Raw genomic sequence first — 72,089 nt, forward strand, 5'->3', positions numbered from 1 at the left:
AAAATATATTAATAATCAAATATTTTATTATTAATTATAATTAAAATATTTCAATGTTATATTGTGACTTAATATTACATTTAAAAATAGTAAAATAATAATTTAAAACAAAAATATATTAATAACAAAATATTTTACTGTTAATTATGACTAAAATATTTCAATGTTATTATTAAAATATATAATTTTATATCTATTTTATATAGAGAAAAATAAAGTAATTTAAATTAAAAATGTTTAAGCTGAATATAATATTTTAATACCAAATTTATATAGAGAGGAAGACTGGGACAGTTTTTATTCCGTTAATACCTCTTTTCCAATTCAATGTATGAGAGATATTTATTATTCTTTCAATGCTTAATATGGAATTGATATGTAATAGTTTAGAAAATATTAATAATAAAAATAATTAAATATATGCATCCAAGAAATAAAAAATAAGGAGCATGTTTTAACATTTTAATGTGGAGAACATGAATTATAACTAAAATATTTCAATGTCAACTACATATATATTATACCAACCTAGATCTATATTAACTCTGGATCTACCAAGCACCAAGATATCAAATCTCTTTTCACACTAAAAAATGTTTAGATGTGAATAAATTTGATCTTTCTTAGAGCTTGGTAAAACAATAATTAAGATGGAACTATTCTCGATTAGTAATTAGTCAAATTACTTTAATATATTAATTTTCCTAGTGCTTGGTAAAGCAATAATTAAGATGGAACTATTCTTGATTAGTAATTAATCAAATTACTTTAATATATTAAATTAACTTAAACGTATACAAACCAAGTGAAATCTACATCACTTTCAATTTTTTTAATAATAACTCAAATTATATTATATTGTTACTAGATTTTATCAAGAGATCAAATCACTTTTCACACTAAAAAAATATTTAAGTCCAAAAAAATTTGCTTTCTTAATGTTTGGTAAATCTAAAATTAACATAGATATATTCTTGATTAATAATTAATCAAATTACTTTAATTTATTAAATTAACTTACACTCATACAAATTAAGTGAAATCTAAATCACTTTTAATTTTTTTAATAATAAGTCAAATTATATCATATTGCTAATTGACATCTCTTAACGGGTGCTATTTAATATCACGAAGCAAAACATGAGTAAAAAAGTAAAAGTGCAATTTTCAAAATAATTAAATTCCATAATAACAATTAGAAAGTAATAATGTGTAGAATTAAATAATTTGAAATTTAAATTTATAAGCTAATGGTAATGAGGAAAAACTAAGTGAAATCACTTTTTCCTTTTTTCTTTTTTTTCCTTTTTTTCATAGTAAGTCAAATCATATTATACTGTTAATTGAGATTAATAGGAAAAAAATTAAATGAAATCTAAATCACTTTTAATTTTTTTTAATAATAAGTTCAATTATATTATATTGTTAATTGAGATTTCTTAATGGATGTTATTTAATATCGTGAAGAAAAAATAGTAAAAAAAGTAAAAGTGCAATTTTCAAAATAATTAAATTTTATAATAATAATTAGAAAGTAATAAGGTGTGGAATTAAATAATATAAGTAAATAAATTTAAATTTAAATTTATAAGTTAATGGTAATGAGAAAATGTTTTATATATGAAAGATAAAGATGTTGCTGAGATGGATTAATATTTATAAACAAAAAAATTATACAAATTATTTTATATATAAAACTAGCACAATCACATTAATAAATGTGGTTCATATACGTTGATAGGTGTATATTGATCATATGCACAACTATTTTAGTAAATGTGGTTGAAAGACGCCAATGGGCGTTAATGGTATAGATTTAATATTTATATTAATATCGATATTAATAAAATTAAGGGATGTGTATTATAAACCTCGCAAATTAAAACCTAAAGATTATTATTATTATTATTATTATTATTATTATTATTAAACCCTAGATATTTAAAACCAACGTGATTAAACTTAGAAACCTTAGGGATTATAAACTCAAGGGATTAATAAACCCTAATTTTGTAATGTTGAGAGGCAACATTGGATTGATTTTTTCACAATGTGACATTGGATTGATTTTTATACAATGCAAATGTCATAATACGAAGCCCTTTAGTGCCGCAATTTGACATTGAAAAATTGCAATATAATGTAAGTTTCGAACAATGATTGTCATATTGCTTGTCGAATTACAATAATGTTTGTCATAATGTAACAATGGATAGAGTTTTTCACCATTCAAATGTAACAACATTAAACCCTAATGTTATAAATCAATGGATTAATATTATAAACCTAAGGAATTAATAACCAAAGAGATTATTAAACCCTAAATTTTTAATGTTGAGAGGCAACATTAAATAAATTGCAATGTAATGTAACATTGCGACAATGAGTATCAGATTGATTATCATCATGCAACAATGTTTGTCACAATGTGATGTTGGACTGACTTTTCTACCATACAAACGTCACAATACAAAGCCATTTTGTAGTGTTCCAATGTGACATTGAAAAATTGCAACGTAATGTAAGTTTCCAATAATTATTGTCATATTGCTTGTCAAATTGCGGCAATGTTTGTCATAATGTGACATTGGATAAATTTCTTCACCATTCAAATGTCACAGCATTAAAACCTAATGCTATCTTAAACCCAAGGGACTAATATAATTATAAACCCTAGGGATTAATATTATAAACCCTAGGGATTATAAACACAAGGGCTTAATATTATAAACCCTAGGGATTTATAAACCCTAATTTTGTAATGTTAAGAGGTGACATTAAATAAATTGTGATGTAATGTAACATTGCAACAATGAGTATCAAATAATGTTTCATCTTGCGATAATGTTTTTCACATTCCAACATTGGTTTCATTTTCCTAGCATGAAAACATCACAATATGAAGTTCTATTGTAGTGTCGAAATGTAACATTGAAAAATTTGCAATATAAAAATGTCACATAACTCTTTGCAGATTTTTTATTCTTTTGGTGTTTTTTTTTTCTAATAATTTTTAAATTGTATGTATATTATTCCCTTCTAAAATATATATCGGACTGCCGATTTTCAAATATATTGTATAATTATTTCCACATTATTCCTCTCTGAATAGGTTACTTGTTGAGTTATTTCCAATCTACGACTTACACAATATGACACCCTTACCTTAACTAGTGCATGCGAAGGTTCCACATAAATTTATATACATATATGCACTTGCTATGGTCCTATTTAATAATGCTACCAATCGTTTACATATGTATAATGAAATGGAGTCTTTTTTTCATAATGCTTCGGTGCCTTAAGTGCCTTGGGTATGGTTTCCCCTCCTTTTTTTTATGGTAATACCCACACATAATAAAAATGGAGGGGTCGATTATCATAATATGACTCTCCTTTTGAATCCCCTGTTCGATTTCCAAGAGGCGGCATGCATTGTGTCAAAGGAAACAATGATGAATTGGTATTTTTTGAAAAATGTGTGTATTGAATTCGACATTGCCATGCACCTCCGAGCACCCGCCCACCGTGCAAGTGTGCACGAAGATGAATCGGAGGTCGTAGAGTTGGGCAGGTGGTACTACGTGCTGTTCACACGATTTGGGCATTTGTCAAGGTTGGCGAGTGGGACTGCGTGTGGGCAGGTGTACACGGTTTGGGCGTTTGCGACCAAACGAAGAGTGAACCTGCGAAGACGTGCGACAAGGTGAACGATGGGTTGGAGAGTCATGCGACGACCGTGCAGAGGTGCCGACGAGCTAGGCAATTGAGTTTGCCGAAGTTGTGAAAATTGACTACGTGTAAATTTGTAAATTTGGGGTTTCCCAAGATTTAGCTTGTACATTGTAAAAGTGAAGATTATATAATATATTGATTCGGGCATACTCATATTGCAGGAAGTTGCCCCTCCCTTTATACTGTGCAATTGTCTTCTTGTTTATAATTGTTGTTGATAATGAATGAGTATGGGTGTTCATTGGTATAAAGGCTAAACACATAATAATACCTCGTTGCGAAACACAAACTAAGTAGGAGAAAGTGAATTAGGCGTAGTCCACGAACATAAGTATTGGTGAAAAGAAAGTGTTCAGTGGTACCGCACCTCGCTATAAGCGGTTGAAAGACTGCCGCAGGTGTAGGGGCGTGAGAGGTTGTTTGCTACTAATATTGCAAAGGGTTTTTGATTACATAGTCTCCTTCTAGACTACAATTGAGCTAGGATATTCTATCACACTCCTGTCCGGATGTTTTCATTTTTTTTTTTTTGGTTAAATTTGGATTATGGCACATCACTTGTATAATTATAACTATTGGTATATTTGAACTTCTGGAACTACTCTGGAACTCGACCCTCTAGCTAGCCATCAATATTAATTTCTTTGTGTTTGCTACTAAACCCTCTGGGTTTGAGAACATTTGTATTGTGAAGTTCCTTGACTTAATAGATCAATATCACTACTCATAATTTACAATAATGTTTTTTTCTCATTCAGTTCTTGTCTTCTCTCATCGTGTGCACTCTGTATTAGTAGTTATTAAATCAATGCCATGTTCGTCTTCTAAACAAAACATGACAGAGCTATGGGATGGTTAATAATGAAGAATAATTTACCTTGCTTTGCTGGAGGATGTATTTTCTGTTTAGTTCTGTCACATGTATATTAATCACTGGTAGTTATACTATTCAGAGGTTTCAATGGCATAATATTATTAAGTGTGAATTTTCTCTATGCAACTGAAAATGATCTGTCTTCACTTCCCTGGGTTATAAATGTCTTTATGTGTTTATATAGATTGAAATTTGTGAGAATACCTGTTATATCACTGAAATATACCCTGAATTTTATTCAATGCTCCCTACCGATACATATTTTACTTTTATGTTCCCTCCGGTTGATTTTTTTAATTTTCTATGGTTAACGCATTTGAAGTGCACGTTCTTCCAAAACGGAATAAGCAGATACAAGAGTGTACAGGTGTCTCATGTCACCCATACCGTCTTTCCCCTGAGTCCCACTTTCAATATTTAGGAACTACGATTCAACATGTTGATTCCTTTCAAAAAAAAATATCTAGTACGACAAAACGAATATATATTGTCTCTAAGTTTAGTTGGTTGCTGCGTAATCTAGATAAATGGTACATGTCCCAGTTTCCTCTTTCTTTTTTTTTTATTTTTTTATTTTTTTTAATGGTTGTTAAAGTTTGATCCAGAATTACGGAGGAACACAAAATAGAGATATACACATAAACACAATAAAAACGCAATAAAATAGAGATATACACAAAAACAAGGAGATGCACAATAAAATAGAGATATACACATAAACACTAAAATAGAGATATACACATACATATAAACATGCAGATGCGCACACGCAGATGCAGTGGAAATAAAACTTCATTTCATTAAATATCAAAGAATTAAATATCATAGAACTAAAAGAACTAAAATATGCTTACATAGAGAAACGGAAATAAAATCAAGTTCTAAAATATGCTTACATAGAGAAACGGAAATAAAATCTCTATATGAAGAGTTAACAGAAATAAAATCTCTAAGAAGAGATGTGGCAACTACATGCTTTTGAAATGGAAATAAAATCTCTAAAAAGAGATGTGGCAGCTACATGCCTTTGAATTTTATTACTCTTGTAACATATTTTGGCACAACGTTTAATTTTAGCTTAAAAATTGTCAATTTTCATTAAGCTAAAAATGCTTAGAGATATATTTATTATGATTTTGAAAAGTTTTTTTTTATATATATTAATTTATATTTAAAATATATTATTCTTATAAAAATATAATTATATTTTTATGAAAATATTTGTTTTAAATTAAAATAATATTATAAAATTTTTAAACCTAAGTCAAACTAAGCATTCGAGCTTTACGAAAAAAAATATTAAAATCGCATTTGGTAATGACCGGCCATTTTTTAAATGACAGAGATCATTAAAAAGCAAATCAAATGGTTTAATTTTATTTTGGGCCCAGGGTCATTTGAGGTTCAATAGCTCGGGGGGTCTGAAATTTGGTTTTGCCCAAAACTACTTTGGGGCACGTGACATCATTTAAAGTTGTTCGCAACCCCAAGAGCGAAACCGCAAACCAGAAAGAGACCCCTCCGAAATCTGCTCACGGTTTTCAATGACAGTGCAGCAAACAGAAGATTTTCCAGACAAAGAACTCGGCAAGTTCTTGATAGCCTTCCAGATTTTTAGGCCCTTCTTCTCCATTGATGTTGCAGCTTAGACATGTCCTTATCGAACATGCATTGAAGGCTGATAGCGAGCAATATTCTTTGTTCAGTAAAAGCCACGTTTTCGAAGAGGAGGAATATGCTCTGGCTGTGGAGATGTAAAGGCAAGGGTGTAGGTTGTACCAGTGCCACTACAAATATAGATACGGTGGATATTATTGACTTTGATTCATCAAATTGAACATCACTACTTAATTGTTGTCCAGTCTTCCTCTTCTTGGAAGAACTTTGATCAGCTTCTACAACATCATCACAGAGAACAACTACTGGGGCATTTGTGCTCATGCTCCGATTAGATGCTAATGTTGCTTCTTTTTCTGGTTCTGATTATCTGAATCTTAGTTCCAAAATGTGATTACGCTTTGACCTCAGCCTGTTCATGACAGTGCCACTATTACAGCAACAGAATGCCATCCAAGCAGAGCAAGCCCTCAAAAATCTCATTTGTCGGCGACAAGGAGTCCCTTTCTGCCTTGGCAGCTGAGTATGACACTGGCAGTTCTATCTTAAAGAGAAAAATTGAGGTACTAGATGAGTTATACAAGGCAATTCGACATACACTTGGTGATGGAAACTGCTTCCTTCGTTCCTTTATGTTTTCGTATCTGGAGCATATATTGGAAACCCAAGATGAAGCAGAAATGGAACATGTCTTGAAGAACATTGAGCAGTGCAAGAGAGCCCTCCTGGACCTGGGATACGCAGAGTTCACTTTTGAAGACTTCTCAATATTTATTGATCTGCTCGAGAGCGTGATTCCGGGCAGAGATTCATCTATAAGTATTGATACATATCGAGAGGAGCCGAGACCTATTAGTTTCAAATTATGTTGTGATGTTTTTCAAATTTGTGGCATCGGGTGAAACTCGTCAGAGGACCAAGTTTTTTGGACCTTTCATAATGGGTGTCAGCAATGGGACTGATCCTTCTAGCACTGAATGAAATCAACCGATCACGAGATGGCATTGTAGAGCAGGATGATCCCTTAGTCGTAGCAGAGATGAAAATGCAGATAGCAGCCCTCAGCCCTCCCTCGAGGGTTTTAAAGAGTGTCTCCTAACACATATTAAAGTAAAGGGTAATGAGGAAGAGACTTCGAATAGTTTGTTAGTAAGTTGGCAGGGCATTTCACCCACAAAAATAAACTAGATAGGATTTTCTTACTCCATATTCATAAATGGAAAGGGATGTCAAGACCGTACCACAAACACCCCTTGTCTTGTGGTAAAGTAACAAGGTAGTTTCAAACTCCTCCTTAACCTCAATGCAAGAATAGTGGTTCGGGTATTAACTTCCCTGCTTTCAAGTATGTGTCAGAGCTTGAAATGTGGCAGAAGTGGCAAATGCATTTCCAGATTCTGAGGGCAGTTATGCAGGTAGCAGCGCTAAATCTCTTAACTTTATATTCTTCTCCTCCCAGATGTCAGCACACATTTCCTTGTAATTTAAAATAGGAGGGATAAGCTCGTACATTTTTTTAGTTAATATGCGTTAGGTTAGTTATTAGATTAGTAGGAAATTGTTTAATTAAATAGTTAGACCTGCTAGCCTTTTAATGTATATTAGAAATTTAGAAAATAGTTAAAGGGTTGCAGATTTCAAGGAGAGTCTATCCGGGACTGTTTTTAATTTAATCATTTTAGATAGTTGGGTTAAGATTTTGTTTGATTTTCCTAAAAGCTAACCACAACCAGCTTATTGTGATCTCTATAGATTTGATCATTTGTAATCATAAGGGTGGTGGGATTTTGATTCCAAGACTCTACACTTTGTAATAGTTGTCTTTTTTTTAATTGTAATGAAAGCCTTATGGCTTTGGTTTGACAGAATTTTGTGTTTCTTGTATGTTTTTCCATTATTTCCATATCTGTTTTTTGCACATGTTCACAATATTATAGAAGACCTGGGTAAGAATAGATTATGTTTCAATCTCTCTGAAATCTCCTACAGATTTATAATTGTCTAAAGAGATTAGTATAGTAGATTGTCTGTCTGATCTAGCTCCTATTTGAAATCAGTTATTGTTTGTCCTTCTATTTTCTCCTGAATATGTTTTGTCGGGGTATAGAAATCTTCTTCATGCATCCAAATCTTCCTAGTTGTTAAGTAATCCATCTAGCTGCTCAATTATTAGGAAACTCCTGACATTCTTCTATCAAATTCTTATACAAATCAAGTCATTCTGTCAGGCTAGAAGCTCACACGTTCAGAAGGGACCCTGTGAGAGAGGCATTTAATATGAATAGGGATTTCCATTGATCGCCAACCACCCCCAATTAAAACCATAAATCTGGCCATTATGCTTCAAAGGCTGTTGTTTAGTGACAAGTGAATAGTATTAAACAAAGCCTCATAATAACTAAGGGAACCCCCTCTAGTTGAAGGTCCATCTTGAGCCTAAATACTGGTTGAGTTGGTTTCTTCGCATAGTTTTTGTAGCCAAGAACTGCCTATGGGAAACGAGTACAACATTTGGCGTCGTTGTCACGGAGCGAAGTAATGAAGATATCATTCTTCGGGGAAGGATAAATATTAGATCTATTCTTTGCTGGTGAACAAGGAGTAGGCATTTAGTATTGGTTGCATTTATTTCACCTGGTGACTCCACTTTGCCATATGGTGATTCCACTGGGTAAATCCCACTGTTTCAAAATTTCACCTGCCTTTACTACTATGCAAGGTTCATTGATACTTGTGATCAACAGTATATGTCATTCCCTTTCAGCTATGATCAGAAATCTAACATGTCTACAAAGGAAGCAAATTTTAAAGTACACCTGTGAGTATAAGTTTTCCATGGGATTTTATGTTCATATTGTATATATTCTTCATATTTTCAGCTACTGGCAATGTGGTTTGTCAATAAATCCACTCTACACTTGGTTACATTGGAAAACAAATTTCACCTAAGAGTGTAACGTTTCCAATTCAATTAGATATAAGTGTGGGGATTGAATAGATATTGAGAGTTTCAGTATGCAGTAAATTAGCATGTTCATTGTTTATGAATGGTGTGATACATTAGTTTATATTTTCAGTCTAGAATTTTTAGTTTTCAGTATGAAAGAGTATCTAGATTAGTGCTGGCATATGGTTTCATTTCGCAGTTGCAGGTTGTAGTCTGCACTAGCAGGCTATTCAAATGACAAGGTTAATCCAGGAGAGTTGGTTATGGCAAGATGATGGTTGATGATCAGGTTTACAGTATGACTCCATGGCCAACACTAAAGGCAATTGATCTCCTCGTTCTCTACATCCCACAGGGGGAAGCAGTCCCCATTGGAGTCGATGTTGTAACATATTTTGGCACACCCATATGTTTAACTTTCGGTGAAAAATTGTCAATTTTCATTAAGCTAAAAATTCTTAGAGATATATTTATTATGATCTTGAAAGGTTTATTCTTTTATATATATTAATTTAAATTTAAAATATACTATTTTTATAAAAATATAATTATATTTTCATGGAAATATTTGTTTTAAATTAAAATAATATTATAAAAATTTTAAACCTAAGTCAAACTAAGAATTCAAGCTTTATGAAAGAAATATTAAAATCACATTTGGAAAAGCAGATTTAAAATATCAGGCAAGTCAAAGTTAGTTAATAAGGTAATGACCGGGCTTTCTTTAAATAGCGGAGATCATCAAAAATCAAATCAAATGGTTTAATTTTATTTCGGACCCCCAAGGGTCATTTGAGGTTCAACAGCTGGGTGAGGTCTAAATTTTGGTTTTTCCCAAAACTACTTTGGGGCACGTGGCATCACTTAATCTTTTTCACACCCCCAAGAGCAAAGTCGCAAACCAACAAGAGACCCCACCAAAATCCTGCTCATGGTTTTCAATGACAGCGCAGTAAACAAAGGGTTTTCCAGACAAGGAACTCGACAAGTTGTTGATAGCCTTCTAGTTTTTTAGGCCCTTCTTCTCCATTGATGTTTTAGCTTAGACATGTCCTCATCAAACATGCATTGAAGGTTGATAGTGAGCAATATTCTTTGTTGAGTAAAATCCCCATTTTTGAAGAAGAAGAATATGCTCCAGTTGTGGAGGCATAAAGGCAAGGGCGTAGGTTGTACTAGTGCCGCTAGAAATATAGATACGGTGGATTTTATTGAATTCCTTTGAATCAACAAATTGAACATCACTGCTTAATTGTTGTCCAGTCTTCCTCTTCTTGGAAGAACTTTCATAAGCTTCTACAGCATCATCACAAAGAACAACTATTGGGGCATTTGTACCCCTGCTTTGATTAGATGCTAATGTTGCTTCTTTTTCTTGTTTTGATTGTCCTAATCTTAATTCCAAAATGTGATTGCGATTTGACCTCAGCCTGTTCATGATAGTGCTACAATTACAGCAAAAGAATGCCATCCAGGCCAAGGAAGCCCTCAAAATCTCATTTTTCGGCAACAAGGAGTCTCTTTCAGCCTTGGCAGCTGAGTATGAAATTGGAAGTTCTATCTTAAAGGCGAAAATTAAGGTACTAGATGATTTATATGGGGAAATTTGACACACACGTTGTGATGGAAACTGCTTCTTTTGTTCCTACATGTTTTTGTATCTGGAGCATCTATTGGAGACCCAAGATGAAGTAGAAATGGAACATGTCTTCAAGAACATTGAGAAATGCAAGAAAACCATCCTGGACCTGGGATAGGCAGAGTTCACTTTTGAAGACTTCTTCTCAATATTTATTGATTTGCTCGAGAGCGTGATTCCAGGCAGGGATTCATCTTTAAGTATTGATACACTCATTGAGAGGAGCCGAGACCCATTAGTTTCAAATTATGTTGTGTTGTTTTTCAAATTTGTGACATCGGGTGAAATTCATCGAAGGTCAAAATTTTTTGGACCTTTCATAATGGGGGTAAGCAATGGGACTGATCCTTGTAGCACTGAATACAATCGACCGATCACAACATGGCACTGTAGAGTAAGATGATTCCTTAGTCATAGCAGAGGTGAAAATGCAGATGCTTAGTAGCCCTCGGTCCTCCCTCGAGGGTTTTAAAGAGTGTCTCCTAACACATATTAAGGTAAAGGGTAATGAGAAAGAGACTTCCAATAGGCTGTCAGTAAGTTGGCATGGTATTTCACCCAAAAAAATAAACTAGACAGGATTTTCTTACTCCATATTCATAAATGGAAAGGGATGTCAAGAGCATACCACACACACCCCTTGTCCTGTGGTAAAGTAACAAGGTAGTTTCAAACTCTGCTTAACCTCAATGCAAGAATAGTGGTTCAGGTATTAACTTCCTTGCTTTCAAGTATGTATCAGAGCTTGAAATGTGGCATAAGTGGCGAATGGATTTCCATATTCTGAGGGCAGGTAGCAATAGGTGGGAAGGAGGAGTCAACAAGAAGATTCAACAGCCTTCCAAATCTCTTAATTTAATCTTCTTCTCCTCCCATATGTCAGCACACATTTCCTTGTAATGTAAAATAGGAGGGATAAGCTTGTACATTTTTTTTAGTTAATAGGTGTTAGGTTATTTATTAGATTAGTAGGAAATTGTTTAATTAAATAGTTAGACCTGCATGCCTTTTAATATATATTAGAAATTTAGAAAATAGTTAAGGGTTGCAGATTTCAAGGAGAGTCCATTCGAGATTATTTTTAATCTAATCATTTTAGATAGCTGGGTTAAGATTTTGTTTGATTTTCCTAAAAGCTCACAACAGCTAGCTTATTGTAATCTCTATATATTTGATCATTTGTAATAATAAGGGTGGTGGGCTTTTGATGCCAAGACTCTACACTTTGTAATAGTTTTTTTTCTAATTAAAGCCTTACGACTCTGGCTTGACATAATTTTGTGTTTCTTGTATGTTTTTCCAGTATTTCCATATCTATTTTCTGCACATGTTCACAGTATTATAGAAGACATGGGTAAGAACAGATTGTGTTTTAATCTCTCTGAAATCCCCTACAGATTTATAATTGTCTAAAGAGATTAGTATAGCAGATTGATTGTTTGATCTAGCTCCTCTTTGAAATTGGTTATTGTTTATTTGAGATTGTTTTTAATTTAATCATTTTATGTCATCTACCTTGTGCTTGATTTTTTTATTATGACATCTATTTGATGTTTGAGTGTTTTGTGTCTAGTTGATTTATTTAATATGGTATGTTTGAAAGTTGGTTGAATGTTTGATGAACTTCGTAATACGAGTATGCATTCCAATGGTCTTGTTTTAGGATTATTGCACTAACAAAAATTTGTTGAGACTGTTGATATGTACTTGAATGTAGTTCACAAATGTAGCATTATGTTTAATGACTATGAATTGACTATGGGTTATGACATGATTGTTTGTAAGAGTTGATTTCAAATTGATAGATATGATTGTCTTGATATTTGGAACATGTGATTGACATGTGTGAGCAGTTGCAGGAAACAATGCTTTCTATTAGAGTAACAAGGTAATAGTTGATGTGTTTATATAACTAACAGTTGGGTGATGTGACAATACATAGTAAGCCTACATTGGAATAACGTAAAATGGTAAAATGAAGGAATTGGACAAGAATTCCTTTGGCTATGTTTGGAAACACTAATTCCAAACGAATGAGTTCTTCTCATAAAGGAAGCTTTCTTGACCTTAATATTGTCTGACATTATGTGGATATGTGCTAGATTCATGAACATGTAATTGACAATTATATTATCTAGTCTCTAGTTACAAGTGGATTTTTCAAGGGAATTGGAGTCCCTTGAGAGATGGCATGGAGGTGTTCAGCTACAAGGAAATGTTCTTAACACAAAAAGATAAGGTATCTTGTGTATTGTTATATTTATTTATGCATTGAAAGTTATGTGTTTATGGAGATATGATGCAAGGGATTGATTGGCAATGAAATTGCCATGAAATTTTGAAGAAGTCTTTGGTTGAGCTTTCCATGGTAACCATGGGGATTGAGTCATGGTGTCTATGGTTAGTCTTGTGATTTTTGTATTTTGCAATTTTTGTGCTTGATTTGCAATTTTGCATGTGCCTGGTGAATATTTATGCCACTTTTTTGCGGTGTCATGTTGTTATTGGTTTTGATGGCTTTCTTCATAGTTATTTCTTGGTATTGCATTTTATGTTTTGAGTATTTGGAATTGGTTTGAGGAAGAGGAAGAGTTGATGGAGCTCAGGAAATTTTTGTGGCACATGGAAGGTGATGTAAGACTCGGATGAATCTCGGTGCGTGAGTAAGCACAGCAAAAACTAAGACTATGACAGTCAATTGGATTGGCTGGGTCCATTGTGGTAAGTGGACAATGATAAGATAAATGTGAGAAAGGTAACTAGAAAAGGTAAAGGAAATGGATCAAAGGTGTCGGACGTCTTGGCTATGTTGGAAAAAAATTTCTCAATGTTATGCATGTTATGCACAAATAAGGAATTTTTCTAACGTAGAGCTTACAATATCTGGCAATTTTGTTGTGGTCATGATTATGCCAATGTTTATATGTATACATGTATGTATGTATGTGCGTATGTATATCGTTGTCTGATAGGACCATGATTTTTTATGATAATGTTCATGTATATATATGCATGTATCCATGTATCTATGTCACTGTTTTACAGGGTGATCAGGAATCATCCTTGTGGAGGAATGATTGCTCACATAGGCAAATGGAAGGAAGAGGTTCCTGGATATGAGGAATCAATTGGGAAGAGTAGTCATGACAAATATATGAGGTCAATATCATATGGTTATTAGTTTATATTATATGATTTCATCATGCCTATGCTTATGTTATGGATAGGTTATACCAAGGGATACAACAACAAAATGAAAGCAATGTGGTCTGCAACATGTTGGGACAAGCATGGGATGAGACACTTGAAGCAAGGTTTCTTGGAAGAGACAATATGGTATTGGATGTCTGGTACTATTATTGTGCACGTGATTTTATAAGCATGTAGATGTTGGATATGTTGGATGTTGGATGTGTACATGTCATGCATGTGGTGCTCTGTACATATGGTGTCGCGTATATGTCTTGTGTGTGGGACCGTGTACATGTGGTATTGTGTACACGTTGCGTAGTGGTGCACTGTACATGTGGTGTTATGTAGGTGGTGCCGTGTACATGTGATGTTGTGCACACATTGTGCAAGTGGTTTCCGTATACAGATGGTACTACATACATGTGGTACATATGGTACTGGTGTAGATGCATGTATTGTATGGTGTTGTATGACATGTGTAGCTGTGTGTGTGTGATGCACACTATGTGTATGTTCACATGGTTAAGGAGAAGGCACTGGGTGTTTGTCTGATGTGGCAACCGATCCGGAGTGTGTACGGAATAAAGACAAAGGTAGAAGCTAAGGATTGATGAAATGATAAGTATCAACATTTTATTTCTATTTGATTATGCATATAATTTATGGCTATGGTATATGATGATTATATATGATTTATGATTCTGGTTTATAATGTTTAAATATGATTTATGATGTTGATTTACGATAGTTGTAGGTTTTAGCCCTATACAAAAATTACCTGCATACGAATTCTAAAACACATAAAATAAACAATGCGAGAGCATAAGACATAAAACACATATACACAGATATTTTCCCCTAGATCCCAAAACCAGGACTACTAGCTTGATTTTTTCATTTTGTTCCTTTCAATGTTACAATACATATTTATACATGTCGAAGCATCCAAAACCATGGACCGAAAACCATCGCGTCCAAAACCATGGATCAAAAACCATCGCATCCAAAACCATGTGCGAAAAACATGCAAAAAACCATAGGTAGGTCTGCCCAACCTAATATAGTGTCCAAAACCAAAATTTTCCAGGGCGCTGCCCCGGACCCCATAGAATGGTGTTACTTGCACCCCTCAAACCCCCTGTGACTCCCCTTGCTACGTAATCGACGCAATGAAGGGGGGGCTTCAGCCCCCTTCTAACCCATTGGTTAACTACGTGAGCTAGTCATGGAAAGAATATAACACAACCCAGCAATAGTTGTGTTTTGAGCTAACCAGATGTGATATGTTAATACATGATTTTTTGATCAAACAGTTGGTTTGAATTTTTGTGACATGAAGCGACCAAGATTTTAAGTGTACCTTATTAACAAACTACCAACGAGGTATGATTTGAGGTTATTTTAATTTATTTGAATCTAATGGAAATTATTTGCTTGGAACACGAATGCATGAACATTCCCAATTGGTTGGTTGAAATCAACTACAAGAATTTGTAGCAACAACAAAAGAAATTGGAACATGCAACAGTATGCTGGTAGAGTACTTGAGGAGTAGGGCCATTGTGGGACACTGGTACCCAATAGTGTCTATTGATTTCCATGAGAATTTTATGATAGATATGATGGTTTTGAGGCAGGTATATGCCTTGGCTTTTGTATCTTCCTATGCAATGAAGCCTTTTGAAGGGATGGATCACCCGGGATAGGGGATACCAGGGAACTTGGAAGGTGAGTAATTGCACAGAAGGGGGTGACCGAATTTCTTGAGGGACTGTGTAGTAGAGAAGGGAAGGTCACGAATATATTTGTTTTTCTCATTATCACAATGAGATGGAACCAGATACACATTGGGAGTGCACCCTTGAACAATGAGTAGGTAATTGTTCGCTGAGAGAACAAGTGGCGTAGGATTGTTGCAATCAACATTGGATGCAACCTTGGCGGTGGCAGTGGATTCTGGACTTCTTGAGAAGGAGGTGAATTCTAATACTACTTTGAGGGTGGAGGTGTGATCCTGTCGATTCCCTTATTGAATCTTGATACAGGAATTGTATCCTTTTATTTGCCGGTTTAGCAAATGTGCATATGTGTATATTTCGTTATTGTAAATACCATAATGAGTTGTGTTATAAAGCTCCAATATGTAGTATGGTTGCTATCTGGTCATGTTGTCATGACGTTTTACTTTCGAACAGGTTATTCATTCTAGATACTGCAACGAGCTAAGTTATAAAGCTCCATGGGAAGTATGTTTTATTTTCAGCGATCTTGTTGAGGTCTTGGTGTGGTTTAACACCGAGGAAAATGTTCCCCAAGGAGGAGGTTTCTTTAACAAACCTGGTGAAAAGTTCATGTAATAAAAGTTAAGAAAGGAAAAATAAGACCACAGGTAAGGGACATGTATTCCAAGTTGAATGTTGAGAAAATATATCCTAGTGGGCATCACTGGATGTGTGTTTTGGCTAACGAAAATTGGTTGTTAGGTCCCTATAATACTAGTGATTACCCCATTACTATTGTAGTTGTATCCCTTATTAATATTGTTGTGCCCCTATTGTCCCCATATTGTTATTATTGTGCCCCATAGAATCCCTCTATTGTTATTTTTGTGCCTTTATATTATTATTGTTAGGTTGGCTGGGTAATATTGTAACTCCTTAGACTCCTATATATAGAAAGGAGGTTTTTTCGTTTGAATCATCAAGGAATCATTCATTTGTGTAATGTAAAGGAGGTTGCCCCCACAAAGAGGTTGAATTCTAAGGTGTTGATCTATCTTTTCTATCTTTTTGTAAGCTGGTTTCATAACATTTGGTATCAGAGCTTTTGGATTCTAGGGTTTCACTGCTTCAAATAGGTCATCATGGTATTTTCACTATAAATTTTTTTCTGCGACATTTCAAAATCGAAAAAAACCCATTTGAGATGAAATCACATTGAACCTCGTGTCTGACTTTCAGAGCTTTTTTCACTATATTGGCGGAGATATGATCTGAGGAATTTGGTCTTTTTGCAAAATCCTAAATTACATTCCAAACAGGTGACTGGGGTAAAATCGTCATAACTTTCTCTCTGAGCATCAGATTGAAATTTCATAAGAATGTACAGGAAGAGGACGGACTGTAGTTTCTTGTGAATATTTTTTAGAGCCAAAGGTCAAAACAGGGACACGTGGCATGTCGTATAAGTTCACTCTACTGAACTAGTCTATAATCAGGTCACTGTGGGAGATTTAGCATAACTCTTCCTTGGAGAATCCAATTTGTATCAGATTGGTGGCATTGGAAAGAGGACAGAGAGGGATACTGCAAGTCGCAATTTCAAAATTGGATGATTTGAAATTACAGAGATACATCAGAGGCAATATCAAGCTCCTACAAGGTGAAAAAAGGTATGTAGATTTTTTTAAATTCTTGCTTAAGCTTGGTTTGAAAAATTATTTTGAAGGAATTAAAAGGGCATAGTAGAGAATTATTATCGGTAACTGATGCGTCGAGGAAAGAAAATGCAAACACCTAGTAAGCAACCTGAAAGCTCTAGCATGACTCGTGAAGAAGAGGAAGAAATGCTACATGATATATCAAAATTACAAGACCAAGTGCAACAAATGTCACTCTCACAAAAGCTAACAAAAGCTAAGATGAATGGTGTGGAAGCTAAGATGAATGGCATGGAAGCTATGATGGACAATTTGAAGACAGATTTGAACACAAATTTGAAGACAGGCATGGGAGATTTGAAGACATATTTGACAAATTTTCTACAATAAATACTTACTAATGGTGAAAGGGTAGTAAAGGAAACTCATGATGCGAACAAAAGAAATGTTAATCATGATTTCATAGACTCTAATGCTGGATTGAAGACCCACCATATTCCAAAAATTGATATGAGGAAGTTTGATGGCAAGGATATCGCAACATGGATATTATAGATGGAGCAATTTCTCGATCTCAATAATTTGCAAAACACACAAAAGGTATGTATTGCAACTTTATGTTTGGAACCAAATCAGTTTGTATGGTATCAATTTCTTTCCTCTTGTAAACAAATTATCACTTGGGAAATTTTTGCGGAAGAATTGACAGCACATTATGAGGATACAAAAAGAAACACTTTTTTTAGCCAATTGATAAGTCTCAAACAAAAGGGTTCAATAATGGAGCACATTGAGGAGTCCCAAAAATTGAACATAAGAGTAAAAAATATTCTAGAGGAGCATAGGATTGATATGATCATAGGGACTTTAAAGGATAATATCCAACATGATGTTCGCCTTTGGGAACCTAATTCATTAGAGAAGGCATTCAGGTTAGCAAGAAAAATGGAAAGAAAAATTATTGCAACTAAGAAGAATAACACTCACAACTATAAAGATGGAAGTGTTGTTGCCCCTAGTCTTCAAAAACCTAGAAGGTTGACCCCACAACAAATGGAAGAAAAAAGAGCAAAAGGGATTTGTTACTGTTGTGATAGTAAATACACTAAAGGTCATAAGTGTGCTGAGAATAAATTATTCTACATAGATTGTGAAGAGGAAGAAGAAAAGGAGCAAGAAAGGTCAAAAGAAGAGGATATACTCTAGGAACAAAGCCTAGATAAAGAAGAAATGAATCTGACCATCTATTGTAATGCATTGGCTAGAATTACCATTCCTCAAACCATCAATATAGAAGGACAAATCAAGAAGAAAAAGGTAATAGCATTGATTGATTCAGGAAGTACACATAATTTTATTCATTGTGAGGTAGCAAAAGAATTGAATTGCTTCCTATATCCAACACGAGAGTGTCAAGTGATGGTTGCAAATGGAGGAACAATAAATTTATCAGGAAAGTGCCATAATATCAAGCTATCCATAGGAGAATATGTATTGACTAGCCCAATGCTTTCCATTCCAATGGGAGGTTCTAATGTTGTACTAGGAGTCCAATGGCTACAATCCTTGGGTACAATAGCTTTTAATTTTCAAGAACCTTTCCTGAAATTTTCTGTGGAAGGAAAGGAAGTTGAATTAAGGGGTATTGCAGGGAAACCGGGAAAGATAATCAGCTCTAACGGTATGACAAAGCTTCTAAAAAAGGAACAAAGAGGTGTAATTGCACAATTATGTTCACTAGATGTTTCCACATCGAAATCATCTATTTCTCCAGATCTCCAAAAAGTCTTGGACAATCATTCCAAGGTATTTGAGACTCCCAAAGGTCTCCCACCTATTCATGATCATGATCATGCTAGTCATCTGATTCCAGGAAGTGTTCCTCCAAACATCAGGCTGTACAGATATCCCTATGCCCAAAAGAGTGAAATTGAACATATGGTTGCAGAAATGCTAGAGGCTGGTATAATTCAACCTAGTCAAAGTTATTTCTCTACTCTAGTAGTATTGGTGCACAAGAAGGATGGATCAAGGTGCATGTGTCCAGATTATAGGGAGCTCAACAAGCTCACTATTAAAGATAAGTTTCCCATTCCTGTCATTGATGAATTTCTAGATGAATTGCATGGATCAATTTACTTCACCAAGTTGGATCTTCATTCAGGATATCATCAAATCAGAATGAAGACTGAAGACATTCCAAAAACAACATTTAGAACTCATGAGGGTCATTATGAATTTTTGGTCATGCCTTTTGGCCTTACCAATGCACCTTCTACATTTCAAGGTTTGATGAATTCCATTTTCAAACCCTTCCTTAGAATATTTGTGTTAGTATTTTTTGATGATATACTAATCTACAGCAAGTCTCGGAAGGATCATGTTGAACATGTTGACAGGGTGCTACAACTATTGGAGGAGAAACAATTATATGCAAAAAGATCCAAATGTTTCTTTGGAGTATAAGAGGTGGAATATATGTGTCATATTGTATATCATAAAGGAGTTAAGGTAGACCCTAGCAAAATTAAAGCCATTAACGAATGTAAAATCCCTGCATCCATAACGCATCTACGAGGATTTCTCAGGTTGACAGGGTATTATCGCAAGTTTGTTAAGAATTATGGGAGAATAGCAGCACCTCTAACAACATTATTGAATAAAGATGCATTTTCATGGACTCCAGAAGCAGCAAAGGCCTTCAAAGATCTTAAAGAGGCAATGTGCCAAGCCCCGGTCCTAGTTACACCTGACTTCACAAAAACCTTTATTGTGGAATGTGATGCTTTAGGAAATGGAATTGGTGGTGTTTTAATACAATATGAAAGACCCATTGCTTTTGAAAGTCATCCAATCAAGGGAAAGTTTTTACACAAAGCTATTTATGAGAAAGAAATGTTGGCAATACTACATGCGCTTAAGAAATGGTAACCCTACCTAATGGGAAGACACTTCAAGGTAAAACGGATCATGATAGCCTTAAATAATTTTTAGAACAAAGATTATCCTCTAAAGAGCAACAAAAGTGGGTCACAAAGATGTTGGGTTATGACTTTGAAATCATCTACAAAAAAGGGAAGAAAAATGTGGTGGCAGATCTGCACTCTCAAGAAACGATGAGGATGCGAAAGCATTATTGTGCGCCATTTCTATTATCCAACCAAATTGGATAAACAAAGCAAGGGAGGAATGGAAGAATGATGAAGAAGTGTGGGCGCTTATTCGAAAGTACAACAAGATTCCAGTACATCTGATACATTTAGCTGGAAAAATGATTCGTTATGGTACAAAGATCACTTATACCTCTGTAAGAATTCCCAACTCAAGCAAAAGATTCTTATGGAATTGCACACTTCTCCCTTAGGAGGGCACTCAGGATTTTTTAAAACTTACCACAAGGTTAAGAAGGAATATTTTTTGGGATGGCCTTAAATCGGATATTCAAAAGTTTGTGGTGGAATGTTTGGTTTGCCAACAAACTAAAGTTGAAACAATTAAGACCCCGGGTCTATTACAACCTTTATCCATTCCAAGCCAATGTTGGGAGGAGGTTTCAATGGATTTTATCATAGGTTTACACGAGTCTGAGGGAAAGAGTGTCATCATGGTGTTAGTTGACAGACTTACCAAGTATGCGCACTTTTGTGCATTGTCACATCCATTTAAAGCCAGTACAATTTCTACTGCATTTATGGAAACAATTCAAAAGCTGAATGGAAACCCAAAGATTATTGTAAGTGACAGAGATCCCATTTTCACTAGAAATTTTTGGACAGAATTATTTTCTTGTCTCGGTACTCAGTTAACTCATAGCTCATCTTATCATCCTCAATCTGATGGGAAAACTAAGATAGTAAACAAATGTTTGGAAGGATATCTTCATTGCTTTGTATCTGATAAACAGACACAATGGGTCAAATGGTTGCCTCTGGCTAAATGGTGGTATAACATGTCCTTCCATCACATCATATTTAAAAGAAGATTCTAAGGTTCAAGCAGTGGAACATCATATCGAGCATCAACAACAAGTCCTCCAACTCTTAAAGGATAACCTCTTGTTGGCGCAGAATAGAATGAAACAACAAGCAGATCAACATCGCAGCGAAAGAAGTTTTGATGTAGGTGATTGGGTATTCGTACGGCTACAACCATATAAACAAATGTCCCTCAAGCAAGCTAAGAAGGATAATAAATTATCACCAAAGTATTATGGTCTGAACAAGGTGTTGCAAAAGATTGGTACTATGGCATACAAATTGGAGCTTCCTGTAGCTTCTCAAGTGCACCTAGTTTTCCATGTTTCGTGTTTAAAGAAGGTTATAGGTGACAAGCTCCTAGTTCAAACAATATTGCTAGAACTTGACGAGGAAGGAAAAATTATATTAGAACCGGAAGCAGTCACAGAAACAAGAACTTGACAGCTACGAAATCGATCAATTTTGGAGTATCTCATCAAGTGGAAGAACTTATCCGCTGAAGATTCCACATGGGAGGATGAGAATTTTATATAGAAGCATCTAGAACTACTCAAGCATTGAGGACAACACTTTTTTGAAGGAGAGGGGCATGTTAGGTCCCTATAATACTAGTGATTACCCCATTACTATTGTAGTTGTATCCCTTATTAATATTGTTGTGCCCCTACTGTCCCCATATTATTATTATGTGCCCCATAGAATCCCTCTATTGTTATTTGATGAAGAGAAGTCACGTACGGTTTCCGTACTATGGTATTATGAATACCAGTGATCTTTACCATGGTATTGACCCATAACAATGAGCGTGACAATGAATATTTGATACTGTCAAAGAATACCATTGCCATTACTAAGGGATTAGCCTAAGGTAATGGCTAAGGCCTATGTTATATAAGAAGATGGAAATCAAAGTGTTAGAGTGTCTATCTGATGGATTTTTTTATGAATAAATTGATCTGAAATAGGTGTGCACCAGAGAGCATGGAGATGGATAAGATGTAATAGATCTGAAATGACAACATATTGGATAATTAGTTTATGGTTAGATAGATATATGATGATGATGATATTATGATGTGTGTTTATAATAGTTTGTATGCCGAGATTTGGGTTTTACAGATGTTGTGTTTTGCAACGAGGGTATGATTTAGTGTTTTCATATTTGAATGCTAGTTTTCCATTGAGAAGTCACCTACATGCACGAACATTGTTCTAATTGGTCACATATATTCTACATTATGGAAAAATATATACGCATGTGTAGTGAAGGATAAGCACGTACATATGTGGAATTTCTATATAAGAGTCACATACATCATCTATGGTTTTGTAGTATGGGATATTAATAATGTTTGATTAGTTTTGTTATGTCTGTTGTTATCTATCAATGATGTCTCTCTCATGATAATTTGTGTTTGACAGTTATCGTTCAGTTTAATTGTTTGTTGAATGATATGTTGACTAGAGATGATGCTACTATGTGAGGATATGTATCTGGTTCAGTGATCTGTGATGGTTTCAGTATGTGATTCAGTGATTAGTTTAGTGTGATAGTGGTTTAGACTCAGTTTTACAGTATCTTAAAAATTATATGCAGGTCCTCTTAAGGGGAAGCACATACATATGTGGGTATGACTCATAATAGTACCATACATATATTCTTACATATGGTTGATCAGGGTTTGCAGCAATAGTAGTTGGGTTTTGTGATGGGTAACAATGTTTGGCTTATGGATGAGTAGTTGTGCCTTGATCTATCCTAGTTTAGTTTGATCTAATTGTATTGCTTGATTAAGATTCAATGATTGATTTGACGATTCAATTGGTTCACTAATTGAGTGATTTGATAAAGCGATTGGTTTCTTAACTGTTATTTGGTATTGGGCTTAAATGATGGTAGTGGGTCCAGTATGAAAATATGATGAAAACTGACCTACAATTTTGATGTTGTGAGTTAGGTGTATCCAATATGAAGTATTATGAAATATGGTCCATAGAGGCGCTAGGGGTTGGAGCCTTCTGTGAGGGATTCGAAGCTTCCTTCCTATGGTAGTTGGCAAATGTGATTAGGGGGTTGGAGCTCCTTTCCTGTGGGTGATGGTAAACAAGATTAGGAGGTTGGAACTCCATTCCAGTGGTTGTTGGAGAACGAGAGAAGGGTACAGCCTTTTGTAGGTGGGTTCTTGGTATGAGTCTACGTTAGTACAATATTGTAAGATATTTTCCTCTATAATAAAAGATGAAGACAAAGACGACGACAATGGTGGTTTTCTCCCACATTGGGTTTCCACGAAACAATATTGGTGTCCTCATGTGTTGCTTATATGTGATGGTTTATTATATTCTTACTACTCATGGTTACAGTGTAATTAAAGGCTAATGAAGTAATGATACGCTGGTTAAAGTAGAACAAATGATGAAATATATGAAAATTTAGTTAACTGGAAATACATGTTTTTACTTAATCATAGTCGCATACATACGTTGTTTTACTTAATGACAATAGCGTACAGAAATATGGATAAGAGTTTGAAAGGTTTAAGTGAGTTTTAAAATATTGATTCACCTCTCCCTCTCCCCCTCCCTCGTCCCCAACATTTTTCCCAACATATATAAATCTCTATATCAGATCCTCAAGTCTCTCAGCTTCTTTTTGAACCGTTCTAAAGATTTCTTTTTTAAGATCATGCTATATAAAATAGTATTTATATTTTTTCTTTAAATATCATTTACATAAAATTTCATGATCTTGTTGAATTGACCCCTAAAATCATTAACCATTTAAGAGCATCATCCTTCAATGTTACCAGAAACAATCTCAATTTTTTAGTATTTAATAAGTAACCATAAACTCTACAAAGTATTTCAAATTCAAAGAGAAAGGTTTCTATATATTCTGACCTCACACCATGGAGGTTGGGAAGAAAATATTGAGGGTTGTTCTTTATTTGAACACTTATATCATTATCCTAAATGGGAAAGCCAAGAGGATCTGACTCATTGTCATAATCTCCATTAATTTCTTCTGCCTTATTTTCCGCCTCTTCTTCTTCCACTCGCAGAAATGGATGGTGATGGGGTTCTTACTACACCACATCATCAAGTGGGGGGTTGCGGTATTGGAGAAGTTTTTAATTGTTTTGTAGATTTTTGAATGAGAATGCTAATGTAATGCAATTTTCTAATTTTGAAATGACCAATGCCTAATGCATATATTTTTTATTTTATGAAAAGTAAAAGAAATGGGTCAACTAGGGAAGAAAAACATGCATACATTGACACCTCCCCAACAATGACACCAAAAAGTTATGAGCACTAAATAAATTTGTGTATTTCATTTAATTTTAGGTATCACAACTTTTGACAACTAATTAATTCTTAATATTGTCCCTCCAGGCATTACTACATATATCTTAAAGAGTAGTTTTAATTTTAAATTTTCTCAGTTACCTCAGTTTGTTGAGATGATAGACATTGTAAATAACTTTAATGATGAAAAATGACGAAATATAAATTTTAAATGCAAAGTGGCAATTTAGTAATATTGAATGGTGGAAAATGTGAATAATAGGAATATAGTCAATTACAAATAGTCTTCATTGTGATCAATCTCAAACTATTTTCTTCTAATATTCTTATTGTCAACCCTGTTAGTTTTTCCATCTTTTCATGTCGATTATATAAAGATGGCAGTCGAAATCGTCATTTGTATCTGATGAAAAATGAAAGTGGTCCGTTATTTTAACAAACTAAACTATTGTGAACTCCTTTTCTAATTTTTATTTTTATTTTAAAGGGCAATGGATGGACGGACATACTTACACATCGAGTTGTAGAATGAGCCTCTTGGCTCATTAAAATATAATATATACATAATTCAGATTAAAATATTTTACATAACATGTATGTTCAAATTAAAATAATTTTTTTACAATTAATGTATTTTTAAATATATGTCATTATATTAAAATATTTTATTAATAAACCACATTGAATATTTTTTTATGTATAACATTAAAATATTTTATTTTAACAAATTTTGCATATATAAATATATATGAAATTGACATGGACATAAATTAGTGAACATAAATTTTCAAATAGTTTATTTAAATTTCTTTTCAAAATATTTTTGAAAAATATAAGATTTAAAAATATTAATGACACATTTCTTTTTACTTCTAATTACTTTAGGACATATTCATTTTGTTTTATTATAACCTATAATATTTTTTTATTTAAAACATAATTTTTTTTCTATTATTTAAAAAAATAAAATAAACATCTCAACTCAATAAATATGTATTAAAATACTACAGAAAAACTCTTGATTTGAGTAGAGTGATGTGGAGCCTCATATGGTGTGATTTGGTCGGCAACTATTTAACAGTTTTGAGTCGTAAGTCATTCATGTCGAGGTAAGTCATTCGTAAACCCTACATTGTTTCACCTTTCATTCTCCAGTTATTCCACATTACAAGCCGTTATTTCACATATCTAAAAAAGGCGTTCACATTAAAATGAGAAATCTATTTGAACAAACAAAACCATCGTGAATTCCTTTTCACCTTATATACTCTCTTTCAAAGAGAGAACTGAAAGTCCCGAGTTTCTTTCCTATCTCATTGCTACGTTAAAAATATACAAAATATTGTTTTAGATATATATGAAGTTCATATAGATATAAATTAGTTAACATAAATTTTTAAATAGTCTATTTAAATATTTTTGAAAAATATAAGATTTAAATATCTTAATCATATTTTTTTACTTCTAATTACTTTATAGCATGTTAATTTTTTAATTATAAAGATATTATTTTTCAAGTTAGAATATAATTTTTAATTTTTAATTTTATTTTAAAAGTAAGGGAGAAATACACATACTTACACATCCCCTTCTATAGAATTGTAAAAAAAACCTCTCTGCTAAAAACTTATAGTCACTTCTATACCAATCTTTATTTAGGTCCGATAGATCATTGTTTGGTCTCAGGGGACGTTAACCATCATCATCATCATCATCATCATAATATTCAATTATTCCACGTTGCAATATATAATTTCACATATATTATCATTTCGCATTTCTTACTCCCGTTCATATTGCAATAAAAAAATCATTTCCAAAAATAAACCCTTTGTGAATTCCTTGGCCTTTTACAGTCTCTTCCAAAGAGGGAATAGGAAATCCCGAGTTCCTTTGCCATCCTGTCGCACTGTTGACGAAGACTAGTCTATTGGCACTTCTGTCCAATCAAGATATCTGGTTATTCAACATTGCAATACATTATTTCATATTTCTTCCTCCCGTTCACATTGCAGTCCAAAATTCATTCAACAAATAAAAAATCAATATTCCCTTGCGTTGCTCCTTCAAAAGAAAATTTTGACAAAATACTGTCACTACCACCCCCAATGCATAGGATATGTCGATACAATCTTTCCATTTCGTCACGCAGTTTCATATCTAAGAATACGCGTAATAAGTTTTGACTGCTTTTGCGGTTTCAAACATATTGTAAGCACAAAGTGCAATGTGTTATTTAACGTTATCGTCCCATGTAGACTTTTGTTTCTCATTCCGTTCCATAATGCCCGTTCTACATTCACTCTACGGAAATTGTCCCATGTGGATTTTTCTTTCTCATTCCGTTCCATAATGCCTGTTCTACATTCACTGTACGGAAATTGTCCCATGTAGACTTTTGTTTCTCATTCCGTTCAATAATGCCTGTTCTAGATTCACTGTACGGAAATTGTGTAGGTTTCGGTCCCTTTCATAATATTTGCCGTAGATTCACTTTAGAATTTCGAAATTTTCGTAACGACACACGTGATCTTGCACTCTTTTATTCAAACATTACCAAAAATTTAAATATTAAATAAGTATTGGATTTGTTGACTATTCTATATACCATAGAATGTAATTATTACCTGATTAATTTTTATAGAGGGAACGCTATGTATATTATGAGATATATTCTATATACCATAGAATGTAATTATTAATTGGTTAATGTTTATATTGAGGGAAGGTTATGTACATCTGAGTATGAAGTATGAAGAGATATGGTCGGCTAATATTATATTTAAAAATATTAAAATAATAATTTAAAAAAATATATATTAATAACCAAATATTTTATTATTAATTATAATTAAAATATTTCAATGTTATATTGTGACTTAATATTACATTTAAAAATAGTAAAATAATAATTTAAAACAAAAATATATTAATAACAAAATATTTTACTGTTAATTATGACTAAAATATTTCAATGTTATTATTAAAATATATAATTTTATATCTATTTTATATAGAGAAAAATAAAGTAATTTAAATTAAAAATGTTTAAGCTGAATATAATATTTTAATACCAAATTTATATAGAGAGGAAGACTGGGACAGTTTTTATTCCGTTAATGCCTCTTTTCCAATTCAATGTATGAGAGATATTTATTATTCTTTCAATGCTTAATATGGAATTGATATGTAATACTTTAGAAAATATTAATAATAAAAATAATTAAATGTATGCATCCAAGAAATAAAAAATAAGGGGTATGTTTTAACATTTTAATGTGGAGAACATGAATTATAACTAAAATATTTCAATGTCAACTACATATATATTATACCAACCTAGATCTATATTAACTCTGGATCTACCAAGCACCAAGACATCAAATCTCTTTTCACACTAAAAAATGTTTAGATCTAAATAAATTTGATCTTTCTTAGTGCTTGGTAAAACAATAATTAAGATGGAACTATTGTCGATTAGTAATTAATCAAATTACTTTAATATATTAATTTTCTTAATGCTTAGGAAAGCAATAATTAAGATGGAACTATTCTTGATTAGTAATTAATCAAATTACTTAATATATTAAATTAAGTTAAACATATACAAACAAAATGAAATCTACATCACTTTTAATTTTTTTAATAATAAGTTAAATTATCTTATATTGTTAATTTAGATTTTATCGAGAGAGATCAAATCACTTTTCACACTAAAAAAATATTTAAGTCCAAAAAAAATTGCTTTCTTAATATTTGGTAAATCTAAAATTAACATAGATATATTCTTGATTAATAATTAATCAAATTACTTCAATTTATTAAATTAACTTACACTCATACAAATTAAGTGAAATCTAAATCACTTTTAATTTTTTTAATAATAAGTCAAATTATATCATATTGTTAATTGACATCTCTTAATGGGTGTTATTTAATATCACGAAGCAAAATATTAGTAAAAAAGTAAAAGTGCAATTTTCAAAATAATTAAATTCCATAATAACAATTAGAAAGTAATAATGTGTGGAATTAAATAATGTAATTAAACAATTTGATGTTTAAATCTATAAGCTAATGGTAATGAGAAAAAACTAAGTGAAATCTAAATCACTTTTAATTTTTTTTAATAATAAGCCAAATTATATTATATTGTTAATTGAGATTAATCGGAAAAAATTAAATGAAATCTAAATCACTTTTAAATATTTTAATAATAAGTTAAATTATATTATATTGTTAATTGAGATTTCTTAATGGATGTTATTTAATATCGCGAAGAAAAATATTAGTAAAAAAGTAAAAGTGCAATTTTCAAAATAATTAAATTTTATAATAATAATTAGAAAGTAATAAGGTGTGGAATTAAATAATATAATTAAATAAATTTAAATTTAAATTTAAATGTATAAGTTGATGGTAATGAGAAAATGTATTATATATGAAAGATAAAGATGTTGCTGAGATGGATTAATATTTATAAACAAAAATATATACAAATTATTTTATATATAAAACTGGCACAATCACATTCATAAATGTGGTTTATATACGTTGATAGGTGTATATTGATTATATGCACAACTATTTTAGTAAATGTGGTTGAAAGATGACAATGGGTGTTAATGGTATAGATTTAATATTTATATTAATATCGATATTAATAAATATATAATAATAAAAACAACAATAATAATAATAATAATAATAATAATAATAATAATAATAAGCCTGAGATATTAATAAAATTAAGGGATTTGTATCATAAACCTCGCAAATTAAAACTTGAAGATTATTATTATTATTATTAAACCCTAGGTATTTAAAACCAAGGTGATTAAGCTTAGAAACCTTAAACCCAAGGGATTATTAAACCCTAATTTTGTAATGTTGAGAGGCAACATTGGATTGATTTTGTCACAATGCGACATTGGATTGATTTTTGTACAATGCAAATGTCATAATATGAAGCCCTTTGTAGTGCCACAATTTGACAATGGAAAATTGCAATATAATGTAAGTTTCGAACAATGATTGTCATCTTGCTTGTCGAATTACAATAATGTTTGTCATAATGTAACATTGGATAGATTTCTTCACCATTCAAATGTAACAACATTAAACCCTAATGTTATAAATCAATAGATTAATATTATAAACCTAAGGAATTAATAAACCAAAGAGATTATTAAACCCTAAATTTTTAATGTTGAGAGGCAACATTAAATAAATTGCAATGTAATGTAACATTGCGACAATGAGTATCAGATTGATTGTCATCATGCAACAATGTTTGTCACAATGTGATGTTGGACTGACTTTTCTACCATACAAACATCACAATACAAAGCCATTTTGTAGTGTTCCAATGTGACATTGAAAAATTGCAACGTAATGTAAGTTTCCAATAATTATTGTCATATTGCTTGTCAAATTGCGGCAATGTTTGTCATAATGTGACATTGGATAAATTTCTTCACCTCAAATGTCATAGCATTAAAACCTAATGCTATCTTAAACCCAAGGGACTAATATAGTTATAAACCCCAAGGATTAATATTATAAACCCTAGGGATTATAAACCCAAGGGCTTAATATTATAAACCGAAGGGATTTATAAACCCTAATTTTGTAATGTTAATAGGTGACATTAAATAAATTGTGATATAATGTAACATTGCAACAATGAGTATCAAATAATGTTTCATCTTGCAATAATGTTTTTCACATTCCAACATTGGTTTCATTTTCCTAGCATGAAAACATCACAATATGAAGTTCTATTTTAGTGTCGAAATGTGACATTGAGAAAATTGCAATATAAAATAATGTCATATAACTCTCTGCGGACTTTTTATTCTTTTAGGTTTTCTTTTTTTCTAATAATTTTTAAATAGTATGAATATGTATGTATATTATTCCCTTCTAAAATATATATCAGACTGCCGAATTTCAAATATATTGTATAATTATTTCCACATTATTCCTCTCTCAATAGGTTACTTGTTGAGTTATTTCCCATCTAGGGCTTACACAATATGACCCCCCTAAATATATATCAGACTACCGATTTTCAAATATATTGTATAATTATTTCCACATTATTCCTCTCTCAATAGGTTACTTGTTGAGTTATTTCCCATCTAGGGCTTACACAATATGACCCCCCTACCTTAACCAGTGCATGCAAAGGTTCCATATAAATTTATATACATATATGCACTTGCTATGGTCCTATTTAATAATGCTACCAATCGTTTACATATGAATTATGAAATGGAGTCTTTTTTAGTCCCTGCCATTTGGCAATGGCCAGGACTATAGTAATTGATTATGCCCATCTTAGCATTAGTTCACCTGTTTGTTAATCCCACTGATCATGATATAACCAAAGTTTCTAGACAAAGACCGATTTGCAATCCAAAGTTTTTCGATACAGATTTATTTTCCTTCTTATTTGACCTCTTCCTAAGGCCGAAGAGCAAAACCATATGTTATAAATAGTAATTCGTTTCGTATTTTCAAACTAGTAAATACTAGCTAAATTAATGCTAGCATTAGCAGAGCACATTAAATGCCAGTTCTGTTTCACAGACATACATGGGAAGTTTAATATGATTCCTTTCGTAGCTTTCCCTTTTTGTTGTCTGGATCTTTCCGACACTGCCATTTGGGCCTTTTTGATGTCTGGATCTTTCCGACACTGCCATTTGGGCCTTTGTAACACTTATGTGGCACTGGGATCTCCAGAGCTGTGTTTAATACCTTATTGCTGAGAATCCCAAGTCTCTATCTTCATACCAGAACAATCTTGGATCTCACCTTAGAATATATAATATCACTACAACTTGTTGTGCCCTTGCTTCAACAAGGCAACCGCAACAGCCCGTAAAATCCCACTTCACGCCCCAGGAATAGAGAAAAATGAGAGTTTTTTGCGGCAATATTTCTATTTTGTTAATGCTACTTACGATTTCTGTAGACTATGCAAGGCCAAATTGGATGCCTCCCACCAGAATTGAGCAATTTCTTCCATATCTAGGAGATGCAATCGCCGAACTCGATCCCTGTCAATGCTTGTCAAGGTCGTCTGCGGGAACCGAGCAGCTTATGCCTGTCAAAGTCATCTGCGCGAACCGAGCATCTTCTTCCATCGTGGCAAGAAACAAAGTAAACTGCCTCACTCTTCCCTTTTCTTAATCTGTAGGTACCCCTTCTTAATCTGTAGGTAACAAGCAACCAAGTAACAAGCAGTCACACTTCAGAGCCAATATTCTACTAAATTGTAGTTCAGAATACATTGTTATTAAACAACATACAGTGCATAACTTGCAGAGAGATGATAGAAGAAACAAAATCCGGTTGCATAATCCATGGTTGTATTCTTCTCTGCGCATACAAGATTTGAACTCCAAACGACAGATGAATGGGAAAACAAGTCCACAGAATCAGATTTGATAGGCGCAAGGCATCCTATAAGAAATCATAATAGACATCGTTGGCCTTCCTAGCGTTATTCAAAAGTACCTTTTTTTTTAGAGCGAAAAAAGAAAGATTATATTATATAAGATATATAAGAAACAGATACATTAGACAGAAAGAACTTCATAGGGGCTATTTTTAGCCTAGAGATAGTATTCCAAAAATTAAAGCCAGGCTATTGAGCTGCCAAAAGTTGCTGACAAAAGTTGCAGGATAAGGGGATACATCGCAGATAGAGGAGAAAAGAAGGAGCAAGAGGTTCTCTTAAAAGAGAGAAAACAGTATTCAGAGACGATTCTAAGTTGCTCCTGCCAAAACTTTAAGCAGAAAGTTGAAGTAGACAGAATACCAAAAGGAAATACATACCTGAAAACTAAATGATTTGAATTAAGATCCGGGAAAGGAAAAGTCCTGGATAGAGAAGATTTCATCGCCAGATTTTACCTTCATGCTCCAGATACCTGGTTCCAATAGGAGACCCTCCTTTTGTAGAAATTTTGAATAATTTAACACATATTCAATGGAGATTATCCTGATCATGTACTATTGCGGAAAACATACACAATACATAAGCTCCTCTACGTTGATCATCAATATAGCATCATCAATAACAATAAAACATCAAGAGCATTCACACATTAACACAGTATGTATCCCGGGGAAAGCATCTCGCTAAAAACCCCAACTATCTGTATATTAATGATTGAGTCATGTAACATTACATAGCATAATACTTCTCACAAGTATCTCCACCTCTGTTACACACAATACAGCTCAGATCTGATCTCCAAATCTCTTCCACTGCTTGCCTGCCTCCACTGCTCAATACCTGCTCAAGAACTGATGAGAATGGCTCACCAAACTCGTTTTTCACCTGCAAAATAGTCACTCACACTTTGTTGGAAGTGAGCACAAGCTATAATGTGGGCAAATATGTGAGCAAACCCATTGGCATACTCAATCCCTTGATTGTGCAAGATCTGGTGCACAACTATAGTCACAACTGATAGCAATCTGATTCTCTACCACCTGTCCCTGTTGAACTGAACATGCACTGACATGCACTTGAGTTAACTGACGTATTCATTAGTTGTATTATGAGTTAATAACTTGTGAATTAATTAATAGCTAATTCACCCAACTCATCTCTAGTCTATTTGCTAGTTAGACTAAATATAACCAGTTTAACAAAGCTAAACTGAACACAACTCCATCAACTCCACAATCAACTCCACCAAACTCAACTGATTGAGTTCTAACTGAAGTCATGCATGCAACAACTCAACTGACTCATAAGAAAAGCATATTTCCTTCTGACAGCTGCATGTGCCACCTCTGTAGCTCAAACTGAAGTGCTCCAAGAGAATAAGATTAAGTTTATAGTCCAAATATTATTGTGAGATAATAATATTTGACTTTTCTATTTTTTACAGCCAGTCTAAAAATAGACTTTGATCACTCACACTGTGATCACTCACACTTTCATCAAAAATAGAAGTCCATCTATTTTTTCCCAACTTGATCAATCATCCATAAACAGCAACCTGCAATCCATAGACATGATCCATATGTCTAAAAATAGACATAGTCTAAAAATAGACTTGCGCCAAAAAATAGCCTGCAGGCCCACTTAGTGAAGGCGACTCTTTTCACTAAGCTCCATCATCTTGTTGCAATCTCAACACTCCCTCTCGACAAGATATGGATTATCAGCAACCCCTATCCTGCCTCGGTGGTACTCGAATTTGCTCCTGGTGAGAGCCTTCGTCAGAATATCAGCATCCTAATCCTCCGTTGGAATGTACGAAAGTAACATGATCCTCCGCTGCACACAATCTCTGATATGATGTTACCTGATGTCAATATGTTTAGATCTATCATGAAATACAGGATTAGCCGAGAGTTTAATGCAACTCTGGTTATCACAGTAAATCACAATAGGATCCAAATGAGAACCGAACAAACCAACTAGGATCTTCCTCATCCATATAGCCTCGCATGCAGCCAAACTTGCTGCCATATACTCGGCCTCCGCTGAACTGAGTGCCACGGATCTCTGTTTCCTGCTGTACCAAGAAACTGCTGTCGATCCAATACTGAAGACCCCTCCTGATGTGCTCTTTCTGTCCGTTGGGCTCCCTGCCCAATCTGCATCCGTGAAGCCACATAGCTTCACCTCATCCTCCTGTCTGTACCACAAACCATATCCCGATGTGCCTCTCAAGTAGCGCAATACATGCTTGCCCGCCTTCCAGAAGAGCTTGGTAGGCTCAACCATAGCTTGTGAAAGCTGGTTAACTGCATAGCATATATTAGGTCGTGTATTGACCAAATACATCAGCGACCCCACCAACTGTCGATAAACAGTGGCATCCACTTCTTCTCCCGAAGTGGCATCCTCCTTCCTCCAACCTCCAGGAAGAGGAGTATCAACAGGCTTGCAGCCATGCATGTTGAACTTCTCCAGTATCTCCCGAGCATACTTGCCCTGAGAAACAAACAGTGGACACCACTGCGCTGCCATATTTCGATCCCAGGAAATAGTGAAGGAGGCCCAAATCCTTCATCTCAAACTCTGTAGCAAGATCCTTCTTGCATGACAGTATCAACAGCTCATCACCCGTTAGAATCAAATCATCAACATACAGTACAATGATAAGCAACTTACCCTCCACCACAATCTGGTATAGGTTCGGATCCACCTCGCTCTTGGAGAATCCAAGTCCTGTGAAATAGCTGTCTATCCGTGTGTACCAAGCACGTGGTGCTTGCTTCAACCCATACAGCGCTCTCTTGAGCCTGCACACATGAGACTCGCTGCTGAAGACTTCAAAGCCTTCGGGTTGCTCAATGTACACCATCTCCTCAATGACTCCGTTGAGGAACGCAGTCTTCACATCCATCTGATGAATGTGCCATCCCATCTGCGCTGAGAGAGCAAGAATCGTCCGTATGGAAGAATACCTTGCGACAGGTGCAAAGGTCTCCTCATAATCGATCCCCTCAATCTGTGAAAAGCCTCGGGCAACAAATCTTGCCTTGTACTTCTCCACACTCCCGTCAGCTGCCTGCTTAACTTTGTAGATCCATCTCAAACCCACCACTGATTTCCCTTCCGGTCTAGGAACAATCTCCCATGCACTGTTTCTGACAATAGAATCATACTCTTCCACCATGGCGTCTACCCATGCGGGATCCTCCACAGCTTCCTCGAAAGAGGATGGCTCAGTCACAACACACTTGCTCATAAGAGCCATGTATCCAGTGTACCGATCAGGTGACTGTCTCTGCCTGCATTGGGCTGTAGGTGGTCCTACAACTTTCTCTGCATCTTGAGCCAGTCGCTCAGCTTCTGTCAAGCGCTTTCGCCCTCTGATGGGTGGCGCTGCATGAGTGGTCTCTTCCACTCCATGAACCTCGTCCTGTGGCTGATCCACATCCTGAAGCTCATCCTTAGAAACTAATAGCTCCTCATCTGCATGCAAGTGTAGCTCCCTCTCAAGTGAACACTTCATGGCTTTCTCCTCCTGAAATTTTATATCCCGTCGCACAACAGTTTTACCACTGTCTGGAAAATACACACGATAGTTGTGGGGCGTATCAGTGTACCCCACAAATATCCCAACCTCTGCGGTCGGCTCCAACTTCTTCCTGGCATCCTTCGTCACATGCATGTAAACGTTAGCACCAAAAATCCTCAAATGAGAAAGATCAGGCTTCTTACCAGAATAAGTCTCCTCAGGTGTACTCATGCCAAGTATCTTATGAGGACAACGGTTCTGCACATAAACTACTGTATTGCATGCTTCCGCCCACAAGTGAAGGGGTAGGCCCTGATCATGCAACATTGCCCGTGCAGCACCCACAATCGTTCTGTTCTTCCGCTCAGCTACCCCGTTTTGCTGTGGGTTATGGGGAGCTATGAGCTCTCTACGAATCCCTTCTGTCTTGCAGAAATCCTTGAACTCGTCCGAGATGTATTCACCACCATTATCGCTCCTAAGAGCCTTCACCTTCTTCCCCGACTCTTTCTCGACCAGTGCTTTGAATTCACAGAACTTTGAATATGTCTCGCTCTTCTTCTGCATGAAGAAGATCCAGCACTTACGAGAGAAATCATCAACAAAAATCACATAATACCTGTGTTTTGCTGTCGAAGCAACTGAGAAAGGTCCACACACGTCTGTGTGAATTCTCTCAAGGATCGTCGTGGCGCGACTATCCTTCTCGTGAAAGGTGGCTTTCACAAACTTCCCCAAAGTACACCCCTTGCACTGATCTGACTGCGCAAGTGTGCCTTTAGGAAGCCCTGTAGTGATCTGTTGCAGTATCTTCAAGGCTCCATGGTGAAGGTGACCCAATCTCCTGTGCCACAACTCGCCATCATCCCGGCTCACCAATCCTTTTGCCTTGCCTGCCATTGCTGCGCATCCATCTACATGCAACTGATAAAGGTTCCTCACTCGAACCCCTATCTTCCGGGTCTCACCAGTTGTCTTGCTGCGCAGGAAGGCCTTTCCCTCGCTGAAAACAACATCATACCCCTTGTCTTCTAACATCGCCACTGAGATGAGATTCTTCTTCAATCCTCGAACATGCATGACTTCCTTCAATACAAAGGGTTTACCAAACTCCCTCTCAAAGGAAATGGTACCGATACCGGTCGCACTGTATCTACCATCATCGCCCATCTCGATGTGCACTCCAAGATCTTTGTCCTCCAGATCAGAGAACAAATCTCTATCTCCCGTCATGTGAAAAGACGCACCACTGTCCAAGAACCAAACTAATCCCATCACACTTGAAACCAAGCATGCGATCAATGAAAAATCAAGCTCAAACTGAGAAGCTAAGGCCTCTCCCCCTGCAGATCCAGCAGCTTGCTTGTTCTTCTTCTTCTGCGGACAATTTGTGGCATAGTGTCCGTGCTGGTGACAGTGAAAACACTTCACCTTGGACATGTCTTGCTTCTTGCCTTTCGCACCGGAATGAGAAGCTTTCTTGTTCTTCCCCTTCTTTGCTTTGGCAGCCAAAGCGCAATTCTCTTCATCAGATACCTTTGATGAAGATCCATTCTCACCTTTATTGCTTCTGAGTTTTTCCTTGAGCGCCAGGTCGCTCTTGCTTTGGAATAACATTTGCAATCTGTTGAAAGACATTTTCAACAACACTGCTACAAATTCGAATTTCCACCAGCTCCAACTCAACCGCTTCCGATCTAGAATTCGTGAGAACACAATATTTCTCGTACAGAGATTGACTGTATGGGCATTCACCGGATATCTCACCTTCCAAAGGAAGGATGAATCCAGAGGCTACCTAGCCCGATTACAGACTCTGCCTGAAGAAATAGAATGTAAACACTTCCTGAATAGTAGATCTGATGATCAACAGCTCCGATACCATGTAGAAACTTTTTCTACAATTATCTAGCTCGCTCTGATACCATGTAGAAATTTTGAATAATTTAACACATATTCAATGGAGATTATCCTGATCATGTACTATTGCGGAAAACATACACAATACATAAGCTCCTCTACGTTGATCATCAATATAGCAGCATGAATAACAATAAAACATCAAGAGCATTCACACATTAACACAGTATGTATCCCGGGGAAAGCATCTCGCTAAAAACCCCAACTATCTGTATATTAATGATTGAGTCATGTAACATTACACAGCATAATACTTCTCACAAGTATCTCCACCTCTGTTACACACAATACAGCTCAGATCTGATCTCCAAATCTCTTCCACTGCTTGCCTGCCTCCACTGCTCAATACCTGCTCGAGAACTGATGAGAATGGCTCACCAAACTCGTTTTTCACCTGCAAAATAGTCACTCACACTTTGTTGGATTTGAGCACAAGCTATAATGTGGGAAAATACGTGAGCAAACTCATTGGCATACTCAATCCCTTGATTGTGCAAGATCTGGTGCACAACTATAGTCACAACTGATAGCAATCTGATTCTCTACCACCTGTCCCTGTTGAACTGAACATGCACTGACATGCACTTGAGTTAACTGATGTATTCATTAGTTGTATTATGAGTTAATAACTTGTGAATTAATTAATAACTAATTCACCCAACTCATCTCTAGTCTATTTGCCTGTTAGACTAAATACAACCAGTTTAACAAAGCTAAACTGAACACAACTCCATCAACTCCACAATCAACTCCACCAAACTCAACTGATTGAGTTCTAACTGAAGTCATGCATGCAAAAACTCAACTGACTCATAAGAAAAGCATATTTCCTTCTGACAGCTGCATGTGCCACCTCTGTAGCTCAAACTGAAGTGCTCCAAGAGAATAAGATTAAGTTTATAGTCCAAATATTATTGTGAGATAATAATATTTGACTTTTCTATTTTTGACAGCCAGTCTAAAAATAGACTTTGATCACTCACACTGTGATCACTCACACTTTCATCAAAAATAGAAGTCCATCTATTTTTTCCCAACTTGATCAATCATCCATAAACAGCAACCTGCAACCCATAGACATGATCCATATGTCTAAAAATAGACATAGTCTAAAAATAGACTTGCGCCAAAAAATAGCCTGCGGGCCCACTTAGTGAAGGCGACTCTTTTCACTAAGCTCCATCATCTTGTTGCAATCTCAACACCTTTGATAAGATGTCTGCTTACTGATTCTGTGATCTGAAAATGTGCTGGATGGAGCATCCTTCCATCTTTCTCCAAAGGAACCTGATTCTGTCCATCCAACCTGTTAGGAGAGGGTTGCTGATATGGCTCTTTCCTGCTACAAAATCAACCATGACTTTTGAATCTCCAAAAAATGACACAAACTGAATGTTAAAGAAAAGGCAAAAGGATAAAAGGCTCGCGAGAGCCATCGCCTCAGCTTTAGTATTTGTGCCCTTTCCCCCATTCCAGGCAATGAAATATTGATCATTTTCATTCATGATGATGTGAATGCCACAGCCACAAAAGCCATTTTGTGTAGCACCGTCGAAATATGCTCTTGGAAACATTAAGTGATTTTTTGCTTTCTCCTTTAGACTTTTTTGCTTTTGTGGCTTTTCTGGTAAGGAGTCATAAAGAGCAATAATACTTTGAAGAGTTTCCATGAAAGGCTCTTTACTGTCCCTGAAGATAATTTTGTTTCTCCATTTCCATATGCACCATAGAGTAATGATAATTAGAGGCCTCCAGGACTCCTTTTGCCCATTACACCAAAGGAAAGCTTCTTTAATAGAAGCATCGGGTATATGAGGAAAATTATAGAGATTTGCAGATCTTTCCATAGTTGTTGAGTTATATGGCAATTTAAGAACATGTGGAAATTATTTTCCTCATCAGACTTACATATTAAACAGAGACTCGGTCCATGCCAACACCTCTTTTTCAGGTTCTCCCATGATAAGTTTTTATTGTGAAAGACTAGCCAGGAGAATAGAATTGCCTTGGAAGGACATCCCGATTTCCAAAAGGCTGTTGGGAAAATCGAGCAGGGAGGAGCAATCTTTAAACCTATCAGATTTTGATAGATGTCCTTAACACGAATTAGGGAGTTTCCTTTTAAATCCTTCCAAATAAGAACATCGACTTCCCAAGAGCGGAAAATGCCACAGTTTGTTAGAGAAATAATGAGGTTCTTCCATTGCCGGGCTAAGAGATCCGACATACCCATACTGTCCGCCTCTTTCCAAAGAGGGAAAGGGCCCTGCCATTCAACTATCAGCTTATCCCATGTGAAGAATCCTTTTCTGTGGAAAAATTTTAGGAGAGAATGTGGCAGAGTGATTTCCTCCTGCCCACTCAGGAAAGAATCAATTCCAATGAGAATCCGGCTACCAGATTGAAAACTCCAAGCTAAGTTCTTTAAAAAATACTTCTCTACCTTGCGAAAACTCAGCCATATTATTGACCCATAATTGGATCCAATTCTTCCCAACCTGTACTAGTAAGAGATATCTTTGCATCCCATATATTTATTTTTTATTGTGTTGCTCCAAGGACCCTCTAATGATTTTTTTGCCGCATACGCTGCTAATTCACGTGAGACTAAGTAATTAAATAGTCAAAGTATGCACAAACACCACCGAATTTTCTCATAACGCTGCAATAGTGTTGGCCTCACACGAAAATAATCTTGAGTTGTTTTTTTCTTTCTAAAAAATCTCGATTTGCAAATTAAAGCTCTCTTACGAAGGCAAAATCAAACAATATTACGTTTGCCTCCACAGACAGATACTGCAATTTGTGTCTTTTTACAGTGATCCAGACTGCGTGCTACTGCAATCTTGAATTTCAAAACTTTAATTTAGAAATTATCATAATGGTCCCAAAATCCAGAGAAAACAAAAAATTACAGAAGGAATCAAAGCCGAGACCAAGGAAAATCCCAAATTTAGCAAAATTTTGTGCCTTTGGAAGCAGAAATTGAGTTATAAAACAACATCGAGGGTTCCCAAAAACCTGAAGAAAATCCTATAATCCAAAACTCAATCGTTCTTACATTCTCGAACCCAAAGAACAAATCTTGAAAACCTTTGAAATTTACCTGCAAATAAGTTGTTGACTTTCCTGGACTTCCTTGAGGCGTAAAAGAGAAAGAGGATCTACAACCTGTTGCTTATGCCATGTCCAGCAGGTTCGAAGCGCCTGCGCAGTTGGTAGTGAAATGATGAGCTTTGGTTTGTTGCTTCCAGATTGGTTGACACTGTGTTGATACCTTCATTTCCTTTTTCCAAAACAAAAAAACAATGGATACCTTCATTTCCTATTACAAGAAAATGTTTCAGCTTATCGGATGTTGCTTCAAAGATGGTCAATTCAAATGTTTACAGAGTTAAACTTTCATCTGTCCTCCATCTGCACCATCACAAAACCATTAGATCGCTAAATATTCATTAAATCTCTGGCACGAAGGAATCAAAAGACCATAAAACCATTAGATCTGTAAATATTCATTAAATCTCAGCGCAAAGATTCAAAAGACCATATATTTAGTGTGGAGAGGGGATACGTGGGCTGCATGCAAGCTCCTGTGCCTACACCCAAGTTTTATTTTTCTATATTTAACTTTATGTTAATTATTATATTTAATTTTTTATTTTTTATTATTAATTTTTCTGTCAAGAAGCTGCAAATTTAATTCAGAAAAATTGTATGCCTTTACATGCAACACACATGTATAAACTATATGATAACTGAAAACTTTTAATCAAGGCCACCATAAGCTAGGCGCTAGGTGAATAAGAAAAGCTTTTTTCATTTTATAGCGTGTATAAGCTTTCTTGTTCCCAACACAGGTAGCCGTGCAAAACCTTATGATGTTGAAGGCCACGTTATGTTATTTATGCTTAGAAAGTAGAGATTGCAGGGTCCACATGACTTGCAGGCCCAAGGGATTAGGGAAAAACCTAATTTCTGTTGCTCCCATCTGAAGATCGATTCCGTTAAGGGTCTGGGTCTTACACCATCCAAGACACACAGAGAGCACAGCAGATTAATGATTGAATCTAAGGCGTACTAGCTCGATTAATGATTGAGGTTAAGGCGGACTAGCTCACTCGCTTGCTAAGGTACAGAGTTATCATGGTTGCTTTCTCCGCTTAGAGCTCCCGGCACTAGGTCTTGAAGGTATTCAGATTTTTCTCTATTTAAGCTTCTCCTTATTGCTTTCTTTCTAGACAAAGACTAGCTTCTAACTAACTAACAGAAGGAGGAGAGCATTAACAATGGGATTTTGTGCTGCTTAGCTTCGAACTAACTGAAGGAGGAGAGCACTAATAACTGGATTTTGGGCTGCTTGACACCTGCAATGCAGAAGACACCTGCCATTCATGCAAAAACCGCATATAAGAAACTTCGTAATCATCGATTTATAATTGATTTAATGCTATCGATTCTATAACACCATTGCTAGGGGAACCCACCTATGTTCAAATGGGTAGTAGGGACCCACGTATGTTCAAATGGGCAAGTAGGGACCAACGTATGTCAAAATGTGAAGCAAGGATGTCAAATGATGAAGTGGAATCCGGCAATAGCCAAGACTAGACATGAAAGTATTCATAGCCAGTTAGTTCTGAGGTTGCTCTCTGGCCTGATATTCCTGGCTTTTAACCCACTGATCCTACTATTGGTATCAATTATACGCTGCTGAGCCAACGAAATGTCCTTCCGCGCTGGACCACAACCACCTATTTGCATTATGATTTTGATTTTTGCCTTTCTTTTTAATAAAAAGCGGACCAAGGAATGAGATAAAAGTCGAGAAACAAACGAGAGGGACTTTGAGTCGGGACAAAATCAAAGGGATATTTTTTTTGCTGTAGGCGAAGGAAAAAGCTATTTCTGATCGTTTCGAAAGCAGACAATATAAACACTTTCTCACACACTGAGTACCCACTCTCCTCTTTTTGTTCCCTACTCTGCACTGCATTGCCTTGAATTGTTTCTTTATCGATGTTTGTTTGCTTAGCATGCTGGTTTCTTTTGGGCTGTTTCTGTTGTGGTGGGATGCTTTTCGTTCATTTCTTTGATGTTTTTCATTGTTATTTTCATGCTATGCGCTTCATTGCTTGTCTGCCTGATTTTATTTTTGTTGTGGAACATGAAGCACATTTTTGCTCTGTGTTTTGATTTCATTTTTGGTGTAGAAGGTGGAGCAGAAGATAGATGTGACTATTTTTAGATTTTAGATTTCTATACTTTTTCGCCTGGCATGGAATTGACAATCAGGTATGCTTAATGGGAGTTACTTCATGGTTTAATCATTTTTATTTATTAATTGTTTGAGATTCAGATTTTGGAAAATTGGAAGGGTTTTAATTATTCGCATTGTAATAGATAGAAACCACCAATCGTAATAGTAATAGTAATTATTGGTATTGTAAGGGTTCTAATAATTAATTTGCCATTGGAACCATAAATTACAGCTATCATTTGCCGGTATTAAAATCTTAATTTACTGATGGTTGGTGTAAATTTTGTTGATGGTCTCAAGTGATCTCATAATCACGACCTTGTTCTTTCTATGTAGTTCTTGATCTTTTAACCCTACTCTGTAGATGTTGGGTATTTTTGAATGGAGAAAATACCAAAACCAAGATTCAAACAAACACCACAGAGGCAATGCTCTGTTTCCTTTGTTCTAGGACCTTTGCACAGCGAAGCTATTAAAAACAAAATGACTCATAACAGTTCATTACACAGCATAAAACATTTTCTATTACTTAAAAACAAAAAAAACTGTTACAAACTCATCCTCTGCGCAGAGAGGGATTCACTGGGAGACCTCTGTCTCTCTCACTGGTTACTCCACTGCTGTGGAAATTTACACAGTCATCTGTTTTACAATGGGGGCAAAAACAACATTACATCCCCTGTTTTAATGCTCTCTGTTCTTCAATGGCCAAGTCAAAACATTACAGCCCTCTCTCTAATATCTCGCACTGCTGTGCGTTCAAATACAACTCCATGAACAAAAAAAATGTGCACGGGCTCAACACCATTACTATGCCTCTGTTCTGTATGCAATACCGTGCGCAGCCTCAATGCACACCATACATCACAATACAAAAAAAACTTCTCTGCGTGCGCAGGCACCATATACACCACGCCAACATTGTCAACTGCAGGACGCAGGCATGCATTTACAACATATATAAAAACATATATATAAAAACATATACAACAATGTGCCCATAACCATAATAAAGATATGGGACGTATGCCCATCATCTCATTAAAGCCGCCACCTAATTCTACGTAGAACCCATAAAAAAAAACATTAACTTTTCCTTCCACGGCGGTCAACCACAAAATGACAAAAAAAATTGATTTGACGCGGGCGGGGTCGGCTGACGTCACTTCGGTGCCACGTGTCGCCACCCCATTCGTCACGCCCGGTCATTAACCTCCGCGCAGCTTCGCGTCGATCCGAGCCCGCAGAACCGATCCGAGGGAATTCGCACGCCAAGGTCCGGCAAACGAAATGACCTTTAGCGTCCGGGGAAAGCGGTTTCAGCGCTCGTACATGGGACGCGTGGCGGAGTGTGAATGTGTTCGGAGCCTCCGCTACGGATACCGCCTTCTGTGAATGGTGGTGCGGGGAGACCGGGCCGGTTTTCCAAAACTGCGTTGCGCTGTGCAGTTGGAATTAATATTCCAACACTCCCCTTTAATTTCAACTGCTGGGCATTAGGACATACCCAAACACTTCCTCTCATTGACGGATTCCTCAGTACTGTTGTTACAAAGATATCTTCCTCACATAGAGGGATTCACCAACTGCTTCTGATGCAGTTCACAAACAAACAAAGTTGTCTTCCTCTTAATAGAGGGATTAACCTGAAACTGTGCTTAAGAGCACCTTCCTCATGACAGAGGGATTCACCATTACAATGTGCTGAAGAGCACCTTCCTCTTGACAGAGGGATTCACCATGTGACTGTGCTTAAGAGCACCTTCCTCATGACAGAGGGATTCACCTGTTATAAAAAAACTTCTTCCTCTTAACAGAGGGATTTACCAAATGACTGCTTCAAATGCAGTTCCAAAACAAACAATCACTGCACTGCTGTGTGTGCAAACTCATTACATTATGCTGCTGCATATTCTCTGCTGCACTGTTGTGCCATTTTCTTTACTGTGTCTACCCCACACTGTTGTGTCTACACTTGCACTGTGCGTTGCTGTGCCTTTCCTTTCTCACATTCACACTGTTGTGTGAGAATTCTTTACTTGTGCACTTATGCGTGCTTCCCTTCTTCACAATGAGAAAACTTTTCTTCAAGCTGCTGCTGTCCATACACTTGTTGTTGTGTCGCTGCTGCAATTTGCACTGCTGTGTGCACATACACTTGGCACTTCATTCTCCACGAAAAAAAATTAACACGGGCTGCTGCCTTTTCTTATGCACCCTTGCTTCACACAATCTTCAGCTTCATTCATTTTATTTTCACAACGCACTGTTGTGCAATCCCTTTCAATTTGCTGCTGCCACACACATTCTTATTCATTCCATGTGCATTAAAACTATGCGCTGCCCCTGTTTTTCTTTATGCATTTCTATGCATATTGCATTATAAAAAAATTCAAACTGTTGTTTTATATTTTGTCTTCCCACTGCTGTGAGGGTCTCCATGCTCTGCATACTTTTCTTCTTGCGCTGCTGCTCTTTACATTTGAACGCTGTCCCCTTTTCTTCTCTGCTTTTATGGCAGATTTAACTTCACATCTTTCCCTTATCAAAAGGTCTTCATCAATGAGTGACTGTTAATACAGTTCAGTAAACAAAAATGACAAGCTCCCCTTTAATGTGTGCTTGTCTTCTTTTGGCAGACTCTTTTCAAAACAAATTTAGATCCACTGGGGAGTTCAAGGGGTTTTCAGATTGCCTTTCTTTCCTTCTCCATACTTGTGTAACTTTCTTCTTTTGCATGGGTCTAGCTTGTGTAAGAGCCCATCTTAAGTTACAATCCCGTGCCGTATGCCCAATGTTATGACACTTGAAACATTCAACATTTTTCATGAATAACATTTCATGATTTCTTCTAAAATTGTTTCTTGGAGGTTGTCGAAGACCACAACATTTATCTTTATGAAATGCTCTACAGTCTTTTGCCATATGACCAAAGTTTGAACATGCATAACAATAACCATAAAATGAACTTTGGTACCTGGGAGATGGAGGTTTTCTTGATGCACTTCTGAAGCCTTGCTGCCTTGAGATCCTTTGATGATCACCATTGCCTCTTGCTTTTTTGCCATCAGCTACGTTTCTTCTTGGAGCTGGTTTTCTGCTTGGAGCAAGATTTCTTCTATTGCAGCCTTCATTTTTCTCCTTGCCTTTGCTGGAACTAGGAGCATCACAATTTCTTCCTGGCTTCTTCACATCTCCTTTGCTTAAAGCATCCTCATCCTTGTTTGAGAGTTCACCTACATACCCAAGTCCTGATTTATCAAATGGAGATCTGTGATAGCTGAGCATGTCATCCAAAGCTTGAGAGCTCTTCATGATCTTGTTCATCCCTTCAACCTTCTTCCTGAGGAGAACAATCTCTTCTTCCAACTGTTCACATACATTGTTTTTCTTTGCTAGTTGTCCCTCAGTTTCTTCTTTGCTACGAGTAGCTTTAGCTGCTACTATTTTGAAGGAGATAATATCTGTCTTCATTTTGGAGATTTCTTCATCTTTTGCTTGAGTGCTCTTCATTTTCTTTTCAGCTCCTTGTGGCTGCTTCTTGGCTTCTTGTAGTTCGGACTTAAGGGAGGAAACCTCTACCTTGTACTATCCAATCTCTTCCACAAGCTTATTCACTCTCATGTGCCTTTGTTCAAGTTGACTTGTCAAGGCATCTGCCTGCTTCTTTGCACTATTCAGCTGATTTGTCATGGATATGACTTCTTCATGATGTTTCTTCTTGCATTGGTCAAGCTCCTTCTTAAGCTTGGCAAGCTCTTCATCCCTTTCTCTTACCTGAAGCTTGATGAGGTCAAGCTTCTCATTCTCAGCTTCTATGATGGGTTCATAACTTTCTTCTTGACTCATTGTCATGGTCAGTGCTCCCTTTGCATGAAGATCATGCAGTCTGTCCCATATATCCTTTGCTGATGTATATTTTCCTAGATTCTTCTTCACTGAATCAGGGAGTCCATCCAAGATAGTCTTTGTTGCTTGTGCATCATACTCCATGGATTCTTTATCCATCTTGCTGTCATCAATCACTGACTCCCAGACTTCAATCCCCTCAAACATTAGGAAAGCCCTCATCTTTATTTCCCATACATCAAAGTTTCCATCAAACTTTGGGGTTTCAAATAGAATGTATTCTAATGGATTGCCTTCTAGTTTAGTAGAGGAGGGAGACACATTTTTAGCAGGCTTGGAGGCTTTCTTCTTTGACCTTGCCATTCTTAACTAGGCTTCAAATACTTGACTGTGTTTTTTTTAATCACTGACTGTTTCTATAACAGTAACACAAAGGAAAGCTTGAGGAATACCTTAATCCTTTTCGCTGAGGCTTCACACTGCTGGAGAAGTTTGACTGCTGCAACCACACCTTCCTTCAGCTTCTTTGAGTCTTCAAAGAGCCTGGACTAGCTCTGATACCACTGTTGGGTATTTTTGAATGGAGAAAATACCAAAACCAAGATTCAAACAAACACCACAGAGGCAATTGTTACACTAAAAAATGTCACCATGACTATTTACAGTTAGTATGGCTCAATCAATAGTCATGCTACCCTCTTAGGCAAGTCTTATGCCTCTGCTCTCCATGTCAAACTCAAAGAAGAGAGAAAGTCTTGTAAAAAATGTGTTTATCTCTGGGGACGCAGGTTCTCTCAAGCCTTAGCTGCGGGGACGCTCACAATGTTCACAAAATCTGCGTCTTTGGACGCTCTGTATGTCAAAGGAAAGGTGCGTCCTTCTGTAAAAGGCAAAATGCGCAAGTTTCATCTTAAAAAAGTTACTTGTGGTTACTTCTAGAACTTTCTAGAGGTCGGTTTGATGAAATGCATGCGCCTCCAGTTGGTTCATGTATCTCTATTAAGGGGGAACTTATCCTATCAATAAGGGAGCTATCCCACCCAAAGAGGGGGATTATCCCATTGATGGTGGACCTGAATAACCTCTTTACAGCACTATAAATAAAGGCATTGAGCCAGAGGGAGGAGAGGTTGAAAGCTATACATTTCTAAGGGTAAATGTTGCAGGAATTAGGACTCCCATTTAGAAGCTTGTGAGGAGAGATTGCCATCTTTGCTTGTTCTATTTGGAAGTGGGTGAGCTTTGTCAAAGTAGAGGAAGACTCTTGTGGACCCTGGAAGGAGCTTGCGCAACACCAAGGTTCAGGTTGTAATGGTTCCTTTTGATTACCTTTAATGCAAATTGGTCCATTCTTCTCAATAACTTGTTGTTTATGGGTTATTTCATGTACTCCTTGGTCTATATGTTGAATATGCTTTGTTTTATGTTATAATCAGGTGCTATTTAATTGTTTGACTGTTGGTGATTGCAGGTTTTGGAGAAAAGGAGGAACTCATCCAGATCAACAAAGCTTGGACTTCTATAACAGCGTTTGGACAAAGGTAAGAACGAAACACTTGATTTCTCATATCATAATGCATGTTTAGAGAAGGATAGGTCCAGTTTGTTTTGTTTGTCATTAGAATGTCTTAGACTTCTAGGAAGGTCGGTTGTGTCCGCACTTTTGACTGATTCCGTGTGACAAATTGGCGACTCCGCTGGGGATATACCATTGATGAGAAAAGTCTTTTCCTTTGTATGAACTTTGCTTTGAGAAAATTGGTTTATTTTTCTGGTTTTGGCTCTGTGACTTTGTCTCTGGGTGGGTTAGCTTAGGGTTAGATTTATTTTGGTTTTTCTTAAATTTTTCAGTAGGACGCACCCTCTGAGTGCTGCACAGTGCGTCCCTGGACGCACTTTTGCTGCGTGCACAGAGCGGGCCCGCACCTGTGCTAACGGGTTGCCTGCGTCCCCTGCCAAAATTTAAGAAAATTCCATTTTTTACACTTTTTGCTCTTAGATTTTGTTTTTTCTTAGTTTTTTCTGCCCAGATTCATTAGTCCCTTGCCAAGAATCTTCACCTGAACTTGTTTCATTAGCATTCATGTTTTAAGCTTTCATCAATTGGGTGTTTTGAGTCTCTTTTTTGAGAAATTCTTAATTTGATTTCCTTTGGTCATTCCTTGGAGGTTTGTCTCAGTCCTTTCACAATTTTGCATCTTTTTGCTTCTGTTTTTGCGTATGAGTGTTAATCGCCTTTGAGTGTTTTTATATTTTGATCTTTGGAACTCTCACCCAATTTTCTCGACTTGCACTTGATTGGTTCTTAGATCACATTAGAATCATCTTGTGTTTGAGAATTCTCTTGCATAGATCACATTTGCATAATTAGAATTCTCCTTTTCGGAATATGAATGAAAAATGTGCATAGATTACATTTGCATACTTTTCAAGTGAATTGTGCATAGATTACAATTGCATAGTTTACATTCTGTAAAATCAATTGTAGATTTAGATCAGTTTTCTTTGATTTGAATTTGCATAAAAATAAAAATGAAAAAATGGTTTGGAATTGATTTGCATTAGTTTTTCTTGATAAAATTAGTGCATTAGAGAATTTGTTATATTTTCTCTTAGTGATCAATTTTTTGCATTGTTGGAAGTGAATGGAAACTCTCTCCTTACTTTAGTTAGGATTCATCGAATTGAAAAGATTGCATTATCATATTCGATTGCATCCAGTTGAGTCGGGTCATAACACCATTGGTTTCATATCCATTTACCCATTTGAGTAATAACATCCTTAATAACACAGCGCTTAATTAAAATTCATCTAGTAATTTTTACATTTCTAGGGCTCTGAAGCACCAACATAGCTTAGGCTAGTGTCTTGGAGTAGGTGAGTACTTAACTCTCCAAGACAGTAAAACCAAACAAGTAGCTGATCTTGTGATAGAATCAAATCCAATTGTTACATTTACACTCTGGGAAAGCTCCTCTTAAAGGAGAAGCACGAGCTCGTGTCCGAACCAGTGAGGGGATCCATCCTCCCTCGTTGGGAAAGACGCCAGACAGTACGTATTACAAACGGTAAACCTCGGATTAACCATTGTCGAGGAGCCAGGGGTCACTTATCGGTAAACCTTGGATTACTGTCAAGGAGCCGGTAAGGGGATTGAGCTTGCTACTCTGCCCTTGCGTGCTGTCGGAGTTTAGACTGTTCCCCCAGGTGTACTTGTGGCCGTTGGTAACCTTAGTGACCATAATCTTTAGGATTCTATCCAAGGTGACGGTGGAGGGAAGATCCCACTGTACCTGGAGCAGACGTCGGTTATACTCACTTGGATTTTCCGGGGGGTTCACTTCACTCGAGACGGTTAAAGTGGAGGAACTTGGTCCGGTCTATTCATTAAGCAGGTTGTCGGGGTAACTGTTCCACCCGCCACTTCTGTACTGAATTCTGCGATGTTGGGCTTCATCACCAACTAGTGTTTTTGGTCCGGAAGGCTACTGTTTGTGTATGGTTTGACTCCTAGGTTTGATAGCGCGTGTTAATTTGATTGTTTTTACTTTTAGAGACCATAGGTGTGAATTGTGAATTTTAATTGTTAGGTGTGCATTGTGAATTGTTAATTTTAGTTTTAAATTGTTAATAAAATTCACTGAAGTTGAATATAATGGCAAATGTTCCGGAATTTATCAACCTAGGAACCCCTCCCAATGAGAATCCTAGTACTTTTCCTTACTTTGGAAATGTTGGTCCTCCTTATATGGCTACTTTGTCATTACCTGGATTTACAATAGGATTACCGATATGGTTATTTTCAACTTCGTTGGCCCAAAGTACTCCAATTGTTCCATCTCAACCGGATGCTTCACTTCAACAGAGTTCACCATCTCAACATCACCAACCTTCTGTTGACCCTTTACCTTCTTCGCCTAATTTTTCTTCCTCCATTTCTTCCTCTTCGCCTGGTAAAAGCCTTGATGCTAGTAACCAGGAGGCTAAGAAGAAGAAGAAGAAGAAGAAGAAGAAGAAAGATAAGAAAGAAGTCAACCAACCAACCATGGCTGTAAGTGTTAGTTGTGTTGAGGAAAACTCCGACATGCAGCGTAAACCCAAATACCCTTGCAGGCTTTGTAAGGGTGACCACTTCCTTGTCAATTGTCCTGGTATTCCAAAGGTCTTGGAAGTTTGGTCAGAAAAACCTTATCAACTTTCCATTGATCCATCAACCAGTGATAGTCAGGTTCCTGGGAAAAAGGGTAAAGTTAGGTTTCCTTGTAAGTTATGCAAAGGGAGTCATCAAACTCACATTTGCCCTCACATGGATGAAGCCTCAACATTATTGGAAAAACTTACTGTTCCACAGCAAGAATTTCCAACTGGTTACCGTAAACTTTCTCCCAACCTACCGTCAACTGACGGAGTGATTGATCTAAATTCAAGAACGGTCGATCACACTCTTCCATTGGAGAGTGAAACTCATGTCACTCAGGTTGATGATCAATTAGTTGATCAAGTGGTCGATTCAATTTCACATTCGGTCGATCACACTCTCCCTTTCGAGAGTAAATTTCATACCGCTGATGTTCTTCTTGTTACATCAGATTCTTCTATGCCGGGGGGCATTTCACCTGTTTCTACAGAACCCCCTCCAAGCACTGAGGTCTTTTCCTTTGATTGGAATAGACTGACAGAACCTCGTCTTCCTTCCTCCATCCCCTTCCAAATCATTGTCAAGGCGGGTGGTAGGGACATACATCGTACTCAGGTAGATGAAGGTGCTTCTGTTAGTATTTTATCCTCAACTGTTTGGAAAGCTTTGGGTTCCCCTCAGCTTGCACCTATTACGCAGAATCTGAAAGCTTTTAACAGAACCATTAGTGAACCTTTAGGGATCCTTCCTAAGTTTTCTATTACCTTGGAAGGTAAAACTGTCTGTATTGATCTCATGGTAGTTCGAGGTCCCTTGGATTTCAATTTACTCCTTGGGCGAGACTATGTTTATGCAATGAAAGCTGTCGTATCGACACTCTTTCGCGTGATGTCTTTCCCTCACAATGGCAGTATTGTGACTGTAGACCAGCTTTCGTTCCCTAGTCTTGTTTCAACTACCAATAATATGACCCCCCTAAATGTTCCTGATTCTAAAGTGGTATCTACTCCGCCACGGGTTAATTATGTGGCAACCGGTCCCACTGTAAGTGAGCCTCTCACTGTTGATTTAGATCCGGTAATTGACATGGAAAACTCTATGGGATTATTTGAACACGATGTTCTTATCCCTTTTGAGTCCCTTGACATGTGTTCCTTCCAGAGAAGTATTCTTCCTTCTGATGAAGACCTTTTGGAAGCCATGATCAAGGTGTGTCCACTGACATGTCTTCCTTCCAGTTGGAAGCCATGATCAGAGGGTTACGAGGATAGTTTGTTCCCGTCTCAACCTCGTTAAAAAATGAATCAGGGACGAGGATAGTTTGTTCCCGTCTCAACCTCGTTAAAAAATGAATCAGGGACGAGGATAGTTTTTTCCTGTATCAACCTCGTTAAAAACTGAAACAGGCTAGAGTGAGGAAAGTTCCTTTTACTGTGTCAACCTCTTTAAAAAATGAATCAGTGTGTGTGAGGATAGTTTCTTCTAGTCTCAACCTCGTTAAAAAATGAAACTGGAAGTCATGAGCATAGTTCCTTGTCTTGTGTCAAGCTCATTAAAAAATGAAACAAGGAGTTGAAGAGGATAGTTCCTGTTACTGAGTCAACCTCATTAAAAAATGAATCAGGTAGATTTTAAGATTTGTAGATAGATTGTAGAAAGTAGGGTTTTGAGGATAGTTCCTGTTACTGAGTCAACCTCGTTAAAAAATGAATCAGTTATGAGGACAGTTCTTTTCTTGTGTCAACCTCATTAAAAAATGAAACAACTCCCTTTTCAAGTCGAATCTTTACACGATCTTGAAAGTAAAGCTCCATTCCATCCAGCTGGTTGAATGAAATGAAGCTTGGGGGGCATGTACCTTGATTTGCGTCATTATGCTGGGGGCATGCGAACTTGATGAGCATAGTTCCTTGTCTTGTGTCAAGCTCGTTAAAAAATGAAACAAGGGTAGGTTAAATAGGTAGATTGTAGAGTAGTTATGAGCATAGTTCCTTATCTTGTGTCAAGCTCGTTTAAAAAATGAAACAAGGGTTTTGAGGATAGTTCTTTTCTTGTGTCAACCTCCTTAAAAATGAAACAACTCCCTTTTCAAGTTAAATATTGAAAGTAAACCTTCATTTCATCCAGTCGGTTGAATGCAATGAAGCCTGGGGGGCATGTACCTCGCTTTGCATCATTATGCTGGGGGCATGCGAACTTTTTGAGCATAGTTCGTTGTCTTGTGTCAAGCTCGTTAAAAAATGAAACAAGGGTAGGTTAAGTAGGTAGATTGTAGCGAGTAGTAATGAGCATAGTTCCTTGTCTTGTGTCAAGCTCATTAAAAAATGAATCAAGGATTTTAGAGCATAGTTCCTTGTCTTGTGTCAAGCTCATTAAAAAATGAATCAAGGATTTTAGAGCATAGTTCCTTGTCTTGTGTCAAGCTCGTTAAAAAATGAATCAAGGTTTTTAGAATAGAGTTTTGTTAGGTAGATCGTAGAGAGTAGTTATGAGCATGGTTCTTTGTCTTGTGTCAAGCTCGTTAAAAAATGAAACAACTCCCTTTTCAAGTCTTTCCAAGATTTCGAAAGTAAAGCTTCATTCCATCCACCTCATTCAATGCAATGAAGCTTGGGGGGCATGTACCTCGTTTTGCGTCATTATGCCGGGGGCATGTGAACTTATAACAAGCATAGTTTTTCGTTTCAAGCTTGCGTAAACATGAAACCGAATCCGAGCATAGTTCTTTTCCTGTGTCAAGCTCGTTAAAAAATGAAACAAATCCTCCTCTACTTGAATCAAGAGTTTGACTAGATCTCGTAAATGTTAAGTTGTATATTTAGGTTAGTTATTTCAGTGTTTTGCATAATTTTCTTACAGTGTTAGGTCGAGTCTTTCAAATGATCTCGTACATGAACCTTCATTCCATCCAGCTTGTACTTAGTTGAATGAAATGAAGCAAGGGGGGCATGCACTCTAGCAGTTATGCTTAGGGGGCATCAAGCACAGTTTTCTCTCTGTTTCAAGCTTGTTAAAAAACGAAACTACTTTGAAGCATAGTTTTTATCTGTTTCAAGCTTTTGTAAAAATGAAACCTATTTCGAGTCAATTTCAGTTATTTTCAAGACTCGTTAAACTCATGAAAATCCCGAGATTATTTTGCTATCTTTCATTCTCGTAAAACAAATGAAAATGCCGAGTTCTTTCCGTCTTTTCCTGCTCGTAAATTAAATTGAAAGTCGGCCATATGAGTACATTTTTATCCCTTTTTCGAACTCATTAAAATTTACGAAAAATTGAAAACCATGAGTATATTTTTATCCCTTTTTCGAACTCGTTAAAACTTACGAAAAAGTGAAACATCAGAGTCATCTTTTAAGCCCTTTTCTGACTCCTAAAAAATGAAAAGATTGCCGAGCGTTTCTTTTACACTCGTTAAAACGGAATTAAAAGACGGTCCCCTTATAGCTCTTTTCTGACCGTAAAATCAGGAAAAGATTGCCGGGTTTTTGTCGTTTCAAACTCGATACGGAAATAAAACGACGTGTCCTTGATCGCTTTTTACTTTTCAGGTCAGTGGCACTAATTATGAAAGTACTCCTTGGTCGCAAGATCAAGCGGTTCCCCCAGGTATTATTTTATACTTTTTCGGGCTTGAGGGACACAAATCTACGAAAAAGTTCAACTTGGAGTCTTCTTAAGTTTTTCAGACTCTCTAAAATTGAAAAACGCCGAGTTTCTCCTATACTGGGCTCATTAAACATTTCACAGTAAAGGACCTGTTCAATTACAAACAGGAACGAACCACTCCTTCCTAGGGTTCGAATCAAAACTAGGTTGGACTCATCCGAAGGATGAGCTTATAATCAAGCATATGTTATCCTCCTCAAGCTTGTTAAAAATAAAGAGGTACTTGCCAGAAATGGTGGGGGAAAAGAGAGAAGAATGAACCTGTTTGTTACCTTTTGTCTCAAAAGAAACTTTATTACCACTCTTGAACACGACACTTTTCATTCACCTGGGTTGGGAAATCTTTTACCTCATAGTTGATCAAACCACTTTGAAAGTCTTTAACCGGGTTCCGGGGATTAACTTTGAGATATTCGTCACCAAGCCATCTGTCGTGTCGTTATGTGTTCAAGAGGTCTGCAAGCAAAACTTTTATCTGTAAAATACTTGTCATCCATTTGATCATCCTTGAGTCAGTCCTTACAGCAACATTTCTTCAACTTGAACAATGATTTCGTGTTGCGGGCTTGCCTGCAACGGGTCGCTTTCTATCGACATCGACACATTATCTAGAAAGATGACTTAGGAATCGACAGTACCTTGAAGTCTGCATGCATCAATGGCAGGTTTCTCGCCTTTGACGTCAGTTTACATCATTGACTTTCGATCAAAGGATTCCGTGAAGTGTTCGACATCAAAACATCTATTCACATTTCACGGGTTGTGCTTGGTACTTTGAGAACCATTGACATTACTGGTGGTCTCTCTCACGCTTGTTAACAGTTTACATCATCGACTGGTAATCAAGTGGTTTCTAAACATGTTCGACATCAAATCATTTAATCACATGGCTAGAATCGTACCAATTCGGGAAGTAGAAGTGAAGACCCTGGATTTAACTTTTACCATCCAGGCTGCGAGGAGTTTTGTATTCATTATCTATGTAGACTAATCATAAACAGATGGCTGCGTCCATACTGTGTCTACAAAAGTCTATAAAAATGATGTACTGCAAGATCATTCCTGTATCAGAGTAGTTAGTCTATTAGTTAAAGTTTTTAATCTGAGTATGGGAATGCCTACCTCAGTGATGATATAATCTTATACATGTATTTTGTGTTGAAAATTGCAGGTTCCAACCAGGTCATCCACAAGACAATCCTTGAAATGAAAAAGCGCTTCACCCTTCCTAGAATTACAAAACCCTAATCTATTCCAGGCTTCGCACTTTAGGGGGCAATCTGTTACACTAAAAAATGTCACCATGACTATTTACAGTTAGTATGGCTCAATCAATAGTCATGCTACCCTCTTAGGCAAGTCTTATGCCTCTGCTCTCCATGTCAAACTCAAAGAAGAGAGAAAGTCTTGTAAAAAATGTGTTTATCTCTGGGGACGCAGGTTCTCTCAAGCCTTAGCTGCGGGGACGCTCACAATGTTCACAAAATCTGCGTCTTTGGACGCTCTGTATGTCAAAGGAAAGGTGCGTCCTTCTGTAAAAGGCAAAATGCGCAAGTTTCATCTTAAAAAAGTTACTTGTGGTTACTTCTAGAACTTTCTAGAGGTCGGTTTGATGAAATGGATGCGCCTCCAGTTGGTTCATGTATCTCTATTAAGGGGGAACTTATCCTATCAATAAGGGAGCTATCCCACCCAAAGAGGGGGATTATCCCATTGATGGTGGACCTGAATAACCTCTTTACAGCACTATAAATAAAGGCATTGAGCCAGAGGGAGGAGAGGTTGAAAGCTATACATTTCTAAGGGTAAATGCTGCAGGAATTAGGACTCCCATTTAGAAGCTTGTGAGGAGAGATTGCCATCTTTGCTTGTTCTATTTGGAAGTGGGTGAGCTTTGTCAAAGTAGAGGAAGACTCTTGTGGACCCTGGAAGGAGCTTGCGCAACACCAAGGTTCAGGTTGTAATGGTTCCTTTTGATTACCTTTAATGCAAATTGGTCCATTCTTCTCAATAACTTGTTGTTTATGGGTTATTTCATGTACTCCTTGGTCTATATGTTGAATATGCTTTGTTTTATGTTATAATCAGGTGCTATTTAATTGTTTGACTGTTGGTGATTGCAGGTTTTGGAGAAAAGGAGGAACTCATCTAGATCAACAAAGCTTGGACTTCTATAACAGCGTTTGGACAAAGGTAAGAACGAAACACTTGATTTCTCATATCATAATGCATGTTTAGAGAAGGATAGGTCCAGTTTGTTTTGTTTGTCATTAGAATGTCTTAGACTTCTAGGAAGGTCGGTTGTGTCCGCACTTTTGACTGATTCCGTGTGACAGCAATGCTCTGTTTCCTTTGTTCCAGGACCTTTGCACAGCGAAGCTATTAAAAACAAAATGACTCATAACAGTTCATTACACAGCATAAAACATTTTCTATTACTTAAAAACAAAAAAAACTGTTACAAACTCATCCTCTGCGCAGAGAGGGATTCACTGGGAGACCTCTGTCTCTTTCACTGGTTACTCCACTGCTGTGGAAATTTACACAGTCATCTGTTTTACAATGGGGGCAAAAACAACATTACATCCCCTGTTTTAATGCTCTCTCTTCTTCAATGGCCAAGTCAAAGCATTACAACCCTCTCTCTAATATCTCGCACTGCTGTGCATTCAAATACAACTCCATGAACAAAAAATGTGCTCGGACTCAACACCATTACTATGCCTCTGTTCTGTTTGCAATACCGTGCGCAGCCTCAATGCACACCATACATCACAATACAAAAAAAACTTCTCTGCGTGCCCATATACACCACGCCAACATTGTCAACTGCAAGACGCAGGCATCCATTTACAACATATATGAAAACATATATATAAAAACATATACAACAACGTGCCCATAACCATAATAAAGATATGGGACGTATGCCCATCATCTCATTAAAGCCGCCACCTAATTCTACGTAGAACCCATAAAAAAAACATTAACTTTTCCTTCCACGGCGGTCAACCACAAAATGACAAAAAAAATTGATTTGACGCGGGCGGGGTCGGCTGACGTCACTTCGGTGCCATGTGTCGCCACCCCATTCGTCACGCCCGGTCATTAACCTCCGCACAGCTTCGCGCCGATCCGAGCCCGCAGAACCGATCCGACGGAATTCGCACGCCAAGGTCCGGCAAACGAAATGACCTTTAGCGTCCGGGGAAAGCGGTTTCAACGCTCGTACATGGGACGCGTGGCGGAGTGTGAATGTGTTCGGAGCCTCCGCTACGGATACCGCCTTCTGCGAATGGTGATGCGGGGAGACCGGGCCGGTTTTCCAAAACTGCGTTGCGCTGTGCAGTTGGAATTAATATTCCAACAGTAGAGTTCCTTTTTTTGTGGGTCTTTGTGGCTTTTTAATTTTGATTGTTCTGTGAACAGATCAAGAATCCCTGATTCTCACTCAACCGCCTGGAATACACGAAGCATACGTGATTCGCCGGGAAATACCACGACGGCCCAGGAAACCTGGTTCAGCCCAACTGCAGGTAGAGATCAAGAATAATTGATTCAACTGATTCGCCTGGAAATAACACGACGCCCAGTAAACCTGGTTCAGCCCAACTGCATGTAGGTTTCTTTCCTAATTTTTTGGAGTCCATCTTGAATGATACTAATTTGGATCCAATTCAATCCAGCTAAAATCAACCTTCCAATTCAATATGCAGGGTCTCCCTCTATTTTTTATTTTTTCTTAGCAAATAAGATAAAGATTATATTTCCTTATTTGTTGGCTACTCTAAAGAAACGTAGTTCTGCCTCTTCATTTTCTGTTTCTTGAATTAAAATAGCTGAATTAAAGAAACCTCCATTACAACTATGTTTCCTCTGAACTGCTCTCAAAGAAATAGCTGAATTAAAGAAACCTCCATTACAACTACATTTCGTCTGAGCTGCTCTCAAAGCAAAACTCAGTCCGTACATCTCAGCTTTATTATTCCATTTTCTTTCTAGTTTCCTCGGCTTTCACAGATGCCTCAGTTTCTTCTTAATTCATTTCAGCGATTGTGAAGCAGAGCAATACAAACCTCCATGGGTTTCAATTACAATTATAATTACAGTTCTATTTCCTCAGAGCTCTACTCTCAAAACAAACCCCAATTCTTGTAAATTCAGCCAATATTCCTGAGTTTCTATTGAGTAAGTTTCTAACTAGCAAGTGATTTGCAAAGACGTGTTGGATATAACTAGGTATGGAAGGGATTATGAGTCAATCTGCTTAAAAATAATGAATAATTCCCCACATCTAATCTTTTTGCATACTGACTTTTTTAATTTTATGTTTTTTTTAAAGTGTGTCTTCTGGATTTTGATTCCATAGATTATCTCTAACTTGACTATTCCTTGATTTTTAATTTCTTTTCAAATAAGATTTAGAATATTTATAAATTAATAAAATTGTAAACACTGTCTTCCTAGCTAGAATCCGTACAGAAATTGGAAAATTCGATTAGTATATAGAATAATTAGATTTTATTTATCTGCTTAATTTCTAATTATGTATCACCTGTGCACAGAATCGAACATAAGCTCCATTAACAACGAGCTCCAGCCCCGCTTCCCACTCAGAGCACTCAAAAATATGAACCATTTCAGCAAGGAAGTCTGAGCAGTTTCCAAGGCAAAGCAACCAGCCCTTACAGGATTTTTTACATATTAAAAGCTAGCGGTCAGGAGCAATGGTTTCCAGGCCTCCTACTGCACCCGGACTATGACCCCTCTCACATAAAGGGATATTTTGACCTAGCCTCTAAGAGTAATCTAGGATGCAGAAGCGCAAGTGGCTGGCCCTTTCTTCCTAAATCAAGATAAATAAAGTTCAAGCTGGCAGGGAACACAAACAACAGAACTGAACTTCTAGCAGCCAGCACATTAATGTCCCCATTTTATTAGTTCATCAATAGCCTAAGTATTACTATCGTTATATCTAATATAATAATATTCACAACTTTTTCCTTATTAGCTTTATGTATGTGTGCGTCGCTTGTCCAAAGATGTTGCTGGACTGCCGGCAAGGACTTGTTGTTTAAGGAATGAATTTTATAGTTTTTCCAATACAGTGTCACTACCTAATACTATTATTATTGATTGCATTCTCGCGGACTTTCACCACCGCCTATTCACGCGTCTGCAAATCAATCGGTCACTTCTGAGGCGGTTGGAGAAGTTATCAGTTTCGTACCATCGATTAGAGTCAGCCTTTTCATTGTGTTAAGCTTGATGGCATAGTATTTGCCAGATTGTAAGCCTTATAGCTACTATTTTAGCAGTGTTTTGTTGTTAAAGTTTTGTTTTATTAGTTGACATGGTATTTGTGAGATTCTAAGCCTAGCTACTATTTTAGCAAGCAATGTTGTTGTTCTTAAAGTTTATCGGTCACTACTGAGGCGGTTGGAGAAGTTATCAGTTTCGTTCCATCGATTATAGTCAGCCTTTTCATTGTGTTAATTATAGTCAGTCTTTTCATTGTGTTAAGCTTGATGGCATAGTATTTTCCAGATCGTAAGCCTTATAGCTACTATTTTAACAGTGTTTTGTTGTTAAAGTTCTGTTTTAACTGCCGGCAGGGACTTGCTGCTTCGCAGCGTATCTTTTTTCATACTGCTTTGGTGCCTTAAGGGCCTTGGGTATGGTTCCCCTACCTTTTTTTATGGTAATACCGACACATAATAAAAATCGAGGGGTCGATTATCATAATATGACTCTCCTTTTCAATCCCCTGTTCGATTTCCAAGAGGTGGCATGCATTGTGTCAAAGGAAACAATGATGAATTAGTATGGAAATGTGTGTATTGAATTCGACATTGCCATTCACCTCCGAGCCATGTGGTGTTCATGTACCTACCGTGCGCTATCCAGATGGATGCTGTAGATCTGTTCGTGAGATCCAACGGTTGAAAATGCATTTTACAAACCCTGCCTTTGATTTGGAATGATACACATTCACTTTTATTGTTTTTTTTTTTGTTGTCTGGTGTCTTGCGCCCAGAGTGCCGCTTCAGGACGGATAGAGATGCCCGACACCTAGCGGTTTTAATCAAACCATGCTAGTATTTATATTCTTCTTGCTCTTGTGTCTCGGTGGCGTTACCGTGGCTATAATAGGTAAAGTGAAACAATGAGAGTTCTTGATGAACATTTTCTATAGATTTCTGGTATTTGAGTCTAGCTAGGGTTAATTTTTCTTTGCTTGTGGCCTTCAGGAATGGAATCTATTTCTCATGGTGAAATGATAATGGTACACTGGACATCATTACTTCCTTAGACTGTTCTATAGTGGAAATCTCTTCAGGTAATTTTTGGGTTCCTGTGTATTGCTAATTTGCTGGCTCTAAGTTAAATATTGTCGTTTCTCAGCTGATTATTTGTTTGCTCCCCACAACTTCTTTTTAAAATTGTTTATTTCTCAGGTTATAGCCCTCTGTGGTATTTTTTGGATGGTTTTTTCTCGTCTGTTGGGCGTGTAATTGTACTAATCTCTTTGGAAACTTGGTTTATCCATTTTGTTTGATTTTGTTGTTTTCATGCTTCAATTTTGATAATATCGATTTGAGTCATTCGGGTTACCTAGTTGGCGTTACTATTTTTCTAGGTTACCATTCCGCTTCAAACATGCATATATTTTCTTTCTCCCCATATTTTCTCTATCATTAAAAAAACAATATATATTGTATGTAGCGAATGGACCTCGTCTCTAGCGACATGTAATTCCCGCGCCTCTGGTAAAATGTCGAATTTCCTTCTCTTAGTGTTTGAGAATCTGAGATAACATAATCCCCTCTGGATTGTTTCCCTCGTTACCCCTTCAAATGCACGAGTTCTCTTTTCATCTTGGGTTTTTGATTTCAAGTTGGGGTAAAACGTTTTCGCATTCCTAACACCTGGCCGCTATCCACACGTCGATTCTCATCGTGTCACCATTGGTTGTTTCCTACTACTATTGCAGAGGGTTTTTGATGACACAGTCTCCTTCTAGACTACAATTGAGCTAGGATATTCTATCACGTTCTTGTCAGGATGTTTTCATTTTTTTTTTTTGGTTAAATTTGGATTATGGCACATCACTTGTACAATTATAACTATTGGTATATTTGAACTTCTGGAACTACTCTGGAACTCGACCCTCTAGCTAGCCATCAATATTAATTTCTTTGTGTTTGCTACTAAACCCTCTGGGTTTGAGAACTCTTGTATTGTGAAGTTACTTGACTTAATAGATCAATATCACTACTCATAATTTACAATAATGTTTTTTTTTTTTTCATTCAGTTCTTGTCTTCTCTCATCGTGTGCACTCTGTATTAGTAGTTATTAAATCAATGCCATGTTCGTCTTCTAAACAAAAAATGACAGAGCTATGGGATCGTTAATAACGAAGAATAATTTACCTTGATTTGCTGGAGGATGTATTTTCTGTTTGGTTCTGCACATGTATATTAATCACTGGTAGTTATACTATTCAGAGGTTTCAATGGCATAATATTCTTTAGTGTGAATTTTCTCTATGCAACTGAAAATTATCTGTCTTCACTTCCCTGGGTTATAAATCTCTTTATTTGTTTATATAGATTGAAATTTGTGAGAATACCTGTTATATCACTGAAATATACCCTGAATTTTACTCAATGCTCCCTACCGATACATATTTTAGTTTTATGTTCCCTCCTGTTGATTTTTTAAATTTTCTATGGTTAACGCATTTGAAGTGCACGCTCTTCCAAAACGGAATACGCAGATACAAGAGTGTACAGGTGTCTCATGTCACCCATACCGTCTTTCCCGAGTCCCACCTTCAATATTTAGGAACTACGATTCAACATAGGTTGATTCCTTTCAAAAAAATTATCTAGTACGACAAAACGAATAGTAATCTAGATAAATGGTACATGTCCTAGTTTCTTCCTTTTTATTTTTTGTATTTTTTGTGGGTTGTTAAAGTTTGATTCAGAATTATGGAGTAACATAACCAAATAGAGATATACACATAAACACTCAGATGCATCGGAAATAAAACTTCATTTCATTAAATATCAAAGAACTAAATTTGCTTACATAACTAAATTCTCTTACATAGAGAAACGGAAATAAAAATAAACACTCAGATGCACCGGAAATAAAACTTCATTTCATTAAATATCAAAGAACTAAATTTGCTTACATAACTAAATTTGCTTATATAGAGAAACGGAAATAAAAATAAAATCTCCAAGCAGAAGAGATGTAGCAGCTACAAATCTCCAAGAAGAAGGGATGTGGCAGCTACAAATAAAATCTCCAAAATAAAATCTCCAAGAAAATATCTCCAAGAAAATCTCCAAGAAGAAGAGATGTGGCAGCTACATGCCTTTGAATTTTATTACTCTTGTAACATATTTTGGCACAATCATATTTTTATTTTTAATTTTCACCTTTTTAGGTGAAAATTTGTCAATTTTCATTAACCTAAAAATGCTTAGAGATATATTTATTTATATTAATTTAAATTTAAAATATATTATTTTTATAAAAATATAATTATATATTTATGGAAATATTTGTTTTAAATTAAAATAATATTATAAAATTTTGAAACCTAAGTCAAACTAAGCATTCGAGCTTTATGAAAGAAATATTAAAATCGCATTTGGAAAGGCAGATTTAAAATTTCAGACAAGTCAGAGTTAGTTAATAAGGTAATGACCGGTCATTTTTTAAATGACAGAGATCATTAAAAAGCAAATCAAATGGTTTAATTTTATTTTGGACCCAGGGTCATTTGAGGTTTAATAGCTCAGGGGGTCTGAAATTTGGTTTTGCCCAAAACTACTTTGGGGCACGTGGCATCATTTAAAGTTGTTCGCACCCCAAGAGCAAAACCGCAAACCAGAAAGAGACCCCTCTGAAATCTGTTCATGGTTTTCAATGACAGCGCAGCAAACAGAAGATTTTCCAGACAAAGAACTCGGCAAGTTGTCGATGGCCTTCCAGTTTTTTAGGCCCTTCTTCTCCATTGATGTTTCAGCTCAGACATGTCCTCAACGAACATGCATTGAAGGCTGATAGCGAGCAATATTCTTTGTTCAGTAAAATCCACATTTTCGAAGAGGAGGAATACGCTCTGGCTGTGGAGACGTAAAGGCAAGGGCGTAGGTTGTACCAGTGCCGCTACAAATATAGATTCGGTGGATATTATTGACTTCCTTTGATTCATCAAAATGAACATCACTACTTAATTGTTGTCCAATCTTCCTCTTCTTGGAAGAACTTTGATAAGCTTCTACAGCATCATCACAGAGAACAACTATTGGGGCATTTGTGCTCATGCTCCAATTAGATGCTAATGTTGCTTCTTTTTCTGGTTCTGATTATCTTAATCTTAATTCCAAAATGTGATTGCGCTTTGACCTCAGCTTGTTCATGACAGTGCCACTATTACAGCAACAGAATGCCATCCAAGCCGAGCAAATCCTCAAAAATCTCATTTGTCGGCGACAAGGAGTCCCTTTCTGCCTTGGCAGCTGAGTATGACACTGGCAGTTCTATCTTAAAGAGAAAAATTAAGGTACTAGATGAGTTATACGAGGCAATTCGACATACACTTGCTGAAGGAACTGCTTCCTTCGTTCCTTCATGTTTTCGTATCTGGAGCATATATTGGAAACCAAGATGAAGCAGAAACGGAACATGTCTTGAAGAACATTGAGCAGTGCAAGAGAGCCCTCCTGGACCTGGGATACGCAGAGTTCACTTTTGAAGACTTCTCAATATTATTGATCTGCTCAAGAGCGTGATTCCGGGAAGAGATTCATCTATAAGTATTGATACACATCGAGAGGAGCCGAGACCTATTAGCTTCAAATTATGTTGTGATGTTTTTCAAAATTGTGGCATCGGGTGAAATTCATCAGAGGACAAAGTATTTTGTACCTTTCATAATGGGTGTAAGCAATGGGACTGATCCTTCAAGCACTGAATGAAATCGACCGATCACGACATGGCATTGTAGAGCAGAATGATCCCTTAGTCGTAGCAGAGATGAAAATGCAGATTCTTAGCAGCCCTCAGCCCTCCCTCGAGGGTTTTAAAGAGTGTCTCCTAACACATATTAAACACATATTAAGGTAATGGGTAATGAGGAAGAGACTTCCAATAGGTTGTCAGTAAGTTGGCATGGCATTTCACCCACAAAAATAAACTAGATAGGATTTTCTTACTGCATATTCATAAATGGAAAGGGATGTCAAGAGCGTACCACAGACACCCCTTGTCTTGTTGTAAAGTAACAAGGTAGTTTCAAACTCCTGCTTAACCTCAATGCAAGAATAGTGGTTCGGGTATTAACTTCCCTGCTTTCAAGTATGTATCAGAGCTTGAAATGTGCAATAAGTGGCAAATGCATTTCTAGATTCTGAGGGCAGTTATGCAGGTAGCAGCACGTGGTAAGGAGGAGTCAGCAAGCAGATTCAACAACCTTCTAAACCTCTTAACTTAATATTCTTCTCCTCCCAGATGTCAGCACACATTTCCTTGTAATTTAAAATAGGAGGGATAAGCTCGTACATTTAACTTTCTTAATATTCTTCTCCTCCCAGATGTCAGCACACATTTCCTTGTAATTTAAAATAGGAGGGATAAGCTCGTACATTTTCTTAGTTAATAGGTGTTAGGTTAGTTATTAGATTAGTAGGAAATTGTTTAATTAAGTAGTTAGACCTGCGAGTCTTTTAATATATATTAGAAATTTAGAAAATAGTTAAAGGGTTGCAGATTTCAAGGAGAGTCTATTCGGTACTGTTTTTAATTTAATCATTTTAGATAGTTGGGTTAAGATTTTGTATGATTTTCCTAAAAGCTAACAACAACCAGTGTATTGTAATCTCTATATATTTGATCATTTGTAATAATAAGGGTGGTGGGATTTTGATTCCAAGACTCTACACTTTGTAATAGTTTTAGTTTTTTTTTTTTCTTCTAATGCAAGCCTTATGGCTCTGGTTTGACAGAATTTTGTGTTTATTGTATGTTTTTCCATCATTTCCATATTTGTTTTCTGCACATGTTCACAATATTATAGAAGACCTGGGTAAGAATAGATTGTGTTTCAATCTCTTTGAAATCCCCTACAGATTTATAATTGTCTAAAGAGATTAGTATAGCAGACTGTCTGTCTAATCTAGCTCCTCTTTGAAATCAGTTATTATTTGTCCTTCTATTTTCTCCTGAATATGTTTTGTCGGGCTGTAGAAATCTTCTTCACGCATCCAAATCTTCCTAGTTGTTAAGTAATCCATCTGGCTGCTCAATTATTAGGAATCTCCTAACATTCTTCTATCAAGTTCTTATACAAATCAACTCATTCTGTCAGGCTAAAAGCTGACTCGTTCAGAAGGGACCCTATGAGAGAGGCATTTAATATGAATAGGGATTTCCATTGATCACCAACCACCCCCAATTAAAACAATAAATCTGGCCATTATGCTTCAAAGGCTGTTGTTTAGTGACAAGTGAATAGCATTAAACAAAGCCTTGTAACAACTAAGGGAAACCCCTCTGGTTCAAGGGCCATCTTGAGCCTAAATATTGGTTGAGTTGGTTTCTTGACATAGTTTTTGCAGCCAAGGACTGCCTATGGGAAACGGGTACAACATTTGGCGTCATTGTCAGGGAGCGAAGTAAAGAAGATATCTTTCTTCGGGGAAGGATAAATATTAGATCTATTCTTTGCTGGTGAATAAGGAGTAGGCATTTAGTATTGGTTGAATTTATTTCACCTGGTGACTCCACTTTGCCATATGGCGATTCCACTGGGTAACCGATCCCAAGGTTTTGAAATTTCACCTACCTTTACTGCTATGCAAGGTTCATTGATACTTGTGATCAACATTATATGTCCTTCCCTTTTAGCCATGATTAGAAATCTAACATGTCTACAAAGGAAGCAAATTTTAAAGTACACCTGTGAGTATAAGTTTTCCATGGGATTTTATGTTCATATTGTATATATTTTTCAAATTTTCAGCTACTCGCAATGTGGTTTGTCAATAAATCCACTCCGTACTTGGTTACATTGGAAAAAGGATTTCACCCAAGAGTGTAACGTTTCCAATTCAGTTAGATATAAGTGTGGGGATTGAATAGATATTCAGAGTTTTAGTATGCAGTAAATTAGCATGTTCATTATTTATGAATGGTGTGATACATTAGTTTATATTTTCAGTCTAGAATTTTTAGTTTTCAGTATGAAAGAGTATCTAGATTAGTGTTGGCATATGGTTTCATTTCGCATTTGCAGGTTGTAGTCTGCTCTAGCAAGTTATTCAAATGACAGGGTTAATCCAGGAGAGTTGGTTATGGCAAGATGATGGTTGATGATTAGGTTTACAGTATGACTCCATGCCCAATGCTAAAGGCAATTGATCTCCTTGTTCACTGCATCCCACAGGAGGAAGCAGTCCTCATTGGAGTCGATGTTGTAACATATTTTGGCACACCCATATGTTTAACTTTCGGTGAAAATTTGTCAATTTTCATTAAGCTAAAATTCTTAGAGATATATTTATTATGATTTTGAAAGGTTTATTCTTTTATATATACTAATTTAAATTCAAAATATATTATTTTTATAAAAATATAATTATATTTTCATGGAAATATTTGTTTTAAATTAAAATAATATTATAAAAATTTTAAATCTAAGTCAAACTAAGAATTCAAGCTTTATGAAAGAAATATTAAAATTGCATTTGGAAAGGCAGATTTAAAATATTAGGCAAGTCAAAGTTAGTCAATAAGGTAATTACCGGGCATTTTTTAAATGGCGGAGATCATCAAAAAGAAAATCAAATGGTTTAATTTTATTTCGGACCCCCAAGGGTAATTTGAGGTTTAACAGTTGGGTGAGGTCCAAAATTTGGTTTTTCCCAAAACTACTTTGGGGCACATGGCATCACTTAAAGTTTTTCACACCTGCCAAGAGCGAAACCGCAAACTAGCAAGAGACCCCACCAAAATCCTACTCATGGTTTTCAATGACAGTGCAACAAACAAAGGATTTTCCAGACAAAGAACTTGACAAGTTGTTGATAGCCTTCCAGTTTTTTAGGCCCTTCTTCTCCATTGATGTTTCAGCTCAGACATGTCCTCATCAAACATTCATTGAAGGCTGATAGCGAGCAATATTCTTTGTTGAGTAAAATCCCCATTTTCGAAGAAGAGGAATATGCTCCAATTATGGAGGTGTAAAGGCAAGGGCGTAGGTTGTACTAGTGCCGCTAGAAATATAGATACGGTGGATGTTATTGAATTCCTTTGATTCATCAAATTGAACATCACTGCTTAATTGTTGTCTAGTCTTCCTCTTCTTGGAAGAAATTTCATAAGCTTCTACAACATCATCATAGAGAACAACTATTGGGGCATTTGTACCCCTGCTCCGATTAGACGCTAATGTTGCTTCTTTTTCTAGTTCTAATTGTCCTAATCTTAATTCCAAAATGTGATTGCAATTTGACCTCAGCATGTTCATGACAGTGCTACAATTACAGCAACAGAATGACATCCAGGCCAAGGAAGCCCTCAAAATCTCATTTTTTTGGCAACAAGGAGTCTCTTTCGGCCTTGGCAGCTGAGTATGAAACTAGCAATTCTATCTTAAAGGAAAAAATTGAGGTACTAGATGATTTATATGGGGAAATTTGACGCACACGTTGTGATGGAAACTTCTTCTTTTTTCCTTCATGTTTTCGTATCTGGAGCATATATTGGAGACCCAAGATGAAGCAGAAATGGAACATGTCTTGAAGAACATTGAGCAGTGCAAGAAAGCCCTCATGGACCTGGGATACATAGAGTTCACTTTTGAAGACTTCTTCTCAATATTTATTGATCTACTCGAGAGCGTGATTCTAGGCAGGGATTCATCTATAAGTATTGATACACTCATTGAGAGGAGCTGAGACCCATTAGTTTCAAATTATGTTGTGATGTTCTTCAAATTTGTGACATCAAGTGAAATTCGTCGAAGGTCAGAATTTTTTGGACCTTTCATAATGGGTGTAAGCAATGGGACTGATCTTTGCAGCACTGAATACAATCGACTGATCATGACATGGCATTGTAGAGCAAGATGATCCCTTAGTTATAGCAGAGATGAAAATGCAGATGCTTAGCAACCCTCAACCCTGCCTCGAGGGTTTTAAAGAGTGTCTCCTAACACATGTTAAGGTAAAGGGTAATGAGGAAGAGACTTCCAATAGGCTGTCAATAAGTTGGCATGGCATTTCACCCACAAAAATAAACTAGACATGATTTTCTTACTGCATATTCATAAATGGAAAGGGATGTCAAGAGCATACCACACACACCCCTTGTCTTGTGGTAAAGTAATAAGGTAGTTTCAAACTCCTGCTTAACCTCAATGCAAGAATAGTGGTTCGGGTATTAACTTCCTTGCTTTCAAGTATGTATCAAAGCTTGAAATGTGGCATAAGTGGCGAATGCATTTCCATATTCTAAGGGCAGGTAGCAACAGGTGGGAAGGAGGAGTCAACAAGAAGATTCGACAGCCTTCTAAATCTCTTAATTTAATCTTCTTCTCCTCCCATATGTCAGCACACATTTCCTTGTAATCTAAAATAGGAGGGATAAGCTCGTACATTTTTTAGTTAATAGGTGTTAGGTTAGTTATTAGATTAGTAGAAAATTGTTTAATTAAACAGTTAGACCTGCGAGCCTTTTAATATATATTAGAAATTTAGAAAATAGTTAAAGGGTTGCAGATTTCAAGGAGATTCTATCCGAGATTGTTTTTAATTTAATCATTTTAGATAGCTAGGTTAAGATTTTGTTTGATTTTCCTAAAAGCTCACAATAGCCAGCTTATTGTAATCTCTATATATTTGATCATTTGTAATAATAAGGGTGGTGGGATTTTGATGCCAAGACTCTACACTTTGTAATAGTTTTTTTTTTTTTTAGTGAAAGCCTTACGACAATGGTTTGACATAATTTTGTGTTTCTTGTATGTTTTTCCAGTATTTCCATATCTGTTTTCTGCACATATTCACAGTATTATAGAAGACATGGGTAAGAACAGATTGTGTTTCAATCTCTCTAAAATCCCCTACAGATTTATAATTGTCTAAAGAGATTAGTATAGCAGACTGATTGTCTGATCTAGCTCCTCTTTGAAATTGGTTATTATTTATCCTTCTATTTTCTCCTGAATATGTTTTGTTGGGCTATACAAATCTTCTACACGCATCCAAATCTTCCTAGTTGTTAAGCAATTTGTATGGCTGCTCAATTATTAGGAATCTCCTTACATTCTTCTGTCAAATTCTTATACAAATCAAGTCATTATGTTAGGCTGCAAGCTGACACGTTCAGAAGGGACCCTATGAGAGAGGCATTTAATATGAATAGGGATTTTCATTGATCACCAACCACCCCCAATTAAAACCATAAATCTAACCATTATGCTTCAAAGGCTGTTGTTCAATGACAAGTGAACAACATTTAACAAAGCCTTGTAACAACTTAGGGAGCCCCCTCTAGTTCAAGGGCCAACTTGAGCCTAAATACTGGTTGACTTGGTTTCCTGGCGTAGTTTTTGTAGCCAAGGTCTGCCTACGGGAAATAAGTACAATAGTTATAAAGAGGCTCAAAGGCCTATTTATTATTGAGAAACAATGTAAAACCCTAACATCCAAAAACCCAACCCTGGGAGATGAAGCGCCAAAATTGTGGGCCCTATTTGGGTAAATTGGTACATCAACTTCCCAGGGTCGTAACTTTGGCATATGATCTCTATTTGGCTATCATAATGCCTTGTTTCAATGATCTCAAAGAGAAGGCTGAAAGAAAAATCATAATTTAGAGCAAGTCTTTTCTAGTCTCTTCGTTTTCCCTAAAAACGTCTTTTATTCCCTAAAAATGGCTCCAGAAGTTTAGGACCTAAAAAATGATAAAAATAGGAGGTTGTGCTATAATTAAGAAAACTAAAAAAAAAACAATGGTTGGGGTCCAAGAGGAATAGGTAGGTGGCCACCAATATCCACTTGGATCAGTCCTCCCGCCCTTGGAAAGAAATGGTCCCCATTGCATTGAGTTCCTCCATGAAATGGGGAAACTTCTGTTGAAGTTGATCCCTAGTCAGCCACTTGCCTTGGTGTAGGAGTTGGCCAACTTTGACAACCTGATGCAGTGGAATCTTCTAATGGCGAGTGTTCTTGATCTATGTGTCCATGATCCAATCAGTTGTGGCATGAAAGTTCTTGATCTATGTGTCCATGATCCGATCAGTTGTGGCATGTTCCATGTAGTCTAGGTTTAACTTTGTTGGTGTGAGTTGTTTTGCAATGTCTGATGTGTCTAGTAATTGTGGAAAGTATGATCGAAGGTGGTCCACACTAAACATTGAGTGCAAGCCAAGGAATGGTGGAATGTTGAGCTCGAGAGAATCATCCCCTACAACCTTATTGATGGTGTAACACCCATATTAGAGTGGGTGAGGTTTATGGTGGGGCCCAACGAGGCACTCCTTCAACAAATGTAACCAAACTTTCCCACCCAACTAGAACTTGTGTGCCACCCGAAGTTAATCATGACACTGCTTGCACTTAGCATTAGCTCTGTCTAATATGTGATGATCTTGCTGGAAGATCTGCCGAATGCTGTCAATGAAGTTGTTAACACTCTTAGCTTCAGACTGGACATCAGTCGAATCTTCATGAATAGCTACAAATTGTATGCCCTCATCAATGGGACATAGTGTCTAGATTCCCAACCCTACCTGAAATGTGTTGTGGCCAATTGAGCTATGGAGAGCCTTGTTGTAGCTATGATGGACATAGAGGATTCTTTCATCCCATGTGCATGGATGCTTCGATTTGTACATATGGAGAATGTGTACAACTATCCTATTGACGACCTTTGTTTGGCCATCAGTTTGGGGGTTGAAATTTGTGGACTTAGTGAACTTCGTATCCTACATCGACGAGAGAATTGACCAAAATGTACTTACAAAGTTGTTGTCTTGATCTGAGATAATGGACTACGGGATCCCAAAATGTAACCACACTCATTCAAAGAAGAGCTTAGCAGTGGCTTTTGCTGTGATACTCTTCTTGCAGACCGCCAAAATGACCATCTTAGAGAATCTATCGAAGACCACAAAAATGTAGTCATTACCATGCTTTGTACAAGAAAGGCCTAACATGTAATCCATGGAGATGGATTACCAAGGTCGACTAGAAGTAGGAAGAGGAGTATATAGGCCTTCCTTCATGATGGTCAATTTGGCAATGGTGTAGGAAGTGTAGGATCTAATGTACTTCCTAACATCCTGTCAAAGGTTCGGCCAATAAAAATAATTATACAGCACTACCATTGTTTTCTCTACCTTGAAATGTCCAGTGACCTGACTATAGTGTGCCTCCCAAATCATCTTGGCATGCTCGTTTGAAGGAACACAGAGGTGTCACAGGTGGCATAACAGTGCATCCTAGAGGTAAAAATTTGGAACTTATTTTCCTTCCAGGAGCCTCTGCTATGTGT

At 36.5% G+C, this 72,089-nt stretch overlaps 4 pseudogenes; all 4 read left to right on the plus strand.

Moving 5' to 3' along the window:
* The first annotated feature begins 6,644 nt into the window (after positions 1–6,644).
* Positions 6,645–7,207, plus strand: LOC149193483 (OVARIAN TUMOR DOMAIN-containing deubiquitinating enzyme 1 pseudogene; annotated as a pseudogene).
* A 3,402-nt stretch (positions 7,208–10,609) lies between these two features.
* Positions 10,610–31,869, plus strand: LOC149193484 (OVARIAN TUMOR DOMAIN-containing deubiquitinating enzyme 1 pseudogene; annotated as a pseudogene).
* Positions 31,870–63,950: 32,081 nt separating this feature from the next.
* Positions 63,951–64,510, plus strand: LOC149193485 (OVARIAN TUMOR DOMAIN-containing deubiquitinating enzyme 1 pseudogene; annotated as a pseudogene).
* Positions 64,511–68,056: 3,546 nt separating this feature from the next.
* Positions 68,057–68,662, plus strand: LOC149193486 (OVARIAN TUMOR DOMAIN-containing deubiquitinating enzyme 1 pseudogene; annotated as a pseudogene).
* Positions 68,663–72,089: the final 3,427 nt, after the last annotated feature.

Source organism: Pinus tabuliformis, chromosome 2_2 (genome assembly GCF_031772625.1).
Source record: "Pinus tabuliformis cultivar Carrire ecotype Pingquan chromosome 2_2, CPIR1, whole genome shotgun sequence".
Taxonomy (NCBI): domain Eukaryota; kingdom Viridiplantae; phylum Streptophyta; class Pinopsida; order Pinales; family Pinaceae; genus Pinus; species Pinus tabuliformis.